This window comes from Quercus lobata, chromosome 1 (assembly GCF_001633185.2).
Source record: "Quercus lobata isolate SW786 chromosome 1, ValleyOak3.0 Primary Assembly, whole genome shotgun sequence".
Lineage (NCBI taxonomy): Eukaryota > Viridiplantae > Streptophyta > Magnoliopsida > Fagales > Fagaceae > Quercus > Quercus lobata.
Genome location: NC_044904.1, coordinates 23579948 through 23642770, shown reverse-complemented (window position 1 = coordinate 23642770; position 62823 = coordinate 23579948). Strand labels below are relative to the sequence as shown.

General features: G+C 35.7%; 4 protein-coding genes across 4 annotated transcripts in view; 2 read left to right on the top strand and 2 right to left on the bottom strand.

The window, feature by feature from the left end:
* Positions 1-7617: 7617 nt before the first annotated feature.
* On the bottom strand, positions 7618-14622 carry LOC115984018 (serine/threonine-protein phosphatase 7 long form homolog). The gene is made up of 6 exons (XM_031106895.1): positions 14280-14622; positions 11770-11881; positions 10880-11643; positions 10651-10741; positions 10146-10538; positions 7618-8494 (listed from the first exon to the last, which is right to left on the bottom strand). The coding sequence occupies exons 2-6, from the start codon at positions 11878-11880 to the stop codon at positions 7787-7789; spliced, it is 2067 nt and encodes a 688-aa protein (XP_030962755.1). The 5' UTR covers position 11881; positions 14280-14622; the 3' UTR covers positions 7618-7786.
* Positions 14623-23462: 8840 nt separating this feature from the next.
* On the top strand, positions 23463-24946 carry LOC115984008 (NAD(P)H-quinone oxidoreductase subunit N, chloroplastic). The gene is made up of 4 exons (XM_031106885.1): positions 23463-23992; positions 24078-24194; positions 24310-24395; positions 24577-24946. Exons 1-4 carry the CDS (start codon positions 23567-23569, stop codon positions 24638-24640), a joined length of 693 nt encoding a protein of 230 aa, XP_030962745.1. The 5' UTR covers positions 23463-23566; the 3' UTR covers positions 24641-24946.
* Positions 24947-25299: 353 nt separating this feature from the next.
* Positions 25300-32803, bottom strand: LOC115983997 (sister chromatid cohesion protein SCC4). Its single transcript, XM_031106877.1, has 12 exons — positions 32276-32803; positions 32041-32182; positions 31696-31812; positions 30989-31490; positions 30593-30631; positions 30380-30501; positions 28631-28777; positions 28384-28473; positions 28173-28297; positions 27276-27481; positions 25890-26014; positions 25300-25760 (listed from the first exon to the last, which is right to left on the bottom strand). The coding sequence occupies exons 1-12, from the start codon at positions 32638-32640 to the stop codon at positions 25572-25574; spliced, it is 2169 nt and encodes a 722-aa protein (XP_030962737.1). The 5' UTR covers positions 32641-32803; the 3' UTR covers positions 25300-25571.
* A 27578-nt stretch (positions 32804-60381) lies between these two features.
* Positions 60382-62823, top strand: part of LOC115983987 (cytochrome P450 714C2-like) — a 3694-nt gene continuing 1252 nt past the window's right edge. Inside the window, exons 1-4 of the mRNA XM_031106867.1 lie at positions 60382-60824; positions 61793-62019; positions 62110-62357; positions 62718-62823. The exon at positions 62718-62823 is cut by the window's right edge and continues 252 nt beyond it. Of these exons, the coding sequence (XP_030962727.1) occupies positions 60536-60824; positions 61793-62019; positions 62110-62357; positions 62718-62823 (870 nt within the window). The 5' untranslated portion in view covers positions 60382-60535. The remainder of the gene's footprint in view (positions 60825-61792; positions 62020-62109; positions 62358-62717) is intronic.

Below are 62823 nucleotides of genomic sequence, written 5' to 3'. Positions count from 1 at the left end.
ATAAGTTTAACAAGCAAATAAATGGCATATTATAAGTGTGCTTGTATTATACCTTAGTGGTTGCTAGCATCAATGTTTTCACTGTGCAATGTAAGAAATTCTCTGCATTGTTTCCAAATAAGGTGGCTACCAATGATCCAGTTCTATCACATAAATCAACTTCAACTCGACACCTAAAATGAAGGATGCAATAACTAAGCAATTCAATAGTAAGAGTTGTTTATGGAATTATTGAGTAAAAGAAAAGTTATGTTTTTGATAGTGTGCATGCCTAGGTTTAGCAACAGCCTCTTCCTTGCAAAATATGCATCTAAATGGTTCATTGTACTCAACACCAGTACCTTTGTTACACTTGTTGCATGCCATGTAGCAGGATTTTTGGTCCAACTTTTTGATAGAGATTGATGCTTTGATCCAAAATTTAGCCTGCTACATTCACTGAATGTAATTTAGGCCTTTTTAACTCGTCATTTTTTGTTTTAAAAAAAAATTATATAAGGAAAAAAATATTATATTACCATTTTAAGCAAACTTGGTATAGCAGCCATTTCTGTAAAATTTTCCATTGGTGTCATTATAGAGCTACTGGATGAAGATAAGAGATAGGAGTTTTTTGCCAATGATTTCTTGCAGCAACTTTTCATTCTTAGTAGCCCTATAAGAATGAAAAAAAAAAAATAGAGATTAATAAATATACCAAAATAAATAAATGACTAAGAATGTTAGTGGAGATTTAGAAATATGCACAAAAAATGTCTTTGATCATCAGTAGTCCTATGTGCAGCAACCAAAGATTGTCTCATTCCATTCTATGAAAACCATTTATGTAAAAAAAAAAAAAAACATACAAACAGCAAAGAATGTGTCATAAATCTACTTATTCTATTAAAGTCACTTGTGTAACCAGAATATAACCTTTTTTTTTTTGGTAGAAAAGGATTATCATTCAAAAACTAAACAACAGACAATCTGGTTGAAACAGCAGCAGAGCTGATGTTTCGGTCATACAAAAGACCAGCATAATCTAAGTTAAGAAGAAGGGGTACATCAGATGGAGGTTCAAGTAAGGCAACATAATCCTAAGACAAAAGAGCCCCCCTATGAGTGAGTGCATCAGCACATCCATTAGCTTCTCAATAACAATGAACAATTCTGACCATTGGAATTTGCTTGAGGCCTTCCTTACAGTCAGCGACAATATTTTTATTTCGATTCGAAATGTCGCCATCCTTCTTTAAGAGATCAACAACCAGTTTTGCATCAAGCTCAATCTCAACCGCCGAAAGATTTAGCAATAAGCACATTTGAATGTCTCTCAAGGCCCAAAGTTCAGCTGCCACACTTGTAATACCAATAGCTCTTGCATAGCCGCGAATCCAATCTCCATTTTCATTCCATATAAGACCCCTGCCACCAGCAAGACTAGGATTGCCCAAAGAAGACCCGTCCAAGTTGAGTTTAAACCAACCATCAGGAGGCTTGTTCCACTTCACTTGAATGGTAACCCGAGGAGGAAAGGAATGTTAATTAAGTCCAATGAATGCAAATTCAGCTGCTCTAGCCAACACCTCATTCCTCAAATCTTTGTGAGCTCTTTCACTTTTGAATACAACTTTGTTCCTGTGTAAGCAAAGGCTCCATAGGCCAATGGGAAAAATAATACCCCATGGGGTATTCACAGCTGAAAGAATTTTGGTACTACGACAGTTGAGTCTCAACCAATCAATTAAACCTGCACCAAAAAACAAGTTAGAATGTATCGGAAAAGGTGGGGATTTCCAAAATTGTTGGGCGAAGGGGCAGTCCCTTAATGCATGGATAAAATTTCTCTAACTGGGATGCTGTTATTACAACACTGCCAAATGAAGCATTTGATTTTGGGTAGAGTTGGCATTTTCCACACCCACTCCCCATTAAAGGGAGCAACTTGACCAGCACCTGCATTGGCCAACCGATAAGCTTCCTTCAACTCAAAGGATCCATTGGAAGAGGATGACCAGGAAATAAGATCTGGGTTAGCAAAAGAAAGAGGTATAGGAGTGGCTTTCATTTCAAGCTTCAAATTTCTAGGAAAAGAAAAGGAGACTTCAGCCCAATTCCACCCTTGGGGTTTAATTACATCCTTAAGCCACAGAGATTCCTCACTTCTATTTAGAGGACCTGAAATCAAAATTCGAAGAGGTCCTTTTCCCATCCACTTGTCAAACCAAAAGGAAAGACAACTATCCTTCCCCGCAATCCACTTGGTACCCTTGCTAAACACAGGTTCACCTTTTCACATTGCTGCCAAAGTAGTAGAACATATTTGGTATCTTGAGTTGGGATTGAGATGCCCTCTGCAGTTGAGATATTTTTGGGAAAGGACCCGAACTCACAGAGAATCATTTTCTTTATGAAATTGCCAGTTTAATTTAGCTAGAAGAGCTATGTTCTTGGCTTTTGCTTCTTGAAGTCCAAGTCCCCCCTCTACTTTGGATCTAGTGATTTTTTTTCCAACTAACAAGATGAAGCTTCTTCTTGTGATTTGAAGAACCCCATAGAAAATTTCGACTAAGTCTATCAATACTATGGAGCGCTTTAGGGGAAAGGGCAGCACTTTTCATCACATAATTCGGAATTGCTGAGGTTACAGCTAGGGTGAGGACCAATCTTCCAGCAAAAGAAAGAAGATGGGCTTTCCAACCTGTTAGTTTACTCTGGACACGGTCTATAACAAAGCCAAAATCTTGAGGGATGGAGGTATGCTTGATGGGGAAGCCAAGGCATTTTTCCAAGGAAGGGGTGGATTGAAAACCCAGAATATCACATAGCTCTTCTCCTATATGAGCTGGAACGTTTGGAGAGAAGAAAACACGAGACTTATCATTACTGATTTTCTGTCCAGATAATGAACAAAAGGAGTCAAGGGCATCTCTCAAAGCCACACAAGTCTTATGATCTGCTTTCGGGGATAAAACAAGATCATTGGCAAAGAATAAGTGAGAAAAAGCAATTCCCCCTTGAGATGCCTTAACTGGATCCCAGAGTTTAGCGTCACATTTTTCAGAGATAACTCCTCCTAGAATTTCCATGCACGAAATAAAAAAAGCTAAGGGGATATGGGGTCCCCTTGCCTTATGCCCCTAGATGGATGGAAGGAGTCCAAGGCTCCTCCGTTAAATAACACGGAGATAATTGATGAAGAAACAGAAATCATAATTAGAGAAATCAAGTGATTGGGAAACTTGAAGAGATTTAAGGTATCCTAGATGAAACTCCATTCAAGACGGTCATAGGCCTTCTCTAAATCAATCTTGATAGTGTGGATTACTTCCTTGTTTCCTTGAGATGTTGTGGATAACTTCCTGCACTAAGATGACAATGTCTACCCCTTTCCTTCTAGGTACAAAAGTTGTTTGAAGAGGAGATACCAGCTAAGGCATGAGTTGCATTAGATGTAACTAGGCATATCTTCTATGTAAAATCCTCTCGTAAGTTCTTAGCAATAGGCCCAAATAAATCAGACTTGTACTCTTGCTATGGTTTGGCCTTATTGCCATTTACAGTTAGTCTGTGTCTACTACTAAAAATTTAAATGGCAAGCATATCCTGAATTTTAGTTTTTCAGATTTGCAGAAAAGTCAGTTTCTTATTATTATACCTTTCTTTTCCCCCCTCCTTTTTCCTCTGAACCAAACACAACCTGGCCATACTGTTAGTTTTGGTGAAAACTTGACATAGCCTTAAACTTTCATACCATGTTTACTTCCATATGTTAACTGCCTTAATTGACTATAATAAAAAATAAACATGATTACCAAATAACTTACCTTTGGTAGGAGCTTAATATTTTGCTTCATTTCTTCCTCAAAGTTTGCTTACAATATCCTGTCAGCTTCATCAATCATTGGTCACTGCGAGTTCGAGTTTAAAAAGAAAAGAACAATTAGAACATATATAGATAAAATGCATGGAATAACTAGCTTTAACTTGAGAATTCAATATTTTTTCTCCCCATTCCCATCCCTAGACTCAAGGAAACTTTGCCAAATTAAGGAAACAATATGGACTTCAAATACATTGATGCCAGATGTATACATTAAATATACATTATAAGGTAAATAATCTAATCAATTAAACATAAATTATAAGTTAAATAATCTAATGAATAAACTGCATGCCAGATTTATCTGAGGCAAATGTAATAAAACACAGGAGTGAACTCGAACCTAAGCAAGTGACTAGTCAAAATTCAACTTGAAATCCACCAGAAAACAGCCCATTGCCATCACTTGTTGCAATACTGAGACATGAGAACTAGCAACCAGTATGTAGTTATTAAGCAAATATCAAATATATACGCAGCATCTATCCATATCATCTCTTCTTTCTTGGCAGGTTATCACCACATCATGCAATCCAACAAGGGCTAATTTCGTAGTGTTGAATCTTTGTGAAATAAATGCTGTATAAAGCAGCTGTATACATGGTATGATAATGAAAAAAAAAAAAAAACTAGAATTTTGAAAAGAAAAAAAAAAGATTAGGATATCTTTGACAACAACAATACTTTACCATATGAGCAATGGCTAAATTCTTAGGTTGTGGACTACCCAAGTTTACGTTTTCCATGCCTCGTGTAATGTTTGGGCGGTGGAGGAGGCGATGGGGCAGCATCATCAGGCTAATCATCTTCCTACAAAGACATTAGATGCATACAATCAATTATCATTGTAATGGGGAGAACAATATGCAACTGCAAAATATATCAGTACATTAAATGTTAGGTTGTCATACTTTGAATTTGCCTTTGTGTCCTACTTTGTGTCCACCTTTCCCATACATGGGTGCTCTTATAGAGCATGGCGGTCAACCTTTTGGGAGTGAGGTCTGATGAAGGGGGTGCTCATTCAGAATATCAATATCTAGTTGTTGAGCACCAATCCCAACAACTGCAGACCCTACCGGGTTGGAGGAGGATAAGGTAGGAGATGCTATGTGAGTGACGTCCGTAGTCAGTGGGTCATGCAGTTTTGTATAAAGGCCAGGAGTGGCCACTGCCTTAGGAGTAGCTGCCTCATCATTCGGGGCCTCAGCGAGATGACCATGTACACAGTCAATCTCATTCACTGCCTTCAGCACATCAGTAATGTCCTTGTAGTCTGGGGTTTTATTAGCAGCTTTCTCTTTGGGACCAGAAGAGAGAAAAGAAGTTCCCAGTGGTTGAAGTCGTGTTAAATAAGCATAGATTGTGTTATAGGACTTTGGACCACAATAAGTGTAACTACAAGAAGACCCTGTAGACTGAAGAGCTCAGTTATTTAGGACTCCACTAAGCTAAAGCCATCCTTTTACATAGAATAAATATTTTGTATAGCCTTTCAAGTTCTGAATTTGGTTTTAATGCATATGCTTATCGTTGGTTATAGCAGAATTTCCTTGTATAGAAAATATATACTTCCAACAAAACAATTTAGCCCCACGGGCTTTCGATGAATTTGATATACATGTATATTCAAGCACATAACAAACAAAAGAATAAAACACATCGAAAAGTGTTAACAATGAGATAATTCCAGGAAGAGAAAAAACAATGATGACCAAGAACTTGGAATGACACAGGCGTAAATCTGCCTATGCAGATGAATTGACTGAGATTGGTCCCTACCGCAATGGTACAGGACAGAATTATGAATGACTGCAGAAAAAAGTGGCCCAAATCATTTCAGTAGTCACAACTAGCTGCATGCAAAAATTTATCTGTACACAGGCATATGGTCCACTCTACCAAGTAGGACCATTCCACCACCAGTCCATTTGACAAACAGGAAGTGATAGAAAATCAAACTTAATTCTTGTCGATCTTTCTAAGTAAAAGTTCTCATATCCAGGAATATCTGTGGCATGCATGCTAAAAAGGATATTCATGTGCAATTATGCATGCTAAGCTCTAACCATCCAATGATATACAGAACATTCGTATAAGCACAACCCACAGTCAAAAGTGGACATAGATACTTGCTAGATGTACATGTGTGTGGACGCACCTCACAAACATTCAATCCTTGGGCACTGACAGGCAGGCAACAGTAACATTTATTCTTTTCTCAAGGATCAATGAACAGCAATTGGCCATGTCACTTGGCTAGTTGGCTCTACAAGTAAGATGAAGTAGGTATTTGGAAATATTCACTAGGGCACTGTCAATGGCTACAGAGAGATCACCACTTCTTTGGTATTAAATAAATTTACAGCCTAGAAAGGCATTGGGGTTAAAGAAATTTTGTCAGAATCTTGGATCTTAACTAAAACAACTATATGACCTTGGCATTGAAGTGAATTACACACACTGAAGACAGACATGGGACACTTTAGATACATGTTAAAGGCAATTAAGCGGTCTGATTTTGCTCCTTGATTGCTCTCTCACTTGGTGAGGCATTGGCCACCTTTGACCAAGGATCTAATAAATTATTATCTGTTCATTCAATTTCCCTATTAAAGCAATTGCAGCTGGCGAACTGCTAAACTGCCAACTGTGATACTTAAATGATGGACAGACTAGGCATATTTACATTTATAAGCAAAAATATGGTGCGATTCTACAAGCACAAGCAACTAAGCACAATAACATAGTGATGTTCACATGCATGCAAAGGCATAGACAGGAGCATGAACTGACGGCATGATATGTGTGTTGCTGGTAAGTATCTTGTATGTGAATACATGTTTTTATATCAGAGAAGTATACCTCATCATACCAACTGAGATATAATTATAAAATAATAATAAAGAAAAGAAAAGAAACTTACCACAGATGTGAGAGTATAATCATATGCATAAACTCTTTTACTAGTCAACCAACAATCCAGAAAGGGCCCAACTAAAAGAAGGGATACTGCCTGTGCTGGAGCAGTATGCCCCAATAAGTTGAAAGATCCAAGAGAATAATTCCGCTGAAGATAGTGTACATACTGCAATAATAATAATCAAAACAACGTCATATATTGTAGATTATATGTAAGATTAGAAAACTGTACTTTGGCATGAACTGACATAAATCAATCTAGTATTAAATTTGAAATCTACATTATTAAAGACACATCATTCCAAATTAATGTGCGAACCCTACCCACATAAAGAGACAAGATAAAAGGTTAGTTTGGCTAATGCAATTATCAAATAGTATATCATATGAGCTGCACATGCATACGACGATGTTTATATGGTGAATGTCTGCCTGTGCACAAATATGAAGGATTTAAAAAAGAATAAGAACACAATGAACCTAAAACTCCACCAGCCTAATCCCAGAACTGACTTTTACCCCCTAATCCATTCAAAGCTGATGATATATCTATATGAGATCAAGGGTTCAACAAAGAATTACTTACATACTGCTGCAGCACCATGCTCCAAACTGACACTAAAGCAGCTATAAAACCCTTTGTATTGACAGTCACATCTGTAACAGTACAAACTGCAACACCAAGAAGGGCTAATATCAAGAGCATAGCCCCCTGATATCCACAATCAAACATTATCAAATTTCCAAAAAGGCATTTCCCTATATATTCACAATCAAACAGATTATAAGGCATTTCCTTGTATATGAAAGTTTTATAATCAAGTTGTACATATTCATTTCCAAAAAGGCATTTTCTATATATCATTTCAGCTTGTTCACATAATGGAGAATACATCACAAAATATACATGCCTAACTTTGTACACTTGTTCACAACAAAATACTAGACTAGCCTATCCTTTCTTCACATCAAAATGCTTGTTCACAAATTCTTTGTCAGCTACCTTTTCTGAACCTTATGCTGTCTCGTATAATGTTTACTGTGCGGAGAAGGAGATCTTGCATGTCCTTGGTCAGATGCCTTGTGCCCAGCTTTGTGTCCATGTTTATGACCCCCTATCCCACAAGGAGGTGCCTTTGATATGTGTTTCGGCTGACCTTCTAGCTCTGCAGGTAACCCAATAGCTTGCTCAGCCTGAACATGGGGTGGGTCGATACCCGAAGAAGGGCCAGTAGACGTAATATGGGAGGGTGGCTCCGTGTGCATGTCAGGAGGGGTTGGATCAATACGCAGGTCAAACGATGGTGAAAGCTTAGGAAATGATCGTGGGGTGGGTGGAGGGATGTCAGACCCGGGACATGGATGTGAGGTGGGTGGAGGGATGTTAGGAGTAGGAGATGGATGTGGGGTGGGTGAAGGGATGTTGGGGCTAGGAGATGGATGTGGGGTGGATGGAGAGGGATCAAGGGTAGGGACAACTTGAGGGGTAGCAACAGGCGGACAAGAGCCACATCCGGTAGGAGCTGTGCTCGTGCTTGACCTCTCAGTAGCCGCTGCCTCAGGAGTAGCTGCCTCCTCATTCGAGGCCTCAGGGATATGAGGTTGTACACGGTCAATCTCATTCACTGCCTTCAATACATCAGTAATGTCCTTATAGTCTGGAGTGCCCACTGGGTGACGCCTCAACAAACGGAGGTATCCTTCAATCTACACATGGAAAAACAACTATTAGTAATGCAATACCAAATCAACAATGCCAATCAACAATAAAATAAACGTTGGCTGCTTGATCAATTCATCAAATAATATAAAACTGTAGAAGCATAAAAGAAGTCAGTGCCCCCTTTCTAAAAGTGCCAGTCTTTTACAATAACTATATCTTAAAATATTACCCGCTAAAGAAATAAATGGAAACAAAAGCTAGTGCTTCAAACTCTGCTTGTTCAATATAATAGTTTCTAGAGAAGGGGAAGGCGGAGGGTGGGTTTCAATACCCAAACAATTTTAATGAAGATTTGTGCAGACATGCAAATATTGCCTACAGAACAATGTAGAATGAAAAAAAATACAGAGTGAGATGCTTTTTGTGATTGTGCAGAGAATGGCCTTTGTTGCAGTTCATATGCAGTCACCACCTATCAAGCACTGCCATGATTTCACGAAATAGTGGGATAATGGCCCCATGAGCTTGTTTACTGTTGGAACTTGGTTTATTGCCAGTTTATTGGATGCTAGACAATATATTCTTATCCTTTTAATAAGCAACAATTACTGTTATCACATGTTCTGACAACCTTGCCTGGTTATTCCATTTTACAAGAGAAGGAAAAATTAGCAACGAAATCTAATGTAATATACACTTCCATTGAGAAGCTGCTAAGCTGCTTGATTGAGTTGACTAAAGCTTCCTAAGAAACTGGAAGATAAGAACTAATTATGCAGAGAAATAAACAGTTTAGGTGCAAGTGCAAATGCATTTCCTCTATTAATTCTAGAATTCATTCTTCAAGGCTTGAATCCAAACACATCTCACATGCCAATAAACCATCAAAATATCCAGCTGAATGAAAAAACACATAGAAGAAGCTTTTAAGTTCAAAGCTTGAATCCAAACTCCAAAGACTTTTTTTTAATATGTAGGCTTGAATCTAAAGATATACAAAATGTAAATGCATCATAGATTCATCCTCCTTCAGTTAAATTGTTCTCGGCTTCCCCTTTAAGAAATTAGCAACAAAAATTTAGCAATCATCATTCATGACCAATAAGTCCTATGGGTTTGAAATGCCTAATAAACATTACTCCTCTTTTCTAAAGAAAGATGTCTCAATGAATACGTTTAGGTTCAAATCCCCTTTCCCCCAGCCATCGAATTATCCAAAAAGAAAAGGCACAACATGTAAAAGTACAAGGGTATCATATGAAAGAGGGAGTGAAGTTAAGAGCAACAAGCCTTACTCCTACTTGATTCAAATGACCCCTATTGTCAACTGATACAACTCATCTGCAAAACTGAATGTTTTTAAGTGATTTTGATATGTGTATCTTCTTTAACATTGCACTTAGGTAGAAGTTTCATTCAATACACTATCGTTTACCTACGGGAAGAAATTCTGCTCAGAGTGTATTCATTTTACAGATAAAAACTCAGTTTGTACAAGAGAACAATAAACTGTAATGTGCATGGATAAAAATTTTCCATGTTACAAGCATCAACTAAAATTTCCACTTTAGATTCAGTAGAACTAATAATTAGTGTTAATAGATCATGTTATTTTAGATCATGTTAAATTAATCTGCACGAGTTTTAAAAGATTGAGACTTTAAACCAAGAGCCAATAAGACATGGAGAAGTTACCATTAGAATCAATTTAGCGCCCCTGTGATCGATGAACCTCCGAGTTATCCTATGAAACCAGTTGAAGTACACATGGTGTGGAGGCATATCACCAAGCATTGCTTCACACCGCCGTTCAAAGCGATTACCCCACTCGATGATATGCCCAGCATGTCTCCGCGTCCAATCAACACCAACCTTTCCCCTCAAATCAATCCCATGAAGCACTGTATCAGTATCAACAAGTTGGGGAATTTCTTGGATCATCCCAAATTGACGAACGACACGATCCGGTGTATGTTTCTCCACTAGGTGGAAACATACAAGCGGCACCGTTGCCATCCACATTGCCCTCCCTGCAACGCAGTACTTCGGAAGGTCGCGTAATTCAGCATCATACGGTTGCCACACCACCTACAATAGCCAAAAAACAAGTAGGCAACACATTAGGCAACAATGTGTATATTTCACAGTTCACCAAACCTATATCTTGTTCCTAAACAAGTAAAAAAAAGCATTTTCATACCTGGCCTGGCAACATTGAAGCTATTTTCTCGCGATACCTGTCCCTGAAGATGTGGGCGGGCCTGTCTTTCTTGTTTGGTACCCACAACCACCTACAATCAAGAACAAGGGAACAATATCTACAACTTTCCTACAAAGATAATCTTATGATTAAAACTATAATGTAATCAAGTTACATGGTTAGGTAATGATCACATAATGTATATGCCATGTATGAGGTAAAGACTTACTTCAGGGACAGTGGACCACGCATTGGAGGACCATAAGCACCTACTGGCGGGCCACGCTCAACTCTTGGGCACAAAAATGGGAACCTGGCCCATGCCCAATACTGGACCAACAACAAGCACCCACCAATCTGACTGGCTGTCTTATCGCTTGCCCTACATAACTCTCTGTACAACCATGCAAGGCAAGCACTTCCCCAACTGTACGTTCTTGGGTTGCGAAGGTCTTCCAACTGCTGCACCCACATTAGATGCACCCTATCGCCGGATTTGTCCACGAAGATTGTGTCCCCCAATAGTGCTAGGATGTAGCACCGTGCGTACTTATACAGCTGATCCTCTTCAGCATTAGGCGGCAATGGACTGGCAACTTGCTCCAAAAGCCGTTTGATGACAATCCTCTGGCCTAGCAACACCTTTGTATTATCATTTTGAACAGAAAAGCCAAGGAAGTCCCGACACACGGTCGGCCATTCTTTCTGCGTGCTCCCTGTTATAGCCTCGCCATCAACAGGAAGCCCGAGAAGAACCTCCACATCCTGCAATGTGATGGTGACCTCACCATGTGGCATGTGGAAGGTGTGAGTCTCAGGCCGCCATCGCTCCACTAAGGCCGTTATCAGCCCATGGTCAATCTCTCTACCCGGGGTCCTGAGGAGTCCCTCCAAACCAAGTCCCTTAATTATGTCAACAACTCGGTCATCCACCATTGGCTCTAGATTGGTGAACTCTTCACTACGGCTGCGACAAGTAAGGGACCCCGGATCCTACACAGAATAAAACCATGGATTAATATATGACATAATGTGTGTGTACATTCTATGAATTAAATGGGGTACCATAAGAAGGATACAATTCAGAACATAACAAATGATTTTAGTGTTGTGTTTTACCTGCCCATTCCAAATAGCTTCTGACCGATGTTCGGGTTGCAGAGTCAATACCGAATCATCAATGGGTCCAGGGTGCGCAACCTCAATCTGTCTAGCATTTGCAACAACCATACTACACAAGAATGATAAGAAGTTAGTTTGAGAAATGAACACACAATATGCTTATGGAACTAGGTATGAGTTACAGCAACACTCACTGGTACATAAATTCACAATTTAAAACAATTCACCTAAGACATACAAAGCAAATAGTAGAGCTCCCCACTTTAAGGAACCCACCAAAGGAATATAGAATTAAAAAAATAAATAAATAAAAATCATCTATCCTAATCCATTTAAATATAGGAGTTAAACAACACATGCCTCATTTTTAAAGCCAAATGCTAATTTAAATTTAAAATATACTATCAATTCATACAAAACTAGGGTTATATTTCCACTTTATAAAGAGAAAATGGTAGAACTGCTCACCACTCCTAGTAAACTATGAAAAAGATGCAAAAACAAGAGGCTTACCACCATGAAATTTCTTCGAAGGATAAAAGTTAAACAGTAAATATGTAAAGGTCTCCTTCTAATAGACCAAAGGCTGATTCAAATTCAAAATAACAATTCATACATAACCTAGGACTTCAATAGGATCAATTTGAAACAACCCTCCAAGTAATAATAACTTACTTTCTCAAGGAAAAAAAAAGTTATAAAAATCAAATACTTGACCAAATATTTAAAACACAATGACCAAGACCCCATGAGCAAGACTTAGGAACTATGAAAGAGACTTTAAAAATCAAATAAGCATAATTAGAAGAAGAGAATTGATAATCTGTTAATTTTTTAAATGCTGTTTGCCAGTCTAGGAAGTTTGCAGTAACAAAGTCCAAATTGCTAGTTTTTTATGCATTACAAACTAGGGACACAGAGCTATTCAATGATTTTTAGCTCAGAGGCTAATTATTTTAGAATTAACCCATATTTGATTTTGAAACTACCCAAAAATTTAGTTGAAATTCTGTAAGGATTTCACTAGATTAATGTTTGAATTTCGCAATGTTATTTCATTTTTCAAGGGACACTTTGGTATCTCTCTTTCCTAAGCATAGACCAGTTTTTGAGTTGGGAATGCAGTCTCATTCCATGAGGGATCATCTGTCACTTGAATTCCACAATTAGTTGGACAAAGAATTCTACATTAACTACATGAATTAGTTGGGATCATGATAAGTTGAATTTACTTGAAATCCACAATTAATGTAAGACTTTGGTTCACTATTTCCAGGAATCATGACATTTGTGGCTCTATACTGTATGCAGGAGTACAACTCACCAGTACGGGGTAAGAATGATGATCAATGACTCTTTAAAGTGGTTCAAGACCGACCACAATTGAAAATTTGAACCTAAGTCATGTTGTTGGCTCAAAAGATGGGAAATATATTTAAAATGGGAGCATATTGATTATAAAGAGTAGTTGTTGGTATCAACAGAAAATCCAATTTTATATCCAAGACAGGGACCATTAAGTTTCATAAAAATATATGAGACTTTCAAGACACCCAATGGAGGAAAATGAAATAGAGATCACCCAACAGTGGGGCCAAATCTAGTCCAAAGTTTGAGGGCAAACCAACTACTAAGCCAAATTATATGAACCCGGAAAAGAGATGCATTTGTAAAAAGACAGGCACCAAAACGTCGGGCATCTAATGGTCTGACTGACCTGGTCCAAGATTTGATGCTCACCAATTACTCACTAAATCTAACTTGACCCTACTGAAATCCAGGAAAGATCATACTAATCAAACTGTGCAAGAAACCATTCATCTGATATACCACACCCGTTCACACTGCTTGATGTAGGCCATCAACAAACATAAATGCAGATGATATATCCAAAGATTGTTTGGATATATCACTTATCTTTTACATCGTGTGAATCTTACACGACTCTTGTGTATAGAACATGTCAGTGCTTCTTAGCTCTACCTAATACCTTATGATGATAAATTTCTGCCTTAGGCAGTGAAGTGAAAGTGTCAACAATATCCAAACTAAAGTTCATCAATGTTAAAGTAACAAATAAGCTAACGAATCTGTAACATTGAATCCAAAAAATTCCTCTCATATTCTTGAACATCTTAATATTTAATAAGCTAATGAATCTGCCTAGTTTTGTGGTTGTTACTACCATTACAACAGAACCCATTGCCATAACATTGATCAAATTTAACTCTTACAAGCTATTACTGAAATGAAATGCATATCACAGAACAATGCATAGAAATTTGATAGAAGATCCATCCAACTCACATTGCACAGAACAATGCACAGAAACAGACGATGCGTTCCCTTTTTTTGACAAAATACAAGATAGAAATTTGATTTGCCTGATATACATGATTCAATGATTTAACCATATATCAACAGTTCAACCCACCATCACAAAAAAGCGTAAAAAAACAAAAAATCAAACCCACAGAACAAAAAGTGCATTTAACAAAATGGATTACCTGGTGTTTTACGAGCTTCTAAAGATTGTGGGTTTCAGTATGGGTAGCGGGATTCAGTGAGGCAGAGTGGCCGGAGTGTTTGGGTGAGTGTGTGGATTTAGGGTTTAATTTAGGGGGAAGAACTGAGGGTGAATCTGTGGACGAGGAATTTCTCTAAGGGTCGAGGACTTGACAGTTCCCGGAAGAATGAGAGTGTCTCACAGTAGACTGAGTGAGCGTGGAGAGCGTAAGTGAGAGTGGAGAGGATGAGTGTGAAATTCCCTAATGATATTGAGTCTCCAAGGCTCGATATTCAGGTCGATTCCAGTGGAAAAGAGCCCCTTCGGTAATAACATTGTTTGTATTTTTTGGCAATATATATTAGAAGAAAAGTGTGTGAAAATAAGCATAGTGATGTTTAAAAACTAAAAATACGTATTTAAATACATGTATCAAACAACCCCTAAACTACGTAATTCTCAAAACATGGAAATCAAGGCTTAAAGGGTCAAGATGGAACTAGAGTCTCTAAGGTGGATGCTATGTGGAAAAAAACCAAATCAGAATATGGAAACCGAGCCTTTGAGGCTCGAGTTTTAAGGGGTAAATCGTGGTTTTTAAACTCGAGATGTTAGTTAGTAATATAGTTTTGAAACATTGCCAACTAACTGTATAGTTTGGCAATTGAAGTTAATTGCCAATTTTGGCCGAGTAGTTGAAGTGAAGTGGAAAACACTATAGCTTGGGATTGTGATTGGATGTTTGGTTTTGGTTGAGAATTAATTCTGGAGTTGGTTTTATTCTTGTTTGGTTTTAGGGTTTGGCTTATAAACGGGAAATTCCATAAACACCCAACAATAAATTTTCAACTTGGTTTCAAGACATCTCAATTCTTAAATAAACAATGTGAGGTTTACACTTAACAATTGGGAGCATATCATATGCAATTTGGAAAGAATCATATAATATATATATATATATATATAAGTAATTTGGTAAGTATCATATTGCAATGTACTAAAATACAATCTATATATATAATAATAGGTGAAACTGAGAGAAACTCAAATTAGAATTCCAAATTAGAGTTCTAATTTTGCACCATGTGTCCTAAATTATTTATTCTAAAAGAGTTTTATTTCTTAATTTTAGAATCAAATGTGAGATCACATCATAAATATTCATCAAAATGAGTTATTAAGTACAAAAATCAAAGAGTTTAGAATAAATGAATCGTTAAAAAAAAAAAAAAAGTGCTTCACAATTTTTTTTTTTAAATGAACAATTTATATTTTATACCTAATAATATCCTTTTAAATTTTTTTTAAAGATTTAACAAAATATAAAAATGACTATCAATAGTATTTAAATTATATATATATAGGAATTATATTATGCATCTTATTATATATCTTTAAGTGTATCCATGCATATGCATGGGGTTACAAGCTAGTTTGTATAATGTGATCCATCTAGTCTAATAAGAGCTTGTCACCTCAATTAAAAAAAAAAACTCAATATCAAGAGCCTTAGTAGCTCAATTAGCGGCACCGGCATTTTTATAACATCCAAGATTCAAATCTCCTCTTCCACATTATAACTATCTAATTATCAAAAATAAAAATCCAACTCAATTGTTCCTTAGCTAATTAATATCATTTTTTTTTTTTGCCAAATAGCATAATTTTAGGAAAAATTTAAGAGAAACACGTCAAACTTATTTGGTTATGTAGCACTTTTTTGGAACTTCAGTTTGTCAAACTCGAGTTAAACTCAAGTTCCCAAAAAAGTGCTACATGATTAAGTAAGTTTGGTCGCATGCGTTTTGTGATATCCCACACCTCTAACCCTAATGATTAAGTATGTCTATATCATTTCATTAATGATAATAAAGTATTTTTCTTAAGTAAATGGAAGTTTAGAAATAAAAGAAGACACTTAAATTATGTGAAAGGCAAATAAGGGTGCCATTGCATAAAATTTTAATGAGTCGAGACTCGATACAATTAGGCAGAAAAATTAAGGACCACTTTGCAAATAAAATTTGAAGTGCCCAGCCATGAAACCTCTTGCTTCCCATCATGACACCATCAGCCTTCCCTCACACCACCTCCTACTTCCGCATGCTTGAAGGCTTCCACCATATGACACCTAATTCACCATATCAGGAGCCTTAGGTTGCGTTTGGGATTAGAGTTTAAAGTTAGCTTATTTTACCATTCAACTTATTTTTGCTACTATTCATGGACCTTATTGCACTTTTGGTACTATTTATGGATCTCACTATACTATTTCAGCTAGCTTTTACTTTTATCTATAATATTTTTTGTAAAAAGTTTTCAGTTTCAACTAAATAAGATGTTCCCAAACAGATCCTTAATAGCTAAATTAGTGGCACTGACATTTTCATAATATCCAAGATTCAAATCTCCTCTTCCACATTAATATCTTTTTTTGCCAAATAGCATAATTTTAGGAAAAATTTAAGAGAAACGCATCCGATCAAACTTATTTGGTTATGTAGCATTTTTTTGGAATTCAAGTTTGTAAAACTCGAGTTAAACTCAAGTTCACAAAAAAGTGCTACAAAACTAAATAAGTTTGGCCATTTGCGTTTTGTGATATCCCGCACCTCTAGCCCTAATGATTAAGTATGTCTATATCATTTCATTAACGATAATCAAGTATTTTTTTTTTTAAAGTAAATGGAAATTTAGAAATAAAAGAGGACACTTAAATTATGTGGAAGGCAAATAAGGTAGTGGCAGGTCTAGAATTTTTTTCTAGGGGGGTCAGCAATGGCAGAGCTAGGAATTTGTCATTTGTCATGAGGGGCGAGTAAAAAATTAAATGATTAATATTTTTTTTTTATATAGATACAACTTCCATATTATATATAACTAGTCGCTAACCCGTGCGATGCACGGGAAAGCTACCAATTTTTTTTCAAATGATGTGACATTAGCTATTGGAATTCAACATCGATTCTCTAGTAGCATGTTGTTATTTTTCAATTTCATTTATTTCATGTCTTCCACTAAATATTCAATGCATTCATTATATTTAAAAACATATATTCAAATTGATTATCTAAGTGTCTGTAAAAAACTACAATTCAATCAACTCTAGAATACAAAATAGGCTGGGGTAAAAAATAAATCATAACTCAGTTTCCATACAAAAACAAAAGAAGCAAGCCCAACATCAATATATCAACCTGTTCAAGAAACCTATGCCAAATAATGTATTTTTTCATTTCATAATGATCACATAATGATCCAAACAGCCAAGCCAACCTTAATAGTTTATATTATATTATTATATATATAAGCATCCGTGTATAATATATAATGCTACAAACTCTCAAACAGCCAACCTTACAGTGTATTACTGTATTATATATAATATATAATATTATATTATATTACTTGGAGTTGGACATGAATATACTGTGTATCCAGCTTCGTGTAGCAGCCAACCTTACACTGTGTATTATATATAATATATATATATATATATATATATATAATATTAATATTATATTATATTACTTGGAGTTGGACATGATTACACTGTGTATCCAGCTTCGTGAATGATAAAACTTTCAGGCTGCTTACATCCATCCAACCTTACATATATCGAAGTGTAAGCAGCTCACATTAGTCCAACTTGGACCCCCCACAAAATAGAAAGACACAATACAGACACAGTCACACTCACACAAGCTTTGCTTTGAGAGACACAGTCACACAGTCACACAGCAATGGCAATAAAATCATTCTTGCTTTCAGCTTTCCCAAACAAATGAAAATGAAAAAAACAGTAAAACACGAAGAGAAACTACAAAACTGAAAACACGAAGAAGCTTACGGCTTACCGGTGTTCTGCGTCAGGCGAGACTTGAGTAGAGAGGCGAGAGCGAGAGATAGAGTTAAAAGATACTGAGAGAAACATACGAACTTATATACCCCTGAGAATCTAAAAACCTAGCATAAAACGCACCGTTTTGCTTCTTTTTTTTTTTTTTTAATAACACCCATACATACGATGTCGTTTATCAGCTTCATTAAAAAAAAAAAAAACAGAACCACAGAGCTCGGTTTCGGATTTGTCAATCCGGTGATTTCACCGCACCGGCATCGGAATGGAGGACGAAGTCCGAATGCCGGCCTCGGCTCATTCGGTCGGCGCAACAGTCGGGACGGTGTCGTCAGCGGCGGTCAGTTGGGTCGGTTCCGGTGAAGTTTTGCACACCCCTACTACTCACAGCCAGTTATTAGCCGCTTGTCGTTGGTTGAGTATCTCTGTTTTTTGTGGATTCTTAGCCAAATCTCAAAAAGATAATCTTCCTAGATCCTTTCTTTATCATACCCACTTTTTTTTTCTTTGTTTCCTTCAAAGGAAAACCAAATTGTCTTAAGCCTTTCTCAATTGTAAATATATATGTGTATCTCTGGTAACCCTTGTTGAAGGTGTCTGTTGGGTTTTGCCGTGGAAAGGGAGAGGCAGAGGATCGGGAAAGGTAGGCTAGATGGGTTGGGTGTTGAATTGCCGTGGGTCTGATTGGCTTGCCATGGGTGTGATTGAGGAGGAGCTGGGAAGAAGGTAATGGTAGAGTTTTCGTGAAAGGGAAAGCGTGAAAATCAGAGTCGGGTAGGGAATGGGTTTATGACTTTTTTTTTTTTGGTTTTGGTTTTATTGTTTTATGTTTTATTTTTATTTTTTAATGTCGTGCTTACGTGGAAAATTGTAGAAGCTTCAAAAGCTTCGGTTTTATATATATATATAGATAATCTAAAATAATATTCTAAATATAATTTAGTATACAATACAACTATATTATACAATAGTCTAAAACCGTTATAAAATAGGTAAGACAACAACTATTGAATGCATAAACTAATATAATTAAATTACTAATCATACATTTTTGTCAAATTAATAATTACTTATTATATTTATATGTAATATCAATTATATAAAAATATATGATAAAGAAGGAGAAGACTAGTAACACACTTCGTAGGATTAGGAGTAAATGTGAAACTAAGAAAAAAAATAGTAATTGATATAAGTTTTTGCTTTTTAAGTGGATGACTTCTTAATTGTACACATAGATATAGTCACTCTCTTGGAATTGGAGATAGAAAGAAAAACTAAGAAAAAAATAAAAGGGAGAAAGCGAGATAGAGAGAACTAGGAAAAAATTACAGATAAAGATACAAATTTGTGCAGATTTGTTAGTTGTAACAGTGTGTGAGAGTGCCTTTTTCGTGACACTCAGGCCCAAGGATCCTGGGCCTGAATGAAAAAGGGGGGATTTGGTGGACCGGGTCTTGACTCACCGCAGCTAACGAGCTGTTTAAGAATCAAGTGAATGCAGAGAATACTCCTGACAATATAAAGACAAATGACAAACAAGGATATCGAAGAGTGCCAAAAATTAACAACGTAAGTTCGGAAGGAAAGAAAGCAGGATTAGCAAAACGATAAAAAGAAATAGTGCTGTGGGGATCCTGGGAATTATGAAGCAGTGTTTCATTAATACATTATCTGTTTGATTACAGAAAGCTCACTAGGACGTGATACAAGGTCCAATCAAGCTCAAAAATTGCAGTCTTGAATGGCTATTTCAGCCTTCAAAACTTGCAAAGTTTGATTCTCGTTGAATCCGAGTATGTGCAATAGTGGCCTTTACAGGATACCGGGAAGCAATATTTGTTTTTCCCTTTGTATTTTTCTTTCTGCACAGATTTTTCTGATAGTTTTTCCTAGAGAATTTCTTCTTTCTTGTGTTTCTTTCTTTTTTTCTCGCTGCATTCTTCACAACCCATCCCCTCCTTTTATAATGGAGTTTTCTGGGCTTCCTGGGGAACCGTTGGTTCCCCTGTTTTGTTCTTTTGCAAACAGAGCATGGTCCTGTCCCCATCGTCTCGGTAAGTCCCTTTTCCGTTTTCTCTCATTCTTTCCTTCTCTTGGTTCTGATTCTTTCGAAAGCTTCTGGTTAGCCATCCTCTTCGGGACGTGCTGAGGTATGCCCTTCTCGGCATCCCCATTTCTGGCGTCTTCCTCTTTTCCCTTTCTTTCCTATTTGGGCGGAATCCTGTTCTGCCATTTTTGAAAGTCGTTTGTTTATCATTCTTTTTCCCTGTCCTAGTTCCCCGAGCCCTTTTCTGTCTGTGCCATGAGAGGTCGCTCGCGTTTTTTGCTTTTGTTTCTTGTTTTCTTCTTCTGCCTTCTTTCTATCGATCTGTCCCAGTCTTCCTTTTTCTTTGTGCCTGAAGGGATCCATGCCTATTGATTGTTCCTGAGGATCCTTGCTTCTTTATATTTTGCCGTGGTCTCTTTTTTGGATGCTTCTTTCTTTTCTGGGCTTCAGGATCCTCTGGGCCTTTCTTTTATTCCCCCATGGGTCTTCCGTTTCTATTGCTTTGGGCTTAGCCTGAATTTTTCCTTTTGGGCTTGACTTGTTCTTCTGTCTTGGGCTTATTTTATTATGACCCTTTTTTTTTAGACCTCAACACAGTGATGTAATTTTTTTGTTAATGAGGAAGAAAAGTGCAAGGAAAAACAACTTCATTTCGTTATCAACTGCAAAGTAAGCTAGAATCCTAGAAAGAATATTCATATTTTTTTTTTAATGCATAAGCAAAATTTTTGGAACTGACACAATACTTTCAAAAAAATTCCACAACAAAATCTAAGTGACCAATTGTTAAAGGAAAAAAAATATATATTATTAGTTGTGGGTCCAAATAAAAAGCAGTTACAACTTGCCTCATATTATTATAAAAATATTGTGAAAATTAAGATGATCATATTCAAGTTTCAAGCTTATTTCAATGGGGTTCAAACAAAATTTAAGATTAGGGTGTTTAAATTTTTATTTTAGGGGGCAAAATGAAAAAAATTAAAAAAATTTATATATAAAAATTTTGATTGGGCCAGGCTAGGGGGTTCATTTGAAACCCCTGGCCTTAATGTAACGCTGCCCATGAAATAAGGGTGCCATTGCATAAAATTTTAATAAGTCGGGACTTGTTACAATTAAGCAAATAAATTAAGGACCACTTCGCAAATAAAATTTGAAGTGTGCAGCCACGACATCTCTTGCTTCCCATCATGACACCATCAGCCTTCCCTCACACCACCTTCTACTTCCCCATGCTTGAAGGCTCCCACCATATGACACCTAATTCACTTGCTGCCACCTCCTAATTGCCCATGCAACCATCTAATTTTGCAATCTATTGCTGCCCAATTCGTCCAGAATCTTACACTATAGCAGCCAACATTTTTGATAGTTAAAACATGAACTGAATAGAAAAGAAAAGAGGCAAGTATTGTACTAGGCAGCACCTATTCCTACCAATCGATCTTGAGTTGAAATTGAGCAAGTGATAGTTCCATGATTTGATTATTCCTTAGCTTTGTGTGTTCTTTGTTTTGTGATGAAGATTTATTCTATGAATAAGTATACTTACTATTATTTCAATGAATTAAATGGCTGCAACTTCAATTGCCAGAGCCCTTAAGTGAATTTTGATTGGCATATGCTTCAAAACAATGAACATGAATTACAATTAATTTCTAATTTCTGTTTCGAGCTTTTACACGAAAATTCTTTTCATGTTCTATTCTGTACAGCCATGATACTTTATTTAGCTATTCCATAAGTTCTTTCAATGATTTCATTGAAGTAACAAATTGTTTCAAAAATTATACAAGCAAGTTACAGCTTGTGTACTTGATGATCGTCCTATGCTTTCTTTGATATGAAATTTTCTGCTAATGCTTGGAAGCCTTGGATGACCAGACTGGTGGCTGGTTCCGGTTCACGGTAATGCAATTAAAATTTTTTAATATGTTACTTTGTTAATGTGAAATTATTGTGAATTTTTGTTGTGTCCATATTAAAAAATTTTAATTGGAGATTGTGGCAGGTCCATATGTGAATTGGCATGCTAATTTAGGAAAGTTGTGAAATATTGTGACATTTTATTGTGTCTTGAACATTACTCTACTATTTTTAGGATCTTTTTAAGTCAACATAATTGTTGAAAGAAAAGGGTGAGATTTGGGTTTAGTATCCAATTACACTGGACCTGTTGAGATTATAACACGTGTCCACTTTTGAACATATGTCACCATTTTAACGGATACACTGAACCTAAGCCTCACTTGAAAGAAAATTATGAGTGACTTTTGAAAAATTTAACTTCAAAATTTATTATATATATTTTTCCTTATATATATATATATATATAAAGAGAGAGAGAGAGAGAGGGGTTCAAGTTACACTTGGTGTAACTCCATAAGAGTTACATCATTTTTAAACTATAAATTTCTAAAAGATCTAACGGTTGAAAAAACATCACTAAATGTTAATACTTTCTACTTTATTACTTCATTAATTCTAACATTTTTTTTTCTTCTCTCTCCTTATATATTAGTTAATGTGAAATTATTTTGAATTTTTGTTGTCCATAACAAAACTAAAAAATAGAATTAGACAAGGGGATCCATTCCTATGCCCCTTTCTTAAACCAACCATACGAAAACACTTTTTAGTTAATAAATGATTAAATTCAAATGGTGCTACAATATTGAAGATATTATTTGCTTCAAGATACACTGCCAAATCATGCACGAACCACCGGTTTACTGTTCTCGAGATCCTTAATGTTACCCATCCTTTAAAATTTTTCGTTTAAATTGTTTAAAGAATCTAATATACTTCTGGTTTTGATAAAAACACTATTCTTACTTAATGTTCATAATTTTATGTAATTTTTGTTTTTTTATTTTTTATTTAATTCTATTGTATTGCTTATAGATTTTCTTTAATATATATTATTAAGTCATGTATTGTGTAGACCCTTTCTAAATGTGCATCCTAAGCTACAAAAGTTCTCGGATCAATACCCTAATAAAAATTAATTTGTCTACCAATTTATTAATTCAAGCAATAATTTGAACAGCCATCTCTTTCCCTCCCCTCTAAAAATCCTTCGGCAATTCGGTTTGCTTTGGCTTGAGCCTTGAGCTGTGACAATAACTCACGGTGAAAATTGAACTTGGTTGGCCCTACAGCTACAAGGATCCACTTGTTCCTAGACACAAGTTGAACGTCACAAAATACATGAAGTGCTGTTTCTTATCTTTTTCTCAACCATACAATTCAGAACCAATATGGCATGCAATAACCTTTATCTAATTCCCATTGTCATTTTCATGTTATGGTTAGCTTTCTGCCCCACTATTAGTATTAGTCTCTGGGTTAGAAACTAGAACACAAAACCAAGACAATGGCAGCCACAGCATGCTTGAATTATGGAGCACCTGCCTCACTCAATCCACAGCAGAAACAGCAATCACCAAGGGCAAGAAACAACTGCTTGATAGATACAACAATTATGGGAAAGAGAAACATGATGATGATGGGGTTGAGAGGGAGATATAATAACGCAAACAAAAGGGTTGGAATGGTGAGATGTAGCGGTATAGGAATAGGGGACTTCATAGGAGGGGATTTGGTGAAACCTGATCTAGGCCGATGGCTATCAGACGTGGAAGAGCACAAAGCCCTTGCAATTTACACCCCACATGAGGGAGGCTATGAGGGACGTTACCTTAACCGACTCAGATACCAGGGCTACTATTTTCTCGACCTCACTGCTCGAGGCCTTGGAGATCCTGAGACCACCCTCACCAAGGTTCATCCTGTTTGTCCTGTGAGTAAATTATGTGCCCAAAACCTCAATGTCAGTTCTGTTCTTTAAGACATACCAGCTTTACATTTGCTTTGTTAAATTGTAGGCCCATGTAGGGAAGCAGCCAATTGCAAGATGGTATTTCCCACCAGAGGTTGATTATAGGCTAGCTGCACTGCCTCCTGATGCGAAAGGACTTGTGGTCTGGATAATTGAAGCCAAGGTAAACATATGTGAAAGGATATGTCTTCCCTTACCACTAACATGATTGACAAGAAGCTCAACAAAGAATGCAATCAAATCTTATAGTTTCCTGCATTGCATACCTTTATTCACAGGTTCTGTCGAAGTCAGAATTGCAGTTTCTCGCATTGCTTCCCACCCTAAGGCCTAAAGTCAGGGTTATTGCCGAGTGCGGAAACTGGTAGGTTATCCATACCTATAAGTCGTTTGGTTTGCATGTACAAAGGTGGTGTTTTGGCCAAATTAAACCAAAGCCTATCCTCAACAACACTTATGTTCTTGACTTTCTGCAACAGTATTTGCTACATTCTTCATACCACTTAACCAGAGAATATTATGTTAACTTCCTAATCTATGCGCAGGAGAAAGGTTGTGTGGAAGCCACTCAAAGAAATTGCAGGACTAACAGAAAATGAGGGAGCATGATAGCACAAGTCAACAAAATGGAAGTCAATACCTTTATCCTATGCCGAGCTTTAGTCTAATCTTCCCAGCTGAAGGCCTAAAAAGCTGTACTGCAGGGGTGAAACAAAGTCAGAAAAATATTAACTGAGTACAGGAAATAAGCTGGAGTCCTCACAAATTATTTACCAAGTACTATATTCTTGTTGAACTAATGTTGTCAGAAATACAAATTACACACAAACACAACTAGTTATTCTTGTTTCCTTTAACAAGGATATTTTGCAAGTAATAAGCCACACGCAAGTGGCTGTGGGGTTTGTAATATTGCTTACGTAGCAAAAAATTATAACACATATTGAAAGGTTATATGAAAATCTAATCATAAGATTAAAAGATAATAAATTTAACTTTTGTGAGACATTTTGACCATGTAGACAACCTCCATTGCACAATAAACGATACATATCCAAAACATGAAAAAGAATATATGGGTTGTTACCACAAAAGCACCAATTTAAATTACAAGATATGTTGCAGCGAAAATATATGTCTACATTTCTTGAATAATCAATCATCAACCCTGTTAGTCTACATGGTAGCAATAGCAGAGTAAAACTCATCTAAAATCATTGCAGGATTGATTATTTGCGTACACAAATAACTAATTACGTTACCATATATTCCATGGGAAAAGATTGAGAGAGCATAAAATTAGAGAACTTCATTCTAATCAATAACTGTACATCTTCCCTCCTATTAATGTAGTATGTTGTATTGTGCTGGATCCATCTACTATACAATCTATAGGTAGATAGGTAGAAGAACTAGTGTCAATCTCCTTTAATTTAATCTACTAGTTGTTCTTTTCCCCTTGAAAAATACATATACAAATAAAAATTAGAACTTCTATTTGAAAAAAAGTGGAAGAGAGGGGTGGGGGGATGTCATGTGTCTAAATTTTCCTCTTCCCACGCCTTCTAGAGTCTAAATCCACAAGCTTTGATGATGATGGAGCAGGTAACGGAGTAGACAGACCAATGGACTCAGGGATGTCGAGATTGACCCCCATGGAAGGGCCTGCGATTGTACGCTTGATGTCAATCTCATGAAATTGCTGAACTTCAAGTTTTACTTTGTCAATCTGCACATATTTACATTAGAAAAATAAGCATTAAATACCTGCTGATCTGAATCATCTGATACCTTGGTATGTATGTCAGCTAAACTTTAAAGAATACTAAAAGCATGAAAGTAAGATGATTGCCCTTACTAGTTCAATGTGATGAATGGATGAATGTGCATCAGCAAGTCTCCTTTGCATCTCATCTTCCTTTTTCCTTTGATATTCAACATTTTCCATTTCATTTCCCCTCTCACCCAACTCTTGATACAAGGCTGCAAGAACATTATATAGAAACAAGAGAAAATGGATAGTCAAATGAAATAAATTTGCAAAACCAAAGATTCTAGTTCAACTCAACTGTGTCAGGTACTAATGATATGCAAAATACTTTCAGATGCAGAGTGATGAATTAGAACACTGAATATAATTCTCGGATATTTAAACTGCAAAATTATGAATTCGGTACCATGCCAATCAAAACAAACAATATACTACAGGAAAAAGTACACTAACCTTCCCTTAGAACACTGAACATAATTCTAATTCTTTGGTCTAATATGATGCAAACAGTAAAGATTCAACAAAAAACAAGATTAATTACCAAAAAAGATTCAAGAATTGTGGTCTAGTTTTGATTAAGGGTCCTTCTCGGCACTTTTCCCATGCTACTTTTCTTTTATGAAGTATTAAGTTTCTTTTAGGTTAGAAAGTTGCTGGCTCAATTTTACTAAAGTTATACTAAAATAGGGTACTTCAGTAGTTTCAATATTTCTGGAATATGGGCTATATTAGAGGCTCATGGGAATTATTTATGTTTTGAGTACCTTTCCCATTAGGCTTAGAAGTTCTTAAGTACTTTTCTTTTGTCATTAGTAGCCCTAATCTCTCTAGGAATAAGTTATTTAAGAGACCTAATCTTTCTAAGAAAGGGTTTAGCAATAACCTATATAAAGGCTTTACTGTAGTCAATAAAATTTATAGAGAGATCAAATATAATAAAATTTCAGCAGCTTATTTTAAGTCGTGAGGGTGTGATTGCCTCCTCTTTCTGCCTTCTCTTTCCTAGAAGTAGTTGCTCAGGACCTATCTTTTCTTTGTTTCTCATTCTATGCACTGTTTTAACACCAAAAAACCATCAAACTCATTCAAGTTCCAATTTTTTATTTCTTAACCAACCTAAACCCTCAAACACCAAACCCTATTCAAGAAACCTTCAAGATCACATCAAGAACCCTAAATTTAGTTCTGAATTCCTAAAGATCCTACCTCACATTAACACCATGCACATCATTCTGAAACCCAACATCAGGGTTGCCATTTTAAAAAGATGCACAAGCATGTGGATTTGTCGTGATCTATCAGGTAGTTCATTTCATACCTTATAAAATAACATCATATAAGAGTGATACCAGCCATAAACCAAGAAATGATCAGTCCTAACCTGTGCATGCTACATGATGGGAAAATCCTTGTTGCAATGTGAAAGCTTAGTGGTCATAAACAATGTGAGAGATTATAGCTAATGGGATATACCTGTCAAAACAGAAAGCACCCAAATCTGAGTTGGGATATCATAAAGCTTCTTTGCCAATGTTAGGGATGATCTCAAGATCTCTCTAGACTGTACAGTGTCATGCAGGGCAAGCGCCAAACTCCCAAGGATAGTCAAATACTGAGAAACAAGTTGAAGATTCCCCAAATGATTGTGTGTCAACTGCAGTCCTTTGGCCAGTCGATTTCTGCATTACAGTGGTCATCTTATTTCAGAGAGAGAGGTAGAGTAGATTACTGTGTTGGTTGACATAAAGAACTATAACAGTGAGATTTATTTTATAGATTTGTGTTTAGCTTACCTCCAGGGATCCAAGAAGATTGAAAATATATTTATGGAAAACAGGGAAAAAGGAGGATGCCAGGATTTGGCATAGAAATTGTGGTCAACATGCAAAGGAACTGCAGTTGTTCCTTTTTTAATGTTTTCATTTTCTGTACCCTTTCTTTATCCAGAAGCTTGTGTTTTTACCCACAAGTTCAAACTGACAGTCATAAGATAGTCAGCAAGGGTATTGAAGGACTCATTCTGGGGAAGACTGTTCCATTTGGTCCTCCATGGCATTTGAAGGCATAAATTGATTGTCTGGACAATGATAGTATAAAGGGGAGAGTGGCAGAAATAGAGACTAAGAAAGACCTTTTTTTTTTGGGATTAAAATATAGGGACCATCTCAAGTTTATGTATAAAAGGTTCCATTGATATTATGATATAAGCTCATTATAACTGCTTAAGGAAATGAATTGGGCTCATTTCAAATCCCATGGAAAACACAATAAATTGACTTATCTCAATATCAAAGGAAAACTATTTTGAATATAAAGCAAAATGATAAACTATAATGGGGACAGAGGTTAATTAATGGTAGAAACATCTACCGTGCTTCCTGTAGATCATGCTGTTTCATCAATAAAAGGCCGTAGGCAAAAAGAACACCCGTTTTCTCTCTGACTCCAACAAAAGACTCCATCATTCTGTAAACAGGTCCTATCAAATCAAGAGCCTGCTCATAAAATATTGTGTCAAAATATAATTCACTGCAAAAAAAAATTACCGTGAAAATGCAAAACTTTACAAGAAATATTTCACCTGTGAAGATGATTCAGCATCACCAATGCAAATGTAAGACACAGCTGCATATATTTGGCACATAGCTTGCATTGATTTGCTCTCTGTGAGCTGAACAAACAACACACGTGAACATTTAATTTGGATTTCTCATTAAATTAGATTCACCTGCGGTTTCAAGCACTTGCTAAACAAGATAAACATCCACACACACAGTCACGCCTTAAGCTTTATTGAAGGCATCGAACTTGCACGTTCAAGAGTTTACCTTTGCTCCTTCAAGATAATGAAAAGCTGCTTCACTATAACAGCCTACGTAATGGGCATATTGCCCCCTAAGCATCTGGATAATACTTTCACAAGCTTGTAAAATTGTTGGAAAGCGCATATACCAATTTTTCATCTGCACCAAAGCCTGCAAACAGAGAACAAATTACACTGGTTTGTTTTGGAACTGAAAATACATAGTGCACATTATAAAAATTGGTAGCAAGTCAAAGTTCTAAATTTATTAGTATAACAAATCATACAGGTTTAGTTAAACTATAAGTTTCCAATCCAAACAATTGCCTGCACGCAACTAAAGATTTATGAAGTGGTTGGAGATTCCATATCATGCACTACTCACATATGGTGGGATTTTGCGTGAGGAAGTTGCCCACCTTTAACTAAGCTTTGATGGGTAAGTGGTTATGGAGTTTTCAAGAGGAGGGTGATCGTCTTTGGATACTTGTTATTGGTATAAAATGTGGGGAAGCTTGGGCTAATTGGACTTTTATAGTGAGGAGACCGCAAGCATCTTTCCTCTTAGAAATAAAATAAACAAATCAGGAATCAGAATACAAATTCTTATTAGTTTGATCTCCACATCACACATCATGCTTAAATCAGATTCTCCAAACATCCCCTACTACAAAGAAAGAAAGGCAGAGAATTTTTCCCAACCTGTTCTAATACCTCTCTAGAGACTACACCCATAAATCTGTCCATACAAGAGTTTTTTGTTTTGTTTTTTTTGTTTTTTTAAATTGTTGTCCACACATCAGATGCATTCTCACTGAAATTATATTTATTTTATGTTAAGTTATTCTCAAATCTAGGAATAAATTAATATTTTTTTATTATTAATTTCATTTTTGATTGGGGAGAGTCTCTCACCTAAAGATAGTGGGTTCAATGGGCCATCCCCATTCTTGATGCAATTGCTCCCTCTTCGGATTTATACACCCACCTGCAGTTTTTTGTCTTGCTTCTTGCATTTTGTTGTTGTAATTGTAATGTTGTTTTTCATTTATCGATTTGGGAAAATTAACATAAGGATTTGTTTTTGCTCACTCTCTCGGCCTAGTATTGAGGTGGTGTCAGAGTTCACTATCTTCTTGGTAGGTGAGGCCTTACCACTGTGAGGGAAGGTTTCAATTTTTTTTTCTCCACAATCCCAATCCAGTGACCGACCAAAGACCAGTGTTGGTTAAAGCATGAGGCACACTCAAGCATACGGAATAAACAATTTAGATTTTTGAAATCTAATTCCGTTAAGTAAGAAATGATAACTGATTTTAAATCATATGGCACTATTTACACCTTTAGTTGAAAAACTAAATCTTCATCATGAAGCAGTCCCTCTCCATTCCAAAAACAAATGCAGAGAACCCTAATACCATCCACATAGCATATGGAATAAACCATGTCAAACACTATACAATCAATAATTAGGCTTAATGAAGATAAAATTAAAAACTAGGACAGAAACTTTGTGAACACATTAATGCGGTTTAACCTAATGATTCAATTATACCATTTCATATATTGCTATAAAGAATTTTAATGTTAAACTCAAGCATGAATACCGGACGGTGTATTTGCATCTGAACAGAAAGCCCAAAAATTGACAGAGATATAGATAAAAGTTGGTAAGACATTCCCCTCCAACACCCCATTTCCTCAAAAAAGCAAAATTTTCAAAGAAGAAAAGGAGACAAATCAAACATGGCAATAAGGAAGGCATAATACCTACCTCTTGTGCTTCAACAAATTCAGACCGTGTGAGCTCTACAGCCACTTTATTTTCAAAGAACTGCATTAGTAGCATTAAATACACACCAGCCATCCAAATGGCAGAGTGTTGCAAATCCACCTCTGCACAAAAAAGTTTCACAAAGCATAACCTTAGGGTCATAGAGGAACTGAAACCATTTTGTTGTAGGCATCATCAAAAGCTAAAGCTCACCTTTCACACCATCAGTTATTCCAAGCTTCACCAGCTCCTCTGCAAGAAAGATAACTATTCAGATTTCTAAGCATTGTTCCAACTGACTAGCAACAAAGACCATTTCAACTGATCAACTAGGTGTATAAGAACTAATTTTTCAAAGAGGTAAAAGCCTAGGAACTTGTTTTACAATGATTGACCGAATGCTAGTTAAGCGAACCCTGATGTGACGTTTTTCATTTTGGTAATAATGAAATCAAGTTACTATAAGAGCCTGATCTGAACTGAAGGGCCATGTATGAATGGAGAATCAATTTCTAACAAGAAAGAGATGCAGAGCATTCATAAATTATAATAAACTAACTAAGACCAAAGGGAAGAACAATGAACTGCATCTTAGTCCAAGAAACCAACCTTGGATGATATGCATTCCAGATTGTATCCTCTTTCCACACTCCTTAGAATGACCCTTTGGACGTCCAAAAATGACCACCATAAGATCAACTAGTGCATAGACAGCACTTTTTGGTAGCCACTCTCCATCTATAGGAGATGGTGCCAGCTCAAGCTTATCTTCCAATGTCCGTTTCACATTTCCAAAATATGCTGGCTCCAGATAATGCTGGCCACTTGAACTTAATCTGGTCTTACTTTTAAGCCGCTCTTGAAGCTGAGCTTGTTTTTCAGCCAATGCTGACCTATCCCTGTAATGAAGGTCAGAACGGGAGAGACTTTGATTTAAGGTGTTTATTTCATTTGTCAGCTCCTGTATCTCCCGTGTTTGCTGCATATCAGCCTTCACAGCAGCGTCCAATTTGTCTACATGCTGTGAAACATTCTTGTAGTCACAGACACGAAATCGGTAGAATACGTGCAGCAGCTCATTGTAGAAGAGTAAACCAAGGCATTGTTGTCTCTTTATAGGTGCAAGGAGGCAAGAGTGTAGTCATACAAACAAGAATTAGCATTACGGGAAATCAATGAACATAGGAGATAAAACGAAAACATTAGAAATGGTAAATATTTCCAAAATTTTCTTTCTCCAAATCATTCTCAATCATATTACCGCATAGTTAAAGTTAGAAAGAGTAGCATACAACAATAAAGAAGACAACACTTACTCTATTCTGCTCAATCGATTCCCAGACCTGATCGCATCTATTAACAGCTTGCTCAACCAAATTCTCATCGTCCCATTGCATGAGGTGCACATGCAGTATGGAAGTTGCAAAGAACATCTATACACACGCAATAGAACAAACAACAACAGATTGTAAAATCTCACATCATAGCAGAGAATAAATGCACTATCTAACAAAACATAGAAATAAAAGAGGAATTTAAGTACAAAATGTACGACTGTATGCCCTAATTTAAAGAATCGAAAGAGGAATTTAAATCCAAAACACCGTTCCAAACGCACGAAAGAATCGAAAATACAAGTAGTTGGAGACAGAGAACAAAACCTGCAATTCGGGATAAGAAATTTGAGCCGCACAGATATAACCGCTCTCTAAAGCAGCAATTGAACTCTGATAATCTCCTTCGATAATCAACGCATTCGCCAGCTGTGAATTGAAGTTGCAAGACCACAATTTCACCGAAAGCCTACCAAACACAACGATTATATGAAAATTGAAAAACGAACCTCAATTCACAAAAAAAATTGCAAAAGGAAAAAGGAAAAAAAATTGAACATACTCGTTGCCAGAAGAAGTGGTGAGCTGAAGAGCCTTATTGAGAATCTGTTTCTGCGGCGGAATAGCTCCGACGAGATGGTAGCACTGGCTGAGCAAGCTGTAGGCTCGGCACTTCAAATCGAAGCAAGAAGGAATCGAATGGAGGAGCAACTGGGAGCGCTCGAGGTGAGACTTGGCGTGAGTGACGTTGTGAGAGTGCTTGAGGAGAAGCGTGGCGATTCGGAGGCGAGTCTTGACTTCGACGACGGGGAAGAACGACACGTGGCTCTGGCATATGGCTTCGAGACACTTCACCGCTTTGTGTATCTCGCCTTTCTCCTCGTGGAAATCCGCCAGTCCCCAAAGTCCCTCCGCCAATGCTTCCATGACTCGAAGAAAGGAGTAGAGGGGGGGTTAGGGCTTGTTTGTCGAGGGAAAAGAAATCATTATGTGAATTTTGTGAAACTGAGTTGAGTCTGCAAATACTAGAAACTAGAGCTGCAAACTTTAATCTTCCCTCTCCATCATTTCCTCAAATTTGAACATACGGATTATTGGATTATTATTGGATTATTATTATTATTATTTCAATTTTACACAAGTAAAACTTAGGACGTGTACCCATCTCAATATCACTTTTTTACATTTTTAACAATATTACACACATTTTCATACTTTTTTTCACAAATATTTTAAAAACTACAAACAATATTTTTCAAATTATTCTATCAAACACCCCCTTAATTAGTGGCAAAAGAGAACAAGATAACTTTTGGAAAATGTTAAAAGAACGTGGATATTAATTTATGAACTAATTTTAAAAATATTTTATAGAAAAATGATAAAACAATTAATTTTGTTGAAATTTTTTTTCATATTTTTGTATGATGTCAGAAAACTTTTAATATAGTTTATTAACAATTACTCAATGAGCAACAGTTAATATGACATTTAACTTTATGTTAGAAGTATGCTAAAATATATTTGTACTTTGAAAATTTTGAGAAAAAAAACAAGAAAAAATGTAAGATTTGAAAAAACTTTGAATAAAAGCTAAAATAAAAAAATAAAAGTAGAAAACTAGCTTATAAGCTAATTCCAAACACATGGATAATTTTTTCAAATTCATCTTAACCTCAACAAATTTGATGTGTAGCTCAAATCCAATCCTTTATCTATTTATTTTAAAATGAGTATTCATAAAAATTTAAATATTTTGAACTATCCCTATTTTAGTGTGTGTATATATATATATATATATATATTAAATTATTAACAATGTGGTGAAATTCAGTTAATTTTTATTTTAAAATGAGTATTCATAAACATTTAAATATTTTGAACTATCCCTATTTTAGTGTGTATATATATATATATTAAATTATTAACAATGTGGTGAAATTCAGTTAATTTATTTCAAAATAAAGAGAGAAGATTTTTTTTTTTTTTTTGGGACAAAAAAGAGAGAAGATTTTAAGAACCCTACAATGAGGTTAAATAGTGAAAAAGTTTAGCTGGGCCCGACTCACGGTTTGTTATTGTCCACATGGTCCAGACTCAATTAAACAAGAATTCATGTACAAGACACAGTTTGGACTGGGCCTTCCCATCAATAACTTTTCGGGCAGACTGATTTCTATTATACCCGGCAACGAGAACAACTTGCGCATCAGCATAGAGCCCTCTTTCTGAAATATATAAAAGAAAGAAAGAACATAGTGAAGTTACTAAATATAACTAAACTCGAAGGGAAGATGAAACACTGCTTTCTTAAAACAAACAAGTGGTGCAAACTTCTTGGCTAGGAAATGATTGAGCTCTAGTAATGATTTAGGGTCATGCTAACGAGTGACCTAACTAAACTCGAAGGGAAGATGAAACACTGCTTCCTTGAACAAACAAGTGGTGCAAACTTCTTGGCTAGGAAATGATTGAGCTCTAGTAATGATTTAGGATCATGCTAACGAATGCCCTTAGGAACTTGTTAACAATCCATTTTAGGTAATTTTTGACATAATTTTTATGGAGAATAAAAAAAGTTATCAAAACATTAATTGTTTTTTTTTTTTTTTCTTTTCCTATAAAAACTTTCTTTAACTAGATTGTTAACGAGTACCCTAATTAGGGTACTCGTTAACATTTCCCAATGATTTATTGCTTTTTGATAGTCTGTTTGTGAACTTATTTATATTGTTATTCTATGACAATGCTAGGTTGTATTATGAGAGGTAATGGCCTTGTACACTCGACCTTTATAGTTTTTGTTAATGTACTTTAATATTTACCAAAATAATAATAATAATAAAAGGATTTGGAAGTTGGGCTGCACTCTACCATTATAAAGTATAAACATCGATCAACAACCATTCTACTATTTATCAAAAATACTACCATTAGTTAAAGACTATAATAAGAGCCTAGACGGCTTTAGTACATCAAACAAAAATAGAAAAATATCTTATGCGTCTCGCATATGCATTTTCTCACTTATAATATGTAGATTCATAACTTGGTGTGGCTCATATATTATGAGAAAGTTGTTATATATACCAGATGTACAAAATAATTATTGTCAAACTATTTTGTTTGTGAACTATCAGATTTTATTTTAAACACTATCAAAATTGGTCAAAATCGAGATTTGATCATAAATTTGTAAAATTCATTGCTTGGACATCTGATTTGGGTAAAAGGGCTTGGTCAATTTGCTTTTGGAACTCTATGAATGATTTTGAGTAAAATTTTTAATTTTTAGTTTGGTGGGTTGAAAAAATAATAATAATAAGGGGAAAAAAATAAGTTGTCAACTGATGAGTGTAAATTTACAATAGTTGTCCATAAGGCCAAGGTTGTCCGTAGTATTAAATGTCAAGTCTTCCATAACATTTTATTAATGTGAATCTATTATCATCGTCCATATTAATGGAATATCAAAGAAATAAATAACATCTATGAGGTTAATCAGCCAAAGTGTAACATATGGACCAACAGATAGAAGATAGCAGAAAATACCTTGCATGCTCTGTGGAGTTGCACGGGCTTGGATGAGGTATGGGAAGGTGACAGGTGGAGCTTCCGTTCAAGGGTTCTTTTTGATGATTTCAAAGGACTGTGCAGCTGGATTGAAGAAAATGGAAAGCCTTTGGACCTTTTCGCTATTCAGGTGTGGAGCATTTGGAACCAACGGAACAAACTCAGGCTGAATCACACGTGCTGCCTTACCAAAGAGTTGCAAAAACTGGCAGAGGAGAGCTGGAACGAAATTAAAAGAAGCAACCTCAGGTCTAGCCGGATTATCTCAAGCTCAACGTCTCAGGCTACGTGGACAGCACCTGCACCAGACAGCTACAAGATCAACTTTGATGGAGCACTTTCAAATGCAGCCAACAAATCTGGGATGGGTGTTGTTGTACGGGACTGTCAGGGGGAGGTTATTGCTTCACTGGTACAACAGTTGGACCAGGCTTACCAGCCAATGGAAGTCGAGGCATTGGCAGCGTGTAGAGCTGTGGAGTTTGGAAGCGAGTTAGGACTTCATAGAGCCACTATTGAGGGTGATTCGGAAGTGGTTGTCAAGGCCCTCAGGTGCAAAGAATATGGGTTAGCCCCTTACGCCCATTTAATAAAAGACGTGTCGTTATTCTCCGGCTCATATTCAGAATTATCATACTCTCATGTAAAGAGAGATGGTAATAAGGTTGCTCATAGTTTAGCTAGGCTAGCTTTGTCAACACCAAATTGTACTGTGTGGATGGAGGATGTTCCATATCGCACTTTACCTTTCGTTCAGGCTGATTTGGCCGCTCTTTAGTTTTTTTCAATAAAAGTCTTCTTTCTCAAAAAAAAAAAAAAGATAGAAGATAGTTGGAAGCATTAAATTTAATAGCCCTCCATTCATTGAAGACATTTTGTACAGAATAAAGGAAAATATTCATTATTATGGAGAATAAAAGAGAAGCCTATAAAACCCAAGAGGAACAAAGGTAAAAAAGGTACACAATTTCATACTCACAATTAGTAGTCATTTTACTCTCTAATTTGAGCAAGCAAATCTTTTTACCTTTCTAACTTGATCATAGGAGGGCCTGTGGCCAACATCACACATCACACTGGTGATCTCTTCTTTTGTCCATTCTCCTTCTTTTTTTTTTTTTTGTTGTAGTTTGATCGTCGGAAGAAGTCCTATCATCGTCCACTAGATAGTTTGATTGTCGGAAAAGGTCCTATCATCGTCCAACAGAATAAACGAGAATAGAATTGATGATTTTTTTGCATCATCATCAACTAATATAATTTCATCATTGTTTTAACTGGCAGTTTTAGGTGGTAGATTTAAACTACACGTAGATGGCGATTGAGTATTACACATCAATTACATGATTAAGCATATATATATATATATATATATATAAAAGTAAAAAATGATGTATTCAACCGTTGCCATTTCCTCACCAAAGGGCATTACATCATACTAATAAGCAACCGATATGTTGTTACACCCAATAAACAATAAATTAGATCAAAATGACCAATAGGTCCAATACCCTCTCATCGCAACCAAGCTACATACCTCAGATTGTCTGCATCACTTGTTTAAATTAATAAATGACTAGGTAACAAAAAGTCCAAATAAGAAGGAAAAAAATTCAACCAAACTAACAGTACAAATGACCATCACTTTTTGTCTTCTTCATCAAGGAGACCATAAATGTGTTCCTTTTCATCCCTCTAACTCTAACCTAGTCAGTGTAACCAACGACTAAAGGATACCTATGAACAACCCCTATGGGCTATGGCTATGAGGCTATGACCCCAATAATGCAATCCCATATCCCTTCTCATTGTCTGGAGCCAATTCCTAGTTTTTTTTTCTACATAGCTATTTTACGAGTTACTTTTTTCCTCTCACAAGAAAGCCACATCTCATTCTCAACTTGGTTAAGCTTTTCTAATATCCTTGCAACAATTTCAGAATCTCATGCTCAATGCTCAAAATCTCATGCTCAAGGCTGGGTATAAGCTTAATACTCGTTGAAATTTGATAACAATGGAAGAAACATGCTTGGCATAACTCTGTCACCAAAAAACCATAAAATTAAATAATTCCTTTATTCTCACAATGTAATGTAACTCCAAAATGTAACAATACTAGGTAAAAAGACACTAAATTTTAAAGCATTTGAAGATTTATAAAGTAAGGAATTTAGGGAAAAATAATACTCTTATTTCACATATATAAGGAAAAAAAAAAAACTCATAAATCCCGTAAGGCCATAGCACGTGGAATCACCTAACAACTTCCTTAGAAGAGAGAAAGAATAAAAATAGAATGGATTGGATTTTTAAAGAGATAAATTTCATTTATTCCCATGTTGAGGAGTTTCGTGGAAAGGAAGTGAATGACTATATTTACATTCTATTTCTTTATGCATTCCTCTCAAAAGTGGGCGGAAAAACTCATTTCTTTCGTTAATTGAGAGGGAATTAAGATACTTATCCTTGTTTCTTTAAAAAATAAATAAAATATTATGGACATAATAGTAAAAATAAGTAGAAATAGGGGAGGGGAAGATCAGGAGGGTTTCAAATCACAAATATAAGGTACGACAAATGATGTCATTACTATTGTGTTATCATTTGAAACCCAAACATAGTGTAAATCTAAGAAAGAAAAGAAACTTACAAAGTTTTTTTTTTATATATAAAAAAAATATTTCTATAACATACCTATTTTTCCAATCATAAGTGTGCATGAATCGAGATCATTTTTACAAATCTGATCAGTTTAAGGTTGTCAAAATCGGGATCCTACGTAGGATCATGGGAGGTAAGTAGAATCATGAATTGTAGGATCAGATTGTGAATCATAAGATCTTACATATTTTTAGATTTAGAGCATAAAACACATCGATAATGACTTTGCATGTTGAATAATCACGTAAATGAAAACTAGCTAACTACAATATGAAATCCAAAAGTAAGATGAATATTAAGATAGAGTGAACATTTAATTATTTTTATTTTAAGATTCTTATAAGTTATAACCACTGTCCTAATCATCATTATCCATTTCATCATCTATGTAGACATTGCAGATTTGTAAACTAGAGCTACAAAAGACATTAAGATACAACTTCACACTCAACTATTCAAATTATACCACTCAATAACAATTACAAAGCATGCTCAAAAAAATCAATCAATCAATATTTAAATACAAGCATAACTAATAAAATTATATATATATAAAAAAAAAAAAAACATTTTAGTAATATTATAACACAAATTAGTATATTGATCAAACAAATTTAGCAACATTATAGCTTAAAAGGCAATAAAGTCAACATCAAATTCTTCATTTAGAATTGATTAAGCATTCCTTCATTTTGATTACAAGTGAGCTAGAAACCAGAAAAATTTGCTTAGGTTGACATAATTTTATAAAAAAAAGTTATACAATCACAACATGGAAAAATAAAAACTCTTAAAGTTTCATTAAAACCAAAAATTTATCCCATAAAAAAAATCCAAAAATTTATGTTTTGGTAGGATTAGTAGAATCTCATACGATCCTATATGATCATACACGATTCTACATACAATCCTACCATTTTTGCAATCTTACACAATCTTACATATGATTCTACCATTTTTACAATCCTAGTGCGATCCTAAACGTTTTGGGATTGTAAAATCATGTGATCCTACGATCTAGATCGCGATTTTGACAACCATCATCAGCTCTTCAACAACAAAATGATCTTTGAGTGAGCATTACAAACAAAGTACACTCAAGTCATACCCAATTTGGGTGAAAATTAGGCCTAAGATCTTTGATACAAGGCTTTTAACATGGAACTTTGGTTTATTTTGATGGTATAGTATGTTTTTCTTTTACGGCTAGGGTAGAGGTGGTTAAAAAAAGTACAACACAAACAACCTCAAGGGCCAAAGTTTTACTTTTTAAATTGGGTAGACAAAGTAAAACCACTTCAAATTACATGTGGATAAAGTGTAGTTTATTTATTTTTTAAAATACATCCATAAATTTTAAAATTTATAAGGGGTCCCAATTTTTTCAACAAAGTTTTAATCATTGACTCCATAAAACTTTTTTCCGATGGTTATAGTTGTAAAAGGAATCAGCTAAATTGTTAACTTGTTACTCAAACTATTGAATAAAGTTTAATTTTGTCCCTGAACTATAAATTATTACAATTTCATCCTTTAACTAAAGATAAAAATTTTACTTTCAAAATCAAGTCAATTTCATCTTGTTACTCTTCTCCGTTCAAATTCTTAATGAGAATATTTGACTTTTGACTTAAGAAATGGATTATATGTCACATGCACACCTAAAATAATCTTAGAAAATATAGCTACTTAATAGAAAATTAAAAACATACAACTAAGTTTAAAATAGTCAAATAAAATTTCAATAATTTTAGTAAATTACCATTATTACATTAGAATAATGGTTAAATGATTACAGTCACTATTTTCTAATAATTTAAAATTTTGAGACAATCGGTAATTTATAAAAATATTTGGGTCACAATTTCACAGCAAATCCTAAGTGACAATCTATTAACGGTAGGTAAAAATGATGTTAATAGTGGACCCAAATGAGAATTAGTAGCAAATTACTAGCTAATTGTTGTACTACTCGTAATTTATCATAGTATCAAAACAGGTGGATTAAGATCCACTTATTAAGGCCCTAAATAAGTGGATCTTAATAAGTAAGATTATTTATTTATTTATAAATGGAAGGTTTAGTGAAGATAGGATTAAAACTTAGGACCACATGTTCTAATATTATGATTAATAAATTACTTTCTTTTCTTTTTTTATCAAAAGAACACGTCATCTCACAAAACTGCTAGTGGTAGTTGGAGACGCGGAGCTCTATATAAATATTAAGAACTACACTCACGCACTCGATGTGGGACACAAGCCCAATTTTTTTTTTTTTTTTTTTTTTTATTATCAACAGAACACGCCATCTCACAAAACTGCTATTGGCAGTTGGAGTATTATGATAAATTACAACTAGTACAACAACCACAACGTTAATTTAAGGGTTAATGAGGGGGAAGGCTGACCATAAATAAGATGCGAAAACAAGCCTACTTGGCCAATTCTTTCTCCTTTTTTGAGGAAGCATGGTCAAGTGCTAAAGACTTTAACTCACTTTCAGGATGGAATTAAAGAATAAGACACGTTAGCCAATGGCTTTATTGGCAGATGTTCGTTCTAACAACCAAATGACGGATAACAAGTTAAACTTTTTGAATAATCTGTAATTTATTGTACTTAATAAACTTTAAAGTACTAGCCCATAGTCCTTGATACTCTTTTTTTTTTTTTTTTAATTAAAAAAAATTTCTTGTTTTTGTTCACGTAATAGTTTTTCTTTTTTAAATTGTATTACAATCTCAATTTGATTTGATTTATTTTTTATTTAAAAAAAGTCACGCACGTCACATGTGTCCTAATTTTTTTTTTTTTTTTGATGAACGTCACATGTGTCCTAATAATTCTTGATAAAGAGGCCCAAAACTATGTTCTAAGTGCATGCCTTTGTCGATTTTTTTGACTAAGAAATTACTAATATCACGGTAATGCAATTAATTTAATAATAATTTATTGGAGGGACCACGCTCATTTCCTTTTCAATATTTTTTTAATTCCTTGTACCTTCTTTATGAAAGTGCAACACATTTACTATTGCAATTTATTAAACCAGTAGTCAATAGATACTTAAAGAGGACATTTTTGACTAAACAGAATCATTTTATATATTTTAAAAAATCAGAATCATTTTATTTATTAAAAAAAATCATAAATAACAACCATAAGCTATACAGTCTCGACTACTCTTCTAGATGTACATCCAAAGTCAAAAGGTTCTGGTCATGATACTCATACTGCAACGCAATTTCGCAAGTGATTTTATATTCTTCTAATCTCTTGACTTTTACTTTAACAGTAGCTTTTGAGTTTTGACTGAGGATTTAAACCTGACAATTCAATCATAAATTTTCTGTTAATTTTCATTGTTCTCTTTGTAGACTTATTCCTCTTCTTATGTCAATACTTGGAAAATGCAAAAATGGTAGCTAACTTCTACAACGAACATTTGGTACCCCATCAATCCTCCATTATTATTATCTTAAATTTGATGTAACATTAAAAATATAATTAGTCTCGTCTCATGATTAAATATGGTCCCTAGAGTTGACTGGTTGATACATTATTCTATAATGCCAGCAAATATTTGACATCTTATGATTAATGACACATCAATTTATAAAATTTTTATTATTAGGTAAACAATTTATAAAATAATATATATAATAAAGTTTGTAATATTTTTCGATTTCATTTTAAATAATTGGCACACATTCATTTCAAGCAGCTCATTGCCCTGGGATGATGAGTCTAAAACCTCTAAAGTCTAAACATGTTAGGAGAGTTTGGTTATCTTGCATGTTGCAATGGAACAACAATTAATTAATGTGGACAGTCCAAATATTAGACAATTTTAATTGTTATATAATCCACCATCTTCTTTTAAATTAAATGTAAATATATATATTTGAATTCGACCATCAGGTATTTTATTTGGTCTTTCTCAAAAAAAAAAAATAATAATAATAATAATTTTATTTGGTTGACATAAATAGTGCACAGACTGGCAGGAAAAAAAAAGTCCAAAATGGCTAATGCCGTAAATTTGGGGGGTTCAGGTTCAGTTCACCAATCTTCTTCCTTCTCATTTTTCTTTTTTATTGAGGGTTCACCAATCTTGACCGACGTCATTTATTATTTTTGACTGAAAAGTTAGGACGTCATAAATAGAGGTATGAATGACTTGGAATAGTTTGAGTTCGACCGCGTGGCTCGCATTCAATTCTTTCAGATGGAAAATTATAAATCAACTGGTTAGTAAATAGGAAGCTCGTTCATATAGATAAATATACTTAAAAAAAAAAAATATATATATATATATATATATTAAGATATCTAATATAATTCTTACATATATAATTTAAATATTATTGATAGTTATTCTTAATTATTTATTTTTTTACTCTTTAAAAAGTCTTATAAGAATATTGTTAGGTAAGAAAATGTAAGAGTATGTTTGGCAACTTTTTTTTCCTTTTTTTTTGTTTCTAAAAACAATTTTCTATCTTGTTTGGCAATCCAAAATGGGCTAAAAATAAAAACTGTTCTCAAAACTCAATTTGTAAAAGAGACTGAAAACATGCAAAAGACCGTTTTCAGTTTCTAGTTTTCAAAAATTAATAAAAACACGCATTTGATTTAATAAATCTGTCTCATTTAATGAGTTAACATTAAAATTCAAATCCTAGTAACAATATATTTTAATATATATATATTTTTAATTTCAACTATTATTTAAGAATATATACTACTTGTTTAATAATTTTGAATTTCTTCTTAGTAAAGACTTCAAATAAATAAATATATAATATATAAAAATAGAAACAATAAAAAAATAGAAATAAAAAGGATAAATTAAAAAAAAAAAGACAATTAAATAAATGGTAAGTTACAAATTACACCCCTAAAGTTTGAGGGTGTGTAGATTTTACACCCTAAAGTTTCAGAATTTGAATTTTACCCCCTGAAGTTTGGAAGTGTTTAGATTTTACACCAAAACGTTTCAGAATTTGGATTTTACCCCATAAATTTTAGGGATGTTTGGATTTTACTCTCTAAAGTTTGGGAGTATTTAGATTTTACACCCTAAAGTTTTAGAATTTGGGAGTGTAAAATCTAAGTACTTCCAAACTTTAAGGGGTGAAATCCAAATTCTAAAATGTCAGAATATAAAATCTAAACACTCCTAAACTTCAGGAAGTAAAATCCAAATTTTGAAACTTCTAAATGTAAAATCCAAATACCCTCAAACTTGAGGGGTGTAATTTGCAGTTTAACCTTAAAAATAATACAATTAGGATTAGGATGACCTAAAAGAATTTTGCATCATGAACTATGTACCACACACAAAACTTAAATGAGTTTTACATAAAGAAATGTAACCAACATTTATTGGAAAAAGCAATCCCAAAGATTTGGGACTGGGAATTTTACTAATAGCATAAAAATATAATAATTAAATAATGTAAGGACTAAATTTAGATTTGACCCAATATAGATTGGGTTTTGGCCCAATGAGCCCAAAAAATGAATTTATAGAACGTGGATGAAAGAACTAGATCTCTTGAGTAAGAAAGATAGTAACAGTTATTTATTTAAGAGAATCAAACACAAGTAAGGTAAGAAAATTTGTCCTCGGCACAGTCCGAGGAGCTCTGTTATATTGTCAAGTTGATGATCAAGGTTACAAGAGTTAAAAGGATTATTACAAGGATTTCTTTTCTCGATCCCCTCTTTTTGGCCACCTTTCCATGCTATAAACTATAATTTTTGGTATCATCCCCACTGTACACATGTAGGTTAGGTTTTAGGAACTCCTTCTTGTCCAATCCAACACCTCCTAGAACTTTCAACTAGCAGTTATAAGGCTGATTCACTACTGTTCAGGTATCACCTCCACATTAATGTGGCCAGAGAGTTAGCTGGGATGCATTTAATGTGGAGGTAGCAGCTTTTGTAGATATTTGTTGCCTTCATCTACTTCTCTCTTATCTAATGTCTGACTTCTAACCGTGATGCAATCTTGAAGGATATTTAGGATAATAGGACATTCCTACTGACCTCGGATCCACATTTCCGATATAACTTTTCTCCTTGGACATATTTTGGACTATCATGTACAATCCTTATCTCTTCCTCTTCTACCATTCCCTTAAAAACATTATTTGACCATCCTTGGATAAGTAAATATCCTCGGACTGGGTCGTAGGCCCAATATATACAGTTTTAATAGTACCTTCTAACTAACTGGTCCCCATAATAGCCCCTCGAAATCTTGCTTTTCAACTCCTCGAGAGGAAAGAAAGATTTTGATATCCTTTGCCCATCCGGTTTTTGGTTTCACCCTGTTTATCCGAACTCCCAAATGCCTTTTTATCTGCTCAAGGCACGCTCTTGACACTTCGGCTTTTAAAGCGTGCCATCATTAAATTTTGACGGCACTTTTGTCCCCTACGTTCAACGACACGATGCAAATCCAATGGTGGAGGATTTCCTGGGGTTACGAGTGGGAATTTTCCCACTTGTAATTTCTGTGCCACTATAAATAGTTTTTCAAATCAATTCAGTTTCCTACTTTCAACAATCACACAGTCCTAGAGCTCATACATTGAACCTATCATTCTCTCTCACTTCCCTGTGCGTTTATAAATACCAAAAATTTGTCCGAGGACCTTCTTTTCAAACCTATAAGTTTCCTCGAACCCTCTTATTTTTTGTTTCTTTCCATATATTCTCTTTTCATCACACTTTTTTCTTCTCAGCTCTATTTTTCGTTTCAAACTTGTTAATTTCTCTTCAAAACTTCTTAGAAAATGGGTAAGTTCAAGCGTTTAGTTGAATTCGAGGAGGATAAAGAAAAATTTAGGACTAAGTACAGGATCCCACCAACAGTGGGCATAAGATACGTTACCTAAGGGGAATGGATAAATGATAGGAAAGAAGGAGAGGTGGTCATCCCAATGATTGCCTTCATAGAGGGAGGGATGACCATCCCCATGGGTAATATCACGAGGAACTACCTTAGATTCTTTAGACTATCTCCCACACAATGCGCCCCCAATATGTTCAGGGTATTAGGGAGTATAGAAGCCCTAAATGAGAGAATGAACTTGAATTTGACACATCATGATGTGAACTGGGTATACAACCTACATCATTTAACGGGGGCAAGGATATTACCTTAAGTCAAGGTATCCCGAAGTAAGGCTAGTCCCCAATGCCTCCCTACATCAAACAAAGGGCTAAAGGAGGATTTTTTAATCTTTTCTGGAAAATGGCATGATGACCTACCCTGTCCAACTAAGGAGGGAACACCAGGTGGGGGTATAGTCGTAAATTTATGCACCTTGGCTTATATTTCCCTTTTGTTTCACATTATTTCTGTTTCTAACAAAATTTCCTTCCGTTTTAATGATTTTACAGACAGACGTTCTACTAGACCTTAGCTCAACTTAGTCAACCGAGAGAGCCTAGACAGAATTCTACGATCTGAGGTGTTCATAAACAAAGCCGACGATCAATTACGAACAGCGCACATAATCCTTGGGTACAGACCTATTTCCTTTGCATTCCAAGCTCCCAAGTGTGTGATAAAAGCCAACGATCCTCGTCTCCCCTGTATTAGTGTGGCCTACGAAGGATTCATTGTTCCTGAGGGCGTTCCAATTCCTAAGGGTACACCCTTTACTCAGCCACTCTTTGTGGGCATCCCTTTAGTAGGTGCATCCTCATCCCAACCCGTTCTTAAGGAAGAGGAGGAAGAAAAAGAAGGAGAAGAAGAAGAAGACCTAGAGGGGATTGTAGATTTGTCAGACTCCTCGGACGAATTTGAGGTGTTCAACCGACCTCTGTCCCCCGAGAGTACATCAGCTGACCTTGACCATCAACAACAAGTAAGCACTATCACTTTGGACGAGATGGGCATCCAAAGAAAATCTAAAAGAAGTTTGCTAGACTTAATAGAGTCCCAGCCCGGAAAAGATGCACCAGGGAAATCATCTTAGCCCAAACTTCCTCCTCCTCCTCCCAAATCTCCTCGTCCTCCTCCTCAGCCGTATTTGCTATCCAGACCTGAACCTGCTGACCCAAAGAGAAAGAGAGAGCAGAAAAGCAAGGAGGTAGTGGAGGTAAGGAGATCTTACTCTGTGCCTGAAGACAAGACCCAACGAGCTGCAAAGCAGCAAAAGACTGGCCAAACATGGTAGAGAGGCTTAGAGAGGGGAGATAATCAGCCACCTGAGTTTCAGGCCTGGCTTCCAGCTCTAATGCTTAATGGTGAACCCTTGAGGGATAATGCATCCATCAGGGATTTCCATAGAGGCACTGGATGCCATGTGGCCTCAGCTTTGGAGGGAGGCTTTATTACTCCCCACTAATATGGCCGAGCTGCGGTCTATCAGGAAGAATGAGGTTTTCCTTATCCTCAAAAGATATCTGGGCATGGTATGATGCTACCCCTCCCTCCCCCCCTTTTTTTACATCTTTATTATTATTTGTAAGGTTACTAACCCTTTTCATTCAGGTTGTCCAAGCCACTTTCAGGGTCGAGGAGATAACCAATTCCTGCTATCGGCAGTTGGACGACGAGAGGACTAGACGCGTGGTATTTGTGGAGTCGTTCAACATCGCCGATCAATCCAACAAGGATCTAAGGAACAAGTTGATCGAGGAGGAAAGGGCCAGAAAAGTGCTGAATCGGCTTTTACGTGATGCCAAGGAATAGTTGGCTTCTTCTAAAGAGCAAATAGCAGTCCTCCGGAAGAAATTAGAAGAAGTCCAAAAGCTTAAAAATCAAGCCGAGAGGTTAAAAGATGAGACTGAGAAAGCGAAAGTGGAGGCCGAGAAGGCTCGGGATGAGGCTGAGCAGCATGGTTACGACGTCGGAGTAGCCGAGACTGAGGAAACCCTTAAGGTAGAGGTCCCAACCGTGTGTCGAACCTATTGCGCTCAGACTTAGGATGAAGCTCTCAACCGAGCTGGGGTTGAGGCTTCTTCTAAGCTAAGAAAACCAGAAAATATCTACTACCCACTAGCCATAAAAGCCTCGAACCTTCCTCCCATTCAAGGTGAAGCAGCCTCTACAGTTGCTAACCCTATTGAAGAAACACAGCCTCAGGATCTTCTTCCTCCCAGTCAACAAGAGCAAGTAAAAGAATCTGAAGCTCCCAAGGAAATCTCCTCGGATAAGACTGCAGCGGTTCCACAAGATGGGGCAGCTTCTCAAGGTTTTGAAATGGTCTTAGCTTCAACTACCGTGCTTGCCAAGGAAGCCCCTAAGGAGAAAGAAAAAGTGATTCCTACTGAAGCAGCTAATCAAGTTGGCAAGACCTCTAAGGATTGGCTTCAGATAAAATTGAAACCATGAATCCTTATTTTTATAATGTAGTTACAATTTTTGTAATGGAATTTCCTTTCTTTAAGACATGTTTTAATGAAATGTGCACTTTACTTTTCCAAATTTATATGGGTTATTATTGTTATTTTTTTTTATGCAATTTTCATTTTAACTGTTCTTTGTTTGAACATAACTGTACACCATAAAAGTGAGAAGTTGCTTACACAAGGGAAAACACAGTTTTTACATATTTATAATTGAGAATCATAGTAGATCAAGACTATTAAATCCATAGTACTATCAAGACATACTTTGAATCTATCAACTCTAACAAGTTTTCTAATTTTGAGAAAATATTCAAACGTTTGACTAAATAACAGCCAAGTCCAGGGCACCTTAAAATGCTTTAAGTGATGCTCATGGACTTACTTCGGTTTATATCTTTGACATAACTCAGTTTCTGTTCAATATTTTAATAGATGTCAAGGGTTATTAATTTCCACTAAGTTTGTGATCCGAGAAACCTGATATGACTTAGTTTTTGTTTAATATTTCAATAGATGTCAAGGGGTATTAATTTCCACTAAGTCTGTGGTCCGAGGAACCTGATATGACTTATTTTCTGTTTAATACTTCAATAAATGTCAAGGGGTATTAATTTCCACTAAGTCTGTGGTCCGAGGAAACTGACATGACTTAGTTTCTGTTTAATACTTCAATAGATGGGGAAACACATGATATATAATTGGAATGAATTAAAAAGGAACTAAACAAGGCTGTTTTTATTAATAACAATACCTCTTTAGGTTGTTTACATTCCAAGGATAGAGTACAGTTTTTTCATCTAGATCCTCCAAATAGTACGCATCTATTCTTGGCACCGAAGTGATGCGATACGGTCCTTCCCAATTATGCCCTAACTTTCCCAAGGCTAAATTCCTGGTAGTACCCAAAACGTTTCTTAGTACCAAATCTTCTGGTGCTAACGGCCTTAACTTTACATTGGTATCATAACCTTGCTTGAGCTTGTGCTGGTAGCAGGCTAGTTGGATCATTGCATTCTCTCTTCGTTCTTCAATCAAATTTAAACTCTTTTCTAGCAGCTCATCATTGCCATCCGAAGTGAATGCACTTGTTCTCAATGTTGGGAAACTAGTCTCCAAAGGAATTACAGCCTCAGCCCCATACGACATTGAAAATGAGGTTTCTCCTGTTGACTGGCGAGGTGTTGTTTAATACGTCTAAAGGACATGTGGTAATTCCTCCTCCCATCTTCCCTTTGCATTGTTCAACCTCTTTTTAAGTCCATTCACTATAACCTTATTGACAGATTCAGCTTGCAATTTCCTTGTGGATAGGCTGTAGTGGAATATCTATTCTTTATCCCCATATCACAACAGTACTTCCTAAAATATTTGCTATCAAATTGAAGGCCATTATCCGAGATGAGAGTATTGGGAACCCCAAATCGAGTAATGATATTCTTCTAGATAAAGCTCTTGACATCCACATCTCTGATATTAGCCAAAAGTTCAGTTTCGACCCATTTGGTGAAATAGTCTATACCGACCAGAAGATACTTTTTATTTCCTATTGCCTTAGGGAAAGGACTTACAATATCCAAGGGTTAGAAAGAGGATTAAGAACTCCTCCGGGTTTATGAATGTTTGGCGCGAATCTCTGACACTGATCACATTTTTTAACATACTCTTGTGCTTCCTTTTGCATGCCCGGCCACCAGTATCCTTGAGTAATGGCTTGGTAAGATAAAGATCTTCCTCCTGTGTGACTTTCATAAATTCTTTCATGTAGTTCTTCCAGGAGTAATTCTGACGTCTCGGGATGTACACAAAGCAGATATGGTCCAGAAAAAGAGCGTTTATACAACTTTTTGTCCTTGAACAGCCAAAACTGAGGAGCCTTCCTTCGCACTTTCTTAGCTTCTGACTTCTCCTCAAGCAATATGTCCTTTTTAAGGAATAGCAGTATATGATCCATCCAGCTCGGCCCTATCCTGATTTGATGGACTTGGAGCAAGTCTCTCTTTATTGGGGTAGGGGTGCATAGGTCTTCGACAAGTATTACTTGGGGCAAATCCTATGCCGAGGAAGTGGCAGGGGTAGCCAGGGAATCTGCATGGGTATTTCCACTTCTAGGAACATGCGATAAGTCAAAAGATTCAAATTATGTTTGTATGCACCTAACTTGACCTAAATATTCCTACATTCTGGCATCCCAGGCTTCCAATTCCCCCTTTAACTGGCCTTCGAGCAGTGTTGAATCTGAAAACATTTCTACTGTTTTTCCACCCATTTTCTGGACCATCGCCATTCTCATCAACAAAGCTTCATATTCTACTTCATTGTTTGTAGCCGAGAACCCCAACCTCAATGATTTTTCAATGGTGATCTTTTCAAGAGATACCAAAACCAACCCCACTCCTGATCCCCACTGGTTTGCTGCTCCATCCACATATACTTTCCAGGGTGAGGGGTCTTGTGTGGAGATCAGGCCAACCGATTTTTCATCTATGGCATGCTGCTTTACCTCTACTTCTTCAGGAAGTTCAGCAAACTCGGCTACCAGGTTGGCGAGGACCTGGCCTTTTACAAAGGTCCGAGGCATATACTTGATACCAAAAACTCCTAGAATCATGCCCCATTTGGCAATCCTCCCAATATAATCCGCGCTCCAAAGTATTGACTTGAGCGAAAACTGAGTTAGGACAACCACGGTGTGTGCCTGGAAGTAATGGGTAAGTTTTCGTGTAGCATGCACTATCGCCAAGATGGCCTTCTCCAGTGGTAAATAACGCACCTCGGCTTCATGAAGTGACTTGCTCACATAATAGACTGGCCGTTGTATGCCACTGTCTACTCGTATCAAAACAAAACTTACCGCATGAGAGGCTACTGCCAAGTAGGCAAACAAAGCCTCATCCACCTCAGGATTGGACATGATGGATGGGCGAGATAGGTACTCTTTAAGCTGTTGAAATGCTACAGCACACTCCTCGGTCCATTCAAATCCTTTCCATTTATGCAACAAAAGAAAGAAGGGTCTACACCTATCTGCTAATCTGGATATAAATCGATTCAAAGCAGCAGTCATCCCGGTCAGTTTCTGGACCTCCTTGGGATTCCGAGGTGGTTGCAAGCTGTTAACGGTCTTAATCTGATCAGGGTTCACCTCAATTCCCCTGTGAGTCACCATGTAGCCCAAAAACTTACTCGAGCCTACACCAAATGGACACTTGGAAGCATTCAGACGCAACTTATGCTTCCTCAGAATTTCAAAAATGTTCGTGAGGTCTCCCACTGTCTACTCGTATCAAAACAAAACTTACCGCATGAGAGGCTACCGCCAAGTAAGTAAACAAAACCTCATCCACCTCAGGATTGGACATGATGGGTGGCTGAGATAGGTACTCTTTAACCTGTTGAAATGCTACAACACACTCCTCGGTCCATTCAAATCATTTCCATTTATGCAGCAAAAGAAAGAAGGATCTGCACCTATCTGCTGACCTGGATATAAATCGATTCAAAGCAGCAGTCATCCCGGTCAGTTTCTAGACCTCCTTGGGATTCTGAGGTGGTTGCAAGCTGTTAATGGCCTTAATCTGATCAGGGTTCACCTTAATTCCCCTGTGAGTCACCATGTAACCCAAAAACTTACCCAAGCCTACACCAAATGAACACTTGGAAGCATTCCAACGCAACTTATGCTTCCTCAGAATTTCAAAAATGTTCGTGAGGTCTCCCACATGCTCAGACACCACCTTACTCTTTACCACCATATCATCAATATAGACTTCAATGCTCCTGCCCAATTGTGGTTCGAACATTTTAGTCATCATCCGCTGATAAGTAGATCCTGCATTTTTCAAACCAAAGGGCATTACTTTGTAATGATAGTTTCCAGTGGGAGTGACAAAAGCTGTCTTTTCCTGATCATCCAGTGCTAGTGGTATCTGGTGATATCCTTGAAAGGCATCCAGGAAACTCATCCAAGGATGGCCTACCATCACATCCACCAACTGATCTATCCGAGGTATAGGGAAAGGGTCTTTTGGACAAGCCTTATTGAGATCTGTGAAGTCCACACATACATGCCATTTCCCATTTTTCTTTTTCACCACCACCATGTTAACTAGCTACTGAGGATAGTAAACTTCTTTGATAGCCTCTGCCTGTTTAAGTTTTGTTACCTCATTTCTGACAACCTTGGCATGCTCTTTAGATGGACGCCGAGGTGGCTGTCTCCCGGGAGTGATGGAAGGGTTAACATTCAAATGATGACAAATGAAGCTTAGATTTATACCCAGGGCTTCGTACGCGCTCCATGCAAACACATCAATATTTTTTCTAAGAAATTCAACCAATTGCTCCCTCTCCTATAGAGGCAATTGAGCCCCAACCTAAAAGAACTTCTCCGGATCATCACCAATAATTACATTTTCTAGATCTTCACATTTTGCTTCATTGGCTGGTCTATTGAAGAGCAATGCCGGAGTTTCTGATTGCTATAAACCATTCTCAACAATGGCCGAGATTTCAGCCCTAGGCCTATGTTGGATGGCCACTACCAGGAATTGCCTGGCCGTAGACTGACTTCCCAATATTTCCAAAACCTGGCCTCCAGAGGGATATTTCACCTTCTGGTGAAGAGTGAAGGAGACAGCTTCCAGGGTATGAAGCTAGGGTCTGCCCATAATGGTCGTATATGGAGAGAAAGCATCTACCACAATGAAGTCTACCTCCACCACATCCGAGCCAGTCTATACGAGTAGTCAGATTTGACCCTTCGGAGTGACCATTTTACCTTCAAAACTCACCAAATGAGAACCATAGGCTGTTAAATTCTCAGGTTTCAAATTTAGCCCCTTATATAGGTCCGGATACATAATCTTAGCTCCACTGCCCTGGTCGATCATGACTAGTGTAACAAAGTATCATCGTGAGGCTGTATGGTTCCAAGTTTGTCCTCATCTGAAAAACCTAACACTAGTGGGATGCCCATCTTAACTCTCTTTGACATTGAACTGGATTCCTCAACTGGGTAACGAGATACTGACATTACTCTGGAGGGGCAAGATTCGGTCCTCCCTAGGGCAAAAAATATGACATTTATCGTGCCTAGAGGGAGTCTCGAAGAAACATCTCCTCGAAACTCCGAACCCATTTGGCTCCCCCAACCACTGGAATGATACAAAAGTTACTTTAATTTCCCTTCCCAGACCAGTTGGTCTAAATGGTCCCACAAGCTTCTGCAATCCTCGGTAGTGTGTCCATGGTCCTGATGATATTGGCAATAAAGGCTTTGATTACGCCTCATAGGATCTCCTGTCATCTTGTTCGGTCATTTGAAGAACGGCTCGTTTTAATCTTCTCTAGAACCTGTTCTACTAGTTCTCAGAACACAGCATTAACCACCTGGGTGTTGGTAGATCCTGGCTGCCCAACAAAGTCTTTCCGAGATCGGTTATTATTATACCGGTCCGACCTGAAATCCCTCCTCTCCTAAGGGATCACCTTAGCCTTTCCTTTCCCTTGTAGTTGGTCTTCCTTCTACCCTTTTGTATTTGTCAATTCAATCCATAAGTTGGCCCATATTGGTAACAGGCTTACCAGTCAGAGATTTCCTCAAATCAGGCTCAGTTAGGAGGCCAGCCTTAAAAGTACTAATGGCCACATCATCATAGTCTCTGTCTATTTCGTTAAACATCTCCCAGTATCTATCCGAGTATGTCTTCATAGTCTCCCCCTCCCGCATGGACATAGACAATAAGGAACCCAAAGGTCGAGGAACCCTGCTACAAGTGATAAAGCGAGCACCAAAGGCCCGGGTGAGCTTCTTAAAGGAGTCAATGGAATTCGCCCTTAAACCATCGAACCACCTCATCGCCACGAGACCCAAACTAGATGGAAAGACCTTACACATCAAAGCCTCGTCCTTGGAATGAACTGCCATCCTTTGATTGAAGTGATTGACATGTTCCACCGAATCTGTTTGACCATTATAAATGGTGAATGTGGGCTGATGGAATTGCCGAGGAAGCCTCGCGCCTTCTATGTTTCGTGTGAAGGGTGATTTAGAGATTTGACTCAACACCTTGCTCATGGCATCGTTCCCCAAGCCTTTACGAGGCGAGCTCTTATATCTACATCTATGGTAGTACTCCTCGTCGTAGGAAAAAGACTCGCTGGGCAGAGTTCTAGACCACTGTCTATAACTAGCACCATCTGTCTCTTCGGAGGACAACTCAGAGTTAGGCAATAAACGTCTTTGTCGTGCGTGGCGCAATTCCCTTTTTAACTCATCGATCTCACGTTGCATGTCTCTATTGTTCTTTGCATGGAAAATACGGCTCTTCCCTCGAGACTGGCTTTTACTAGTATACGCTGTGTGCACACTTCCCTCACAATCTCCTCTCCGTTCGAGGCTCATACACGGATTGCTATGTTGAGCCCCCCTTGATTCTGCTTGGTGTAGATTCGCATCCACCTGGTGTGGACCTATTTCTTCCATCTTAAACGTTGCACCTAAAATACTTTTAGAATAGACCAAGTTCTCCCCATAGGCGATGCCAATTTAAGGACTGAATTTGGATTTGACCCAATATAGGATTGGGTTTTGGCCCAATGATCCCAAACAATAAATTTATAGAGCGTGGGTGAAAGAACTAGATCTCTTGAGTAAGAAAGACAGTAACAATTATTTATTTAAGAGAATCAAACACAAGTAAGGTAAGAAAATTTGTCCTCGGCACAGTCCGAGGAGCTCTATTATATTGTCAAGTTGATGATCAAGGTTACAAGAGTTAAAAGGATTATTACAAGGATTTCTTTTTCTCGATCCCCTCTTTTTTGCCACATTTCCATGCTATATACCATAATTTTTGATATCATCCCCACCGTACACGTGTAGGTTAGGTTCTAGGAACTCCTTCTTGTCCAATCCAACACTTCCCATAACCTTCAACTAGTAGCTATAAGGCTGCTTCACCACTGTTCAGGTATCACCTCCACATTAATGCGGCCAGAGAGTTAGGTAGGATGCATTTAATGTGGAGGTAACAGCTTTTGTAGATATTTGTTGCCTTCATCTACTCCTCTCTTATCCAATGTCTGACTTCTAACCGTGATGCAACCTTGAAGGATATTCAGGACAATAGGACATTCCTACTGACCTCGGATCCACATTTCCGATATAACTTTTCTCCTCAGACATATTTTGGACTATCATGTACAATCCTTATCTCTTCCTCTTCTACCATTCCCCTAATCACATTATTTGACCATCCTCAGATAAGTAAATATCCTCGGACTGGACCGTAGGCCCAATAGTTACAGTTTTAATAGTACTTTCTGGCTAACTGGCCCCCACAAAGAATATTATGATTTTTTTATTGATATTTTGAAGGAATTTATTTAGAAAATACTTTAAAAAATTCTTTATGAGAAAATAATTGATTTTTTTGGATAATTTTTTACATTTAAAATAAAATTGATATTGAAACTTTTTAAAAATGTTTCATTAACTCAGGAACGGAACCAGGAATCAAACTTAGGAGGGGGCCAAAGTTCTTTATTCAAGAATTTTAGAAAGTTGTAATATTAATACTAGAGGTTGACAATGATGCATTATTAGCATTAATTTTTTTATTTTTTGTATTTTTTTAAATCAATAATAGATATTTTATAAAAAAAAAATTTAATATATTTATTCTTTTCACATTATTCTATACCTAATAAATTCATAATGCTATATGTAGGGGCATTGGGCCCCGGAGCCCATTATTTAGGTATATAATGGACCTAAGGCCCAAGCCAAGGGCTGAAGGCGTCCAAGGAGGGTAAATGTTATCAAAAGAGCCTTTGTTAGCAGACGGAGAAGTCAGTTTTGATTATAACGGCACAGGGGGTTGGGCCGAGGATGAGAGCATCCTTGGCTAACCAAGCCCAGGATCCGTAGAGGTGGTCTACCGTCCGAGAGAATGTCCCAGGAACACTCTGCTGATACAAATAAGCACTACGGAAACATAGGACAGAGAGGTGTCCTAAAATATCTAAGGGGAAAACTACTACTACCGCATTGAATATCCTACAGCTAACTTTTTAGCTACATTTATGTGGAGAAGACTCCTAAACAGTGCTGCCTTGGCTATCACAATTCACAAAAGGCCGAAGAAGGTGTCTAATAGGACAAGCATTCAAGTAGTGGCTCAAATGATCAACAAGTGTAGGATCAAGATCGTCCAAAGGGAACTATATAATGTAAGAGATCCTTTATGGGTAAGGGATCGGAAAATCACAAGAGAAAAATTGTAGCAATCAAGAACCAACTCTGTAATCAAACTTGTAAGGAATATATAAGAATTGGTTTCCTTGGACCATGCCGAGGACAATTTTTCTCTAATTTAATTCAATCTGTTTCTCTGTTCTTGTCAACTAAGCCCACTTCATTCGTAATCCAACTCATTTTAATCCAGTTTTCCAACTCACTCTTTACAAATTCATTATTTTGGGTTTTATGGGCCTAAGTCCATTCATCGTGGGCTGAGTCTCAACTTTGGTCCTTACACTATATATAAAAGATTCTAAAAAAAAAATGCAAAAACTATAGTTAAAAGTTCAAATCCATGTCTAGTATTACATTAAGAAAACAACTAAAATAATGGTTAATCAACATCATGCACTAATATTCAAAGAAAAAAGGGTGAGACAATTTTCGGTGTCTTGGTTAAGGAATTTTTTATTTATAATTACTTGGTTAAGGTTGTGGTAGCATAAAGATGTGAGATTTTTTCTTTTAAAAAATTTCCATTTTGAAAAAGTGGTAAAAAAAGAAAAAAAAAAGATCTTTTAAATATTCACATGATAATGAACGGTAACTTTGAGTTTGAGTCTTCAACCCTGTAAATAATAAAGCTTTTCCCACCACTACATTAATTTAGCTAAGGCACAGAGTTTATTACCAATAGATTAATCAAGCACATGCTAGTGGCAGTTTAGGTAAGGCACAAAATAGTAGATTTTTGTTTCACACATGTATTACATTTATGCATGCATGCCAAGTGTGTCCCAAAGTTAATAAAACATTAAAAATTAATAAAATTATATCATTCAAAAAAAAAAAAAAAATTTATCCACAGGTTGTGTTAAAGAGCAGCAGCTCTTTAAAAAAATAAATTTTTTTCATGGGTTAAGTTAAAGACACCAACTTATCCAAGTTGCTGGTGACACTAATTGGTGTATGGATTGAGTGATTAGCAACGTAGAAGTTGTCTCTATGACTATGGGATAGAGTCATTTGAAAGGGACAAAGAGCTCTCAAATTAGAGGTAAAAATTGGGTAAAGATTATTGAGTTTTTGTGATTTGTTTTGCTAGGATTTATAATTGATTTTTTTAAAAAAAAAAACTTAGACTGTGTCCAAAGATTTTTATTTATTTATTATCTGAATATGTGTTAACACCCCATCTGATTTGTTATTTTATTTTATTTTTTTACTTAGTCTAAGTCCAAAGATTTTTTTAATTTATTATATGAATATGTGAATTGTTTTGTAGATTTTCCTTCTTGTCCAAATTTGTAAATTTTCCAAATGTTTAACTAAATGTTTTCCTTGATATTCTTGGGACAACCAGACAACTGCTATTAACAAATGTCACGTAGAAAATTGGACCAGTAGTCTAGTCTTAGGTTTATTTGTATTAGGAGAACTAACCACAAGATTCCAAGGGATTCCAAGGACCACCATGCTCAGAGCTGTAGCTCTGTCTTCCAAAATATGACCCCACTCCGAGCATGAAAGCACTATCGGATGATCTTTTGCAATCGAATGCTCCACATTTCAACAAAATATGTTGAAAATTCTTATTGAATGTAATTTTTAATTACTATAAGATTATGATGTTGCAGAATGCTTGTTTCTTTACGTATGAACGAGGGAAGCGTGCTTAGAGACTCTTTTATTTATTTATTTTTTTTTTTGTAAATTAACATATTTTACATCTATTACAGTATAATTAAGAAATATATATATTTTTTTTCAAACAAATAAAAAGAATAAACTTTAGAAATAAGCAATAACTACCACCGCACACCCTTGATGCAATGGTCACTTCATAAGTATAAATACATGTGGGGTGTGGGAGATAAGGGCCGGAGTTCAAGTCTTCAGGAGGGAGTTTTACACATATATACACTTAGATAGGTTAGAGTAGAAATTTTATCTTATATAAAATAAATAAATAAATAAAAGCAATAACTATAATTTTTTTTTTTTTTTTTGAACAAGAAGGAAAAAACATTCTAAATTTTAGAAGTTCTCTTTTTGAATTCAAAATAAAATTTGTTATTTGACATTTATTACTCTATTTCTAAATGAAGTTACCCTTCATTAATGAGGGCATTTTTGAACCACAAAAAAATCTAGTTAAAAGAGAGAAATCCTCTTTGATGTATATATATATGCATCCATCAAATGACATAATAATTTGTAGACAAGAGTGAAGAGTCTTTTTTTTTCACCAAAAAAAAAAAAAAAAAAAAAAGTGAAGAGTCTTTAGTATATTATTTGAAAAATATATACTACTTTAATAAAGTTTCACATTTAAAGGAAATGTAGTTTTTCTTATAAAAAAAATTATAATTCGATAATTGTAAGAGGGAGATTGAAACTTTGGACATTATTGTTGAAAATACTAATTGAGTTATAAAGCTTTTGACGAAAAGTTATAATGATATGATAGACTCAGTTGTACCAATTCTATAGTAATTATTACAGAAAGGCTATTTTGTTTTTTTTTTTCTTTCTGATATTAAAACAAAGAAGATTGAACCACCATTAAATTTTCATGGTCCACTGTCTTGTTATAAGGCTATTTTGTTTTTTGTTTTTTTTTTTTCTAATATTAAAACAAAGAAGATTGAACCACCATTAAATTTTCATGGTCCACTATCTTGTTATAGCGCATAAAATCTAATCTTTCAAACTACAAAAAGTTTAACCGTACATACACCGGTGTCAGTGTTATGGGTTTCAACTTTCGACCACACCGGAACTGTTATTTTTGCTTACTTTGGCGCCCCTAATTAATGGAGCTTATATATATTATCATCTCCAGCCAATGGGGACTTTTTGAATTCATAGGTTTTGACACTAATTGCAGTTAACTTTGACATTGTTGGTCGCTCATAGTTCAATGAATCGATAAGACCAAAAGTTGTGGCATACGAATATTTCAACATTGTAAGGCAATTCCATTACCCATTAGCCCCAGAGAGAGAATGTAAATGTTAGAATTTTTTTGAGGCTGTGGAAAAGAATAATCATCACTTAGTTTAGGAGAGTGGCTATTATTTAGTAACTACTTGTTGACTAGGGCAAAGCGAGGGGGTGAGGGCCCTTCAGTGACAAAACTATTAAGAAAAAAAAAAGAGAAGGTAAAACATTAAAAAAAAAAAAAAGATATATATATATATATATATATAATCTTTATTTAATAATGTCACGAGTGAAGGTTTGAATTATTATTGAATAAATAATGTCACGGGTGAAGGTTTTAATTATGCGGATAGAGAAGAAAATATGTTACTGTTGTTAATGAGGCATACGGGTGACCTTGTAGTTAATGGGAAGGTTTTTAATTTTTTTATATAAAAGGAAACTTTTAAACTTTGTTAGAGTTTCTTGATGCTCTTAAATTTTTCACTCATTTCATGATTTTGACTGCATTACTGTTCTATATTGTTAATTTGCTTCATTACAATTATTTATACAAGTACTAACTAGGTCGGTTTCAAGTTTCAAGTTTTCAACGTTATATTTATAAGTTTCAGATTTCAATGAAGTGCTCTTGGACTTAATTTAAGGATTTCACACGGCTTTGATGTGTCCATTACTTCATTAATTTGCGTGCTACCTCAACTTCATTTTGGTGCCACCTAGTTAAATTGTTGGTATCCAGTTCTTCAATTGCATGAGATTTTGACACCTAACACTCCACCTATTTGAATTGCAAATTACTTTTCAATAAATAATATATTTTCCTTCATAAAAATTTGTGTATAAACAATCAAATTTAGAGCTAAATTACATGATAATATAAATTTGCGTAAATCACAATTAATGTTTATTTAACTATTAAAAAATTACTTCATTTTATAAGTGAAATTTTGAATTAAAATAAAATAAAATCTAAAAACAACTTATTCATGGGAAAAATAAACTTAACATATAAAAAAATATATATATATATATATATGTTTTCTTGTATTAATATATGTTCAAATGGACATGCATATGTTCATGTAAATTCTGATTGTATCCAATCAAAATTAAAAGTGTAAAAGTGAAATAATTCTTTAAGACCTCAAATTCAACTGCATACCAAGTTTTTCTCAAAAAATAAAAATAAAGAAAAAGAAAAAAGAAAAAAGAACCGCATACAAAATTATTATCCTTTTTCACATGTTGCTTCCCAACTACCAAGTCGCTCGTTTTTAGTATTTACTGTATTTTCATATTGGTTTCTCAAAAATAAATAAATAAATTTCATAGTGGTATGATATTAATGTCTAAGCAATAATGGTATCAGCCGTCATGTCTTACATTCTCCTTCCTTGTTCAGATAAGATTGGGATTGGTTAATGGGTGTACCATTTGATAATAAATTATTTTAAAGAATATTTTAATATCACTTTTATAAAAAAAATATAAAAATTTGTTAAAAAAATCAGCTATACTTTTATTTCTTCATAAAAAGTTTTTAAAAATATGTCTTCTTAGGACATTTATTAATTTTTTTTTTCCATTATATATATACATGGTTAACTTTGTAACTTGAACATTTTTTTTTCCCTAGACCTCCCAGCAGATAAAAAATATCAATTCACTTGACAATTTTTTTTTTTTTCCATTATATAATACTCCTTTCACAACAATAGTAATGGTGTCTTAGGAAAGAGTAGTGGGAACTACACTCATTTTACCGGTTCATTGAGGGGCCCACGTAGCAAGGTTTTGCTGTTGCGGTTGTTTAGCTGTTTATGTCAGATATGAATTTACCAGGAATCTGATTTCGTTAGGACGAAATTGTCCTACCTCGCTGACTATATATTCAGGTCTCTTGAGCTTAGAAATAAAGCAAACCAAGTTTAACATTTGAAAGTACCAACATTTGTGTGCCTGTAAGAGTTATAGAGAGGAAAAGAGAGAAAGGTAGAAGAAGAAAAGAGTTGGGTCATGGAGCTACAATTTGATGCAAAGACAGTCATTTCCCTTGCAGTGCTTGGTTTCATTGGATTGTTACTACGCTTGTATAATGGGTTGGTGGTGAAGCCAAAGAGACTTCGATCTATGCTAAGCAAACAAGGCATCGATGGACCAGCACCAACTTTACTGCTCGGAAATATTAGGGAGATAAAGAAGGCTCAATCCACCTCAGTAAAGACTCCCACCAGTGAAGCCCCTGTTTCCCACAACTGTGGTGCTGTTCTCTTCCCCTTCTTTGACCAATGGAGGAAGCAATATGGTATTTTTCACTCATCAATATCATCATCATCATCATCATCATCACTGTCATCATCATCATCATCATCATCTTATTATGTTTTTTTAGCTGAATCATCTCTTTATTATGTTAAGATAATATAAAAGTGATTATACCATAAAAAGTTAAAACCATTATTAATTTTATAATTAATGTATCAATAATCAGTAATCACTAAAAAAAAAATTATGATATTTATTTATTATATTGTCGACGTGACATTAATCATATTTATTCTATGTTAATTGTAAGCTTTTTGTAGTAAATTTGGTAGTAATTGTAGCAATTTCCTTTGAGATATTCAATTATATTGATGTAAGGAATATTACAATTTTATTATATAACCTTTATAATCGGGTGTGTAAACAAAAAAACAAAAATTTAACATCTATTTATTATGTTTTTGAAACTTATTAATCTCATTCATTCTCACTTCACTTTATAAAATTTATGTAGAGAAATTTTGTAGTATCATTAGTATTTTATATTTTATTTAGCATGTTGTTGAATTGATACAAATCATATTCATTACCACAACAACTGAAATTTTTAGTTGTTTTAATTTTTTTTTTTTTTTTCTTGTTTTGTGTTTAAAAATTGACATATTGGTTGGTGGGAGTTATAAAATATGTTATATCTTTAATTAGGATCACTGATAATAAGTAATAACACCAGGTAGCTAGGTAATGGGTGGACTTGAGGTGGTCAAATTAAGTTGCCAACATTGAACTTGAATAGTCAGTTTCATGATTTTCATCTAGCTTCAAAGAAAAGACTCAAGACTAGAGTTGTCAGTTTCATCATTCAGTTTTCTCAATTTCACACTTCCTACCTACACTATTGCGTTCATACGGCTTACGATGAAAATGACAACTTCTTGCTTAAGAGTAGAAGCAAATTTTGTAACAACTTAAAGCACTTTTGTTTGATGCATGTTTATGTTCAAACAGGTCAAGTATTTGTGTTTTCTCTTGGGAACACACAAATCTTACTCGTGACCCAACCTGACATGGTGAGAGAGATATCCACATGTACATCCTTGGACTTGGGAAAGCCTTCATATCAACACAAAGATCGTGGTCCATTGCTTGGACAGGGCATTTTGACTTCAAATGGGGCTGTTTGGGCACACCAAAGGAAAATACTTGCACCTGAATTATACATGGAGAAGGTTAAGGTATATAATGATTATTAACCAACCATTTTGTTTACCTCTATCATGGTAATTTCTTTTAAAATGTGAACTTAATCGGTTAGCTATTTGTAGGGAATGATGAACTTAATTACCGAGTCGACGATCACAGTGATAGACTCATGGAAGAGTAGGATTGAGACACAGGGTGGAACTGCAGACATAAAAATCGATGAGTATATGAGAAGTTTCTCTGGAGATGTTATCTCAAGAGCCTGTTTTGGCAGCAACTATTCCAAAGGGGAAGAGATTTTCGTGAAACTAAGAACTCTCCAGGAGGCCATGTCTAAGAGAAGCTTAGCAACTGGGATCCCTGGGATGAGGTACGATGTTTCTTGTATGAAATTCACAATATTGAAGTTGTTTGTTACCACATTACGTTGAATATTACAAAATCTATGAAACGATGATACTGCCAAAGTTATAGGTACGTAGTTTAATTCCAGAGACTTTTCAAAGTGACAACTTAACATATCAGCCTGAAATAGAATCAAGAAGGTCTCTGTTTTTTTTTTATAATCTCTGTCATTGTACAAACATAAAATGAGTACATTTCAAATCTTTATACTGAACTATAAAATGAATACATTTCAAATCTTGGGAAGCAAGCATGTGTGGCAAAAGCCTCTTTAATAACTATATATTGGAAAATTGACTCATTTCACCAAATGTATATGTTACAGTTATCTCCCCACAAAGAACAATAGGGAAGCATGGGCGTTAGAAAAGGAGGTCCGCAATTTGATACTAGATGTAGTGAAGGAGAGACAAAATGGTACTTGTAATGAC

What these genes read in the sequence shown, in the direction of transcription:
- LOC115984018 (XM_031106895.1), bottom strand. Translation starts at nt 11,880, where the DNA reads ATGGTTGTTGCAAATGCTAGACAGATTGAGGTTGCGCACCCTGGACCC. An exon ending in AAGCTATTTGGAATGGGCAG is followed by an intron (nt 11,644 to 11,769) that starts GTAAAACACAAC and finishes TATTCTGTGTAG; the next exon opens with GATCCGGGGTCCCTTACTTG. An exon ending in CGTGGTCCACTGTCCCTGAA is followed by an intron (nt 10,742 to 10,879) that starts GTAAGTCTTTAC and finishes TCTTGATTGTAG; the next exon opens with GTGGTTGTGGGTACCAAACA.
- LOC115983997 (XM_031106877.1), bottom strand. Translation starts at nt 32,640, where the DNA reads ATGGAAGCATTGGCGGAGGGACTTTGGGGACTGGCGGATTTCCACGAG. An exon ending in AATCGATTGAGCAGAATAGA is followed by an intron (nt 31,491 to 31,695) that starts GTAAGTGTTGTC and finishes GCACCTATAAAG; the next exon opens with AGACAACAATGCCTTGGTTT. An exon ending in AATAACTGATGGTGTGAAAG is followed by an intron (nt 30,502 to 30,592) that starts GTGAGCTTTAGC and finishes TTTTTTGTGCAG; the next exon opens with AGGTGGATTTGCAACACTCT.
- LOC115984008 (XM_031106885.1), top strand. Translation starts at nt 23,567, where the DNA reads ATGGCAGCCACAGCATGCTTGAATTATGGAGCACCTGCCTCACTCAAT. An exon ending in TCTGGATAATTGAAGCCAAG is followed by an intron (nt 24,195 to 24,309) that starts GTAAACATATGT and finishes CTTTATTCACAG; the next exon opens with GTTCTGTCGAAGTCAGAATT. An exon ending in ATTGCCGAGTGCGGAAACTG is followed by an intron (nt 24,396 to 24,576) that starts GTAGGTTATCCA and finishes ATCTATGCGCAG; the next exon opens with GAGAAAGGTTGTGTGGAAGC.